Source organism: Zingiber officinale, chromosome 5B, assembly GCF_018446385.1.
Source record: "Zingiber officinale cultivar Zhangliang chromosome 5B, Zo_v1.1, whole genome shotgun sequence".
NCBI lineage: Eukaryota > Viridiplantae > Streptophyta > Magnoliopsida > Zingiberales > Zingiberaceae > Zingiber > Zingiber officinale.
In genome coordinates, this window is record NC_055995.1 from 14,738,841 (window position 1) to 14,810,929 (window position 72,089).

Here is a 72,089-nt window from a genome sequence, read left to right on the forward strand (position 1 = left end):
GGATTCGTGTTTTATGAAGCCTTTCTTTTTCGTGTATAATTTTCATACAAGATTGATGAGCTCGGTGACGATCTCGTCATCATCTTCTGACTCTGATTCATCTTCGGGCTCAGGTTCAATTAGACGCTTAACTTTTGATTCCTTTATTTTGTTTGTACATGCGATAAAGGCAATACTTTTCTCAACCAAAGGTGTATTAGCCTGTTCATGTAATTCAAATTCTGAAAATAATTCATCTATTCTAATTGTTGAAAGATCCTTGGATACTTTGTAAGTATCTACCATCAATGTCCACAAGGTATTCCTTGGAAAAGCATTTAGTGCGTACCTGATTACATCGCGATTCTCCACTTTTTGTCCGATCGCGTGGAGTCCGTTCAGAAGATCTTGGATGTGAGCATGTAGCTGACTCACTGACTCACCTTTCTATATTTTTATATTATATAATTTGTTTAATAGTAGATCTCGTGTGCTTACTGTTAGGACCAAAAGTAGCTAGAGGGGGGGGGGGTGAATAGCTCGTCGCGTGCTCGTTGCGCTTGGTTGCTTGGCGTTGCTTGTTTCTTCTTGGATGTGCAGCGGAAAATACAGAAACAAACACAAAACGCTAACACTAGGATTTTACTTGGTATCCACCTCACAAGAGGTGACTAATCCAAGGATCCACACCAACGCACACACCCTCCACTATGAATAACACTCCTTTATGGTAACTACCAAAGGCGGAGAAGCCCTACAACACTCTCAATACAAGAAGAAGAAAGGGAAATACAAGTTAAGCAAAAGCTTACAAGATGTGCAGTAAAAACCCTAACCCTAACTTCTTCCTCTTGCAATAGATCCGCCTCTTGACTTGGAAAGCCTCCAAGAACCTTCAAGAACTGGCGATCACATCCTTGTAGAGAGCTGTGGAGGAGCTGGAATGAATCTGAGAAGAGCTCGTGTAGAGATGCCGAAGACCACGCTCGCCTGCGGCTTTAAACCCGACGCAACGGTCGGATCCCGATCGATTCAAATGTGTCTGGAAAGGCTGGATCGATCCACGGATCGATCGGGCGCCTCGTACTCGGAAGCGCGCTGGATCGATCCGGATCGATCCGGCGCTGCTCATGGCGGCATCGTCCCGATCGATCGGTGATCGATCGGGACCTCTGATCGATCACGGATCGATCCGAAGCTTCTGTTCGGGAAGAATGCGGATCGATCCACGATCGATCCAGAGCTGAATCGATCCACGGATCGATCCGGCGCTATTTTGCCCAAACCAAGTCCCAAACCTCTAACCAACATCCGGTCAACCTTGACTGTTGGTACATCATGCCTCGCATCTGGTCACTCCCTTGACTGCCGGACTCCCCACCAGTGTCCGGTCAATCCCTTTGACCCACTTGGACTTTTACTCGTCGTGCCAAGTATCCGGTCACTCCATTGACCTGCTTGGACTTCCACCAGATGTCGGTCAACCTTGACCCATCTGGACTTCCTTCCTTGCCAAGTATCCGGTCAATCCTTTGACCTACTTGGACTTCCAACACCGGATGTCCGATCATCCTTGATCCATCTGGATTTCCTTCCTTGCCCGGCTTCACTCACGGGACTTTCACCTAGCTTCACTCACTAGGGTTTTCCATCGCCTAGCTTCACTCACTAGGGCTTTCACGGCTTCACTCACGATTTCCTTCCGCCTAGCTTCACTCACTAGGACTTTCACCGGCTTCACTCACCAGGATTTCCTTACGCCTAGCTTCACTCACTAGGACTTTCACCGCTTCACCATCCAGGATTTCCTACGCCTAGCTTCACTCACTAGGACTTCCTACGCCTAACTTCGAGTTAGGACTTCCGATCAAGTATCCGGTCAACCTTGACCTACTTGACTCTTCTTGATCAATATCTTATTGTCAAACATCTAAACCCTAACCAAGACTCAGCTTGGTTAACCGTCACCTTGACCGAGGGATATTGCACCAACAATCTCCCCCTTTTTGATGTTTGACAATACCACAATAACACTTACAATCCCACATGTAAGTTAGGCTAATCCTATAGCCTCCTTCTTCATGCCACTAGGTAATGAACCCATAAATTAAGCTTTTCATTCTCCCCCTAAGAGGGCAAACTCCCTCTAGGTAATGAAAACCTAACTTACTTCCTTTCATTCTCCCCCTATTGGCACACATCAACCCCTACAAAAAAACATCAACCCGTCTTTGGACACATCAACCTATGCTCCAATTTTGGGCACACTTCAACAACTCCATTTGTTGAAGACTCCCCCTGAAGAGTTGCTCATCGTGATCACAATTTCACTCATTGTGATCAACTCAATATTGAAGGTCCCATACCCTTCATTATCCTTAACTTCTCCCTCAATGTTGACAAATACCCAACCTTGAGCATTTTCAACCACTTGAGTTGCCACTTGAAATGATGAGGATATCCACTCCCCATTTATCCCCATTTCAAGTTTAAATGCTCAACCTTGAGCAAGTTCACAACAGAAGGTTAACCACCTTCCAAGGTTCATGAAAAATAATTTTCATGTCTTTAAAGAGTCCCTCCCCCTAAAGACATGGTGGTAACTTCTGTCATTGCACCAACAATGACTTGGAATCCCTAAACCTTTAGGAAACCCAGATTTAGAAGTTTTGAGGTTCAAATGTTCAAAATTTGAAACAAACCTCAACCTAAACTTCAATGAAGTCTTCCTTAACCATTCCATCCTTGTTTTCAACACGAAAACACCCTTTTTATGTATACAATTGTATTTTAAGGGTTTGGAATGGTTACCTAGACTAAAATAGGTTCAAAGTGCTGAAATCAGGCTTTCCCAGCCAAAATCAGCAACTTGGATCGATTGGAGTTGGGTTCCAATCGATTGAACCTTTCTGAATCGATCCACTGATCGATTCAGACTACCTGGATCGATCGGCTGATCGATCCAGCGAGCTTCTGCTCGCGGGAGACTTCCATGGATCGATTGAGGCACTCAATCGATCCATGGATCGATCGGAGCTCGATAGTTGCTGAAATTCCATTTCAGTCAACGAAACCCTAGAAAATTCTACAAAAATCCAAAAATTATGAAATTTCGTGTAGACATTGTTTAGGGCATATATTATCAAGGAAAAATAGTTTTCTATGAAAATACATCATATTTTCAAATATTGACACAAACTTGAAAACTTGCAAAAACTTTAGTGTTTTCTTCAAGTTTGTGTCTAACTATTCAATGGTGATTACTATCAAAAGATAGCCTTCACCAAGGTTTTCCAAAAACATTTTAAAAACTTTTTCAAAACCAATATCCCATCATGTTCCTTGGGCATAATGCACATGACTTGTACATTAGCTTTCCCAATGATGGGAAAACACATAACTATGAGTTTTGATGAACCTAAAACTCAAAAGAATGCACTAAATCAACATTTTGAGTTTTGTTCATCTTCCTAACATCTCACTTGTATCTAATGTGCACTAAAACACATACAAGTCATCTTATAGTCCTTGTGAGATGTAAGATTTTGGTTTTGCCCTATTCTAGGGATCATGCATATCTATCTAGGCATTTTAGATATATACTAGACATCCACCAAGGATGTCACTTGTTAATAATTGTTGTTAAATGCCTTTTGTCCTTAATTACAAGGAATTTAAACTAATGCATGATAATGTTATGGCATACATCAAAATAAAATAACTTTCAAAAGAAATATTCCTATAACTACATGATGTATGCATGACATGACATGGTATTTTTGTATTTTTCATAATAAAATATGAATGCAAAAATAGTCATGATGTCATGACATATGATGGGCAAACAATCATGGCAAGATTTAGCATAAATAAAATATACCTAGATTAACTATCTAAGTATCCTTAAAACCTTAGCTAAACTTACAACTTAAACCTAGATTGCCCTAAAGTGCTTCAAGAAAAATGTCAAAGCCTAAATTGGCATTTCTAATTCCCTTGATTAATTTATGTCAGTCGAAATTAAGCATATCCTCAAATGTTGGCATATTTCATTTTTCCACAAAAGTAGCACTTCAACATAAAGCTTCAATTTCCTTTAATTTTCTAAGAACATACCAAAATCCCAACTTGGTAGCTCTTATGAATTTCCCAATATGTGCCTTTTAAGATTAAAATCAAAATTTTCACCACTAGGCACATTTTACTCTTTCAAGGAGTAAATAATAGTTCCATTTCATTTTCAAAGGTTAACAAAAACCTTGAAAATGCTCCTTGAGTGTCAATTTCCTCAAAGTTGGGTTAACTACCCTTCTAATTGGAGTTGACACTCTCTAACCCATTTATGGGGTAGAGAAGATGCTCCTAGGAACCCAACACCTATTGGTGCTCCTTGGATGCTCTAGGTACTCACTAGGGATAACTTCCCTAGATACCTTCCTAGTGACCTTGTTGGGCTTCTTAGAAGCCTTGGTCACATTTTCTAGGTCAACCCTAGGGATAGCCTCCCTTGTGACCTTGTTAGTGACTTTCTTAGACTTCTTAGAAGTCTTAGTCACTTTGGTTGCAAAAATACTCTTAGGGATGACTTCCCTAGTATCCTTGACTTGACCACTAAACCTAGGGTTTGTTCCATAACTATATGGAACCCTATGATAACTAGGCACATCCTTCTTAGCCTTTGGTTTGTATCCCAAACCTCTATGGCTATTTGATGGCTTTGACTTTCCTAGCCCTAGGTTTTGCTCATTTTGCCCTTTTAGGATATTTTCCATCCTTTTTAGGGTCTTTTCAATTTTATCAAGTCTTGATCTCAAGACTTGATTTTCTATCATTAAATCCTTAGAATTTGGTTTTTCATTAAGTCCATGAGCATTTTGGTTTCTAGGCTTGTATCTAAAATCCTTAGAGTTATTGCCTAGACTTTTACCTACATTCCTAATCCTAGGAGTGATAGTCTTAGCATGTAAGGCCACATGCTTTTCCTTAAAGCCCTCATGCTTTCTATTCTTATGGTAAATTGCATTAAAATGATAAAAGTTAGACCTATCATGCTTTTTACCATAATGTAAAGGAGTAGGCTCAATAAATGTTACCTTCTTCTTTACCTTGGAGGCTCCCCCTTGACTAGTGCCTCCTTGAGCCTTGACCTTCTTCTCCCCCTTGGGGCATTGACTACGATAATGCCCCTTTTGATTGCAAGAGAAGCATATAATATGCTCCTTGCTCTTCTTTGTGTTGGGGATGGTCTCCTTGGGCTTCACCTTGCCCTTTTGTGCCACTTGGCCCTTCTTCTTGGCTAATTTAGGGCACTTGCTCTTGTAGTGCCCATGTTCCCTACATTCAAAGCATATAATATGATTTTTATTATTAATTGAAATATTTATACCTTTGCTTGTAGGGGTGACATCTTTTTCTTTGGATCCGGAGGTAGAAGCTTCCTCTTGATCGGACCTTGATTCTCCTCCATTTGATTTTTCTTGACTTGTGGAGGTAGAAGCTTCTTCCTTCTCTTCTTCTCTTGACCCGGATGTAGAAGCTTCTCCTTCTTCTTGATCCGGCGTCACCAAGGATTGCTCCCCCTCAATCCTAGAGGTGGAGGCTTCATCATCTTGAATATGAAACAAGGAGTATGCTCTCTCCTTGTTCCCTTCATTGCATTCCCTTGAGGATGAAGCTTCTTGGATTTCCTCTTCTTCGGAGGTTGAGCATCTCTTAACCTCGGAATCCTCCTCTTGGTCTTGCTCCAAAGAGTCACCCTCTCTGGATTCTTCTTGATCTCGTACAGTGGAGGGGATCTCTTCATGAAGCTTGGCCAATTTGCTCCAAAGCTCCTTGGCATCTTCGAATTCTCCAACTTGAGCCAAGATGTGGCTAGGCAATAAGTTGACCAAAAGCTTGGTCACTTTGTCATTTGCCTCGCCCCTTTGAATTTGCTCCGAGCTCCATCTGCTTTTCTTTAGAAGCTTGCCCTTGGAGTTCGTTGGAGCTTTGAAGCCTTCCATTAGAGCAAACCATTGCTCTATCTCTATCATAAGAAAGTTTTCGATTCTTGATCTCCAAGAATCAAAACTTGTGGAAGTGTATGGTGGAGCCACCCTTGTGTCAAATCCAAGTCCATCTTGGAATTGCATCTTGAAGTTGAGCTTGATGAAGTCTTGAACTTGAAGAATTTGCTCCAACTTCTTCACCCTCTAGCTTTTCTTGATATGCTTGACCCTTCCGGCGATGATTCCGGTGAAGAGCGGCCTTGCTCTGATACCACTTGTTAGGACCAAAAGTAGCTAGAGGGGGGGTGAATAGCTCGTCGCGTGCTCGTTGCGCTTGGTTGCTTGGCGTTGCTTGTTTCTTCTTGGATGTGCAGCGGAAAATACAGAAACAAACACAAAACGCTAACACTAGGATTTTACTTGGTATCCACCTCACAAGAGGTGACTAATCCAAGGATCCACACCAACGCACACACCCTCCACTATGAATAACACTCCTTTATGGTAACTACCAAAGGCGGAGAAGCCCTACAACACTCTCAATACAAGAAGAAGAAAGGGAAATACAAGTTAAGCAAAAGCTTACAAGATGTGCAGTAAAAACCCTAACCCTAACTTCTTCCTCTTGCAATAGATCCGCCTCTTGACTTGGAAAGCCTCCAAGAACCTTCAAGAGGCGATCACGTGCTTGTAGAGAGCGTGGAGGAGCTGGAATGAATCGAGAAGAGCTCGTAGAGATGCGAAGACCACGCTCGCTGCGCTTTAAACCCGACCAGCGGTCGGATCCGATCGATTCAAATGTTCCGAATCGATCGGGGAGGCTGATCGATCCACGGATCGATCCGACCATTTCGATAAGCGCTGGATCGATCCACGGATCGATCCGGTATCGCCGCGAACAGATCCCCGATCGATCGTGACCGAGCTCCTGATCGATCCACGGATCGATCCGAGCTTTCATTTGGAATGCGGATCGATCCACCGATCGATCGAGCTCGGATCGATCCACGGATCGATCCGACGGTTTTGCCCAAAACCAAGTCCCAAACCTTCTAACCAACATCCGGTCAACCTTGACCTGTTGGTACATCATGCCTCGCATCTGGTCACTCCCTTGACCTGCCAGGACTCCCCACCAAGTGTCCGGTCAATCCCTTTGACCCACTTGGACTTTTACTCGTCGTGCCAAGTATCCGGTCACTCCATTGACCTACTTGGACTTCCACCAGATGTCTGGTCAACCTTGACCCATCTGGACTTCCTTCCTTGCCAAGTATCCAGTCAATCCTTTGACCTACTTGGACTTCCCAACACCAGATGTCCGATCATCCTTGATCCATCTGGATTTCCTTCCTTGCCTGGCTTCACTCACCAGTGTTGGTGCAACCTTAGGTCAAGGTTGACCTGGTTGACCCGACTCGAGTTGACTTGACTCGAGTTGTATTTTGATGTTTGACTTGGGAAGATTGTTGATGCAACCTTAGGTCAAGATTGACCTAGTTGAGTTGCATGTTGATGTTTGACTCTTGTGAGAGAGTTCTATTCTTGATATGGGACAAGAATAGATGTTTGGGAGATTATTGGTGCAACCGTAGGTCAAGGTTGACCTGGTTGACCTGATTCGGGAAAAAGTCCAAGTATGGAGACTTGGCAACGGAAAAGTCCAAGCAGGGAGCTTGGCACTAGAAAAGTCCAAGTATGGAGACTTGGCACGGGAAAAGTCCAAGTATGGAGACTTGGCACTGGAAAAGTCCAAGCAGGGAGCTTGGCACGAGGGAAAGTCCTAGCATGGATGTTAGGCGGGAAAAGTCTGGGGAGTGAAGCCGGGGAGAGGGAAAGTCCTAACTGGGATGTTAGGCAGTATGGAAAGTCCTGGTGAGTGAAGCCAGGCAGTGGGAAAGTCCTAACTGGGATGTTAGGCAGTTGGAAAGTCCTGGTGAGTGAAACCAGGCAAGGGAAAATCCAGATGGATCAGGGATGATCGGACTTCTGGTGTTGGAAAGTCCAAGTAGGTCAAGAGAGTGATCGGATACTTGGCACGAAGAGGAAAATCCAGATGGATCAGGGATGATCGGACGTCTGGTGTGGAAAAGTCTAAGTGGGTCAAAGGGATTGACCGGACACTTAGCGGGGAGTGCTAGCAGGTCAAGGGAGTGACCGGATGCTAGGTATGATATACCAACAGGTCAAGGTTGACCGGATGTTGGTGTGGAAGCCTTAGGTTTAGGGCTGAGAAGTTTGGATCGGTCTGGTGACCGATCCGGTGATCTGCGTTTGCCGATCGGTCAGTGACCGATCGAATCGGTCGAGACGGCAACGATCGAAGCGGAGAAAAGCTCGATCGGTCCTCGGACCGATCGGTGTATGCTCGATCGGTCTCCACGACCGATCAAGAGACGAGTGCGATTCTGCATGCGTGAGAGAGCTGGGATCGATGCGGGGACCGATCGAGAGCTTGATCGGTCCACGCATCGATCAGTACGCAAGGTTACGTACCTTTGATCGGCACGGGGACCGATCAGCGAACTGATCGGTCCACCGATCAGAGCTCCGATCGCGACACCTGATCGGTCTGCAGACCGATCAGGGTTCTAGCCGTTGCATTGCAACGGCTAGTTTTCTCGCTGTCTTCTTCGCAGGTATAAAAGGATCGAGGGCATCTTCTGTGCGACAACTCTTCTTCCTCCTTCCTGTTGCTAAGTGCTGCTGTGCTTGAGTTTTGTTGAGCTCGTCCAAAGCTTCGCGTGAGCTTCCCCGACTGGAACAGCTGCTGCTGTTAGAGTTTTTGAAGCTGCTGCTTCATCCGGACTCCAGTCGACGAGAAAGCAAGATTGGTAGAGTGCTTGTGTATTCTTATTGTATTTCTTGCTTACTCTTTGTTCTTGTACTCTTTGTTTGCTGTTGCAAACGTTTGTGGCGAGGTTTCTCCACCCACAAGGAGTATATTGTATTAGCCGGTTCTCCGGGGACTCATCCACCGACGGATTGACTGGACTCGTCCACCTTACGGACACGCCGAGGAGTAGGAGCCCTAATCTCCGAACCTCGTTACATCCTCGTGTTAAGGTTTGGTTTTCTTCTCTTTCGTTTCTTTGTATTTTCCGCTGCGCTAACGAATTGTAGGAAGAAACGCGAGAGATTTGGGGTCGGCTATTCACACCCCCTCTCTAGCCGTACGAAGGATCCTAACAAGTGGTATCAGAGCGAGGACGCTCTTCGTCGGATCAACACCCGTGGGAGCAAAGCTAGAGATGGATCAATTCGGAGAAGACATCACGATTCCACCCTTCTACAACGACAACTTCACATATTGGAAGGTAAGGATGATGTATTTTCTTAGGACTAATATGTTGAACTGGTTTTGTGTACAAGAAGGGTTTTCTCCTCCAATGGATAAAGAAGGAGAGCCTCTAGAGAAGAACAAGTGGACGAAGGAACAAGTCCACCAATCCACGATCAACAATGAGGTAACTAAAACAATTGAATTTTCATTACCTACTAATATTTTGTGTAAGATAGGTAAATACAACAATGCCAAGGAATTGTGGGATAACTTGGCCAAGTACCATGAGGAGAGCTCCACTTCAAGCCATGAAGAGGAGCCTAGTGAGCCAAGTAGCTCACATCATGGAGGGAGCGAATTGGGAGTTGAGGGCTACTCAACATCCAAGGAAGAAGAGGAGGAGAGTTCCTCTTGCTCAAGTTCGGAGCAAGAAGAGGAAGTTTCCACCTCCGGAAGGGTTGAAGAAGAAAGCTCATCTCCATCCACAACCCTAGGTAACTCAAACACTGTGATTTCAAGCAAATTACACATAATGTGTTTTGAGTGTAGGAAACATGGGCACTACAAGAGTAAGTGTCCAAGGAGGGTTAGGAAGACTCCACCGGCACCAAAAGTCAAGGGAGCCGGAGTCCCAACACGCAAAGGCAAGAAGCACGTGGTGTGCTTTCAATGCAAGCGAAGGGGACATTATCGGAGTCAATGTCCAAGGAGGAGGCAACCTCACAAGGACAAGGGATGCACTTCGATAGGGGGAGCTAAGGCAAACCCTAAGGTACCTTTTAAGGCACACTATTGCAATTCAAATAAGAAACATGCTAGTAGTTTTATTGCTATTGCAAATAATGATGAGCATGTTAACACTAGAAATCAACACATGTGCTTAGGTGCTAAACATGTTAGCCTAGGTAAGGATAACACTAGAAATACCAACCCTAGGTTTAACGCTTCTAAAATTAAGGAAAACCTAGGTAGAAATCCCAAGAAGACTAGACACATGCCTAGGAATATCTCAAGAGAAATGACAAATTAAAACTTGAGGTATTAGAGAGGGAAAATCAAGTCTTGAGGTCAAGACTTGATAATTTAGAAAAGGCTCTTAAAAACATGGAGAAGTCATCTCTAGGGTTTAAGGGTCAAAAACCAATGTCCAAGGACAAAAAGGGTTTGGGTCACAAACCTAAGTCCCAAATGGTCAAGCCCACTTATCACAATGTTCCATTAGATTATGGAACAAAACCTAGGGCTAGGAAGACCATTACCAAGGTTACAAGGGGAGTCACCCCTATAGTTGACCTTGATGAGACCCAAATGACCAAGGCTTCAAAGCCTAAGAGGGTCATTAGGAGGGTTGCTAGGGAAGTTATCCCTAGTGAATATTTAGTGAACCCAATGAGCTCTAATAGGTATTGGGTTCCTAGGAGCATTTTCTCTACCCCATAGATGGGTTAGAGAGTGTCAACTCCAATAAGAAGGGTAGTTAACTCAACTTTGAGGAAATTGACACTCAAGGAACATTTTCAAGGTTTTTTTTTGGAACCTTTGAAAATGAAATGGAATAATCTTTATCATTCACTCCTTGGAAGAGTAAAGTGTGCCAAAGTGAGAATATTTTAATCTTATTTGGCACAATTTAAGAAAACCTAGAGAAATACCATAATTGGGATTTTGGTTTTTCTCTTAGGGATATATGGGCAATCTAGGGTTAGGTTTTAAGTTAGCTAAGGCTAAGGATACTTAGATAGGGAATTTAGGTATTTTATTTGTGCTAACTTGCCATGATTGGTTGTCATATGCCATGTCATGACATCATATTTATTTTATTATCATTTGAAATGTCATGATATGATAATGCTTAGGTTATCTATATGTCATGTGTTAGTTTAGTTTCAAACTTTATGCCATGACATCATGACATTGGCACATGTTTTCATTTATGATACCATTTTATGTCATGTCATCATCTCTTGCATTAATAATCAATTGAATTGATTTAAGGATGAAAAACACATTTTGATATTGAGATCAAATTTGTGTTTAGAAAATGCATGAGACCTTAGTCTAAGATACCTAAACCCATATCTCACATCAAATTGACTTGAATGTGGTTTGATACACCTTAGATGTGTGTGAGATATTAGGATCATGAGTTAGGATCAAGGTGCATAGTCCTTGTACCTAGATGAGCCTAATTCAAGAAATGGGGATCATAGGGAACGCTTGTGTACAAGTCATGTACATCTAGCCCTAAGATTATGGTCCTAAATTCAAATGGTTTTAAAAGCATTTTAAAATTGATTTGAAAAACCTTGATGAAGCTTTCCTAGTGATAGCATTCATCATTGGACATTGTGATACAAAATTGACTTAACTTTGAACTATTTCAAAGTTTTCGAATTTTGTATCAAGATTTGAAAATAGAAACTATTTTCATAGAAAACTATTTTTCCATGATAGTGTATGTTATGAGGAATGTATCCTCAAAATTTCACGATTTTTGGAATTTTCTGGAATTTATTAGGAGTTTCTGAATTTCCGGAAGGGGAAATCAGAAATTCTGATTTCAGTGGCTGGATCGGTCCGGGGACCGATCCAGGGAAGATCTGATCGGTCTGCGGACCGATCCAGAGGATTGTGGATCGGTCTGCAGACCGATCCAGTGAGATCCAGGAGCTTGGTGCGATCTGGCGAAGGCCTGATCGGTCTGGTGACCGATCAGTGACGATCCAGAAAGCGTGGATCGGTCTGGGGACCGATCCATGGGGTTCCTGATCGGTCTGGGGACCGATCAGTGCGTGCCGAATTTCTGATTTTTCAGCTGTTGGTCTGAAATTTCAGCTGGAAGTTGGGTTTTGTGGATTTCTAAAGGTTTGAAACTCTCCAAGACATTGTTGGTGCAATGGTCAAGGGGGAGTTGACCTTTAGGGGGAGTGTTTACCTAATTGTCAAGGGGAGTTGACTTTTAGGGGGAGTTTTTACTCCTAAAGACTTGAGTGATATGGAATTATCACTAAGTTGGTTGTTAAGTTTAGTATCAAGGGGGAAATTAAGAGTTTCAATGAAAGGTATGGGACTTTCATTAGGAAGAAACTCTTGACCTTGATATCCTCCTTTTCTTTTTGATGTGTGTCAAAAAGGGGAGAGTGTTCATTGGAGAATTATTGGAGGACCCAAGCTAGGTTATCGGGTTAACCTAAGCTAAGGGAAGATTGTCAAGGAATATTCGAGGAAGAACATTGGAATACTTTTTGATGTGTGTCAAAAAGGGGGAGAATTATTGGAGAACCCAAGTTAGGTTATCGGGTTAACCTAAGGGGAGAATGTCCAGAGAATGTTCAAGGAAAGAACATTGGACATTGGAAGATGGTTGGAAAACCTAAGTTAGGTTATCGGGTTAACCTAACTTGATTATGGTTTTGTCAAACATCAAAAAGGGGGAGATTGTTGGTGCAACCTTAGGTCAAGGTTGACCTGGTTGACCCGACTCGAGTTGACTTGACTCGAGTTGTATTTTGATGTTTGACTTGGGAAGATTGTTGATGCAACCTTAGGTCAAGATTGACCTAGTTGAGTTGCATGTTGATGTTTGACTCTTGTGAGAGAGTTCTATTCTTGATATGGGACAAGAATAGATGTTTGGGAGATTATTGGTGCAACCGTAGGTCAAGGTTGACTGGTTGACTGATTCGGAAAAAGTCCAAGTATGGAGACTTGGCATGGAAAAGTCCAAGCGGGGAGCTTGGCACTAAAAAGTCCAAGTATGGAGACTTGGCACGGAAAAGTCCAAGTATGGAGACTTGGAACGGAAAAGTCCAAGCACGAGGAAAGTCCTAACTGGGATGTTAGGCGGTTGGAAAGTCCTGGTGAGTGAAGCCGGTGGGAAAGTCCTAACGGGATGTTAGGCAATGGAAAGTCCAGTGAAGCCAGGCGGTGGGAAAGTCCTAACTGGGATGTTAGGCGGTTGGAAAGTCCGTGAGTGAAACCAGGCAAGGAAAATCCAGATGGATCGGGGATGATCGGACTCGGTGTTGGAAAGTCCAAGTAGGTCAAGAGAGTGATCGGATACTTGGCACGAAGAGGAAAATCCAGATGGATCGGGATGATCGGACGTCTGGTGTGGAAAAGTCTAAGTGGGTGAAAGGTCCCCAGACCGACCAGAGTGCCACTGGATCGGATCCTAGACGATACACCAGTCAATGATCGACTGGATGTATGATGGTTACCAGAGGTCAGAAGTTTGGATCGGTCCGGTGACCGATCCGTGATATCAGAGTTTTCTGATCGCCGTGCCCGAGAATTCAGAAACTCGTAAGCGGAGAAAGAAGCTCCGATCGGTCCTGGACCGATCAGTGTATGCCGATCGGTCTCCACGACCGATCAAGAGGCGAGTGCGATTCTCTGCGTGAGAGAGCTGGAGAGCTGGGATCGGTCGGGGACCGATCAGAGAGCTGATCGGTCCACATCGACGTAGAAGGTTACGTGCCTGATCGATGCGGGGACCGATCAGGCCTGATCGGTCCACCGATCGACCTCGATCGCGACACCGATCGGTGCGGACCGATCGGGGTTCTAGCCGCTGCATTGCAGCGGCTAGTTTTCTCATTGTCTTCTTCGCGGTATAAAAGGATCGAGGCATCTTACGTGCGACAACTCTTCTTCCTCCTTCCTGTTGCTAAGTGTTGTGCTTGAGTTTTGTTGAGCTCGTCCAAAGCTTCGCGTGAGCTTCCCGGACAGTTTTCTTGACTGGCTTGCTGTTGCATCTGTTCAAATCGACGAGAAAGCAAGATTGGTAGAGTGCTTGTGTATTCTTATTGTATTTCTTGCTTACTCTTTGTTCTTGTACTCTTTGTTTGCTGTTGCAAACGTTTGTGGCGAGGTTTCTCCACCCACAAGGAGTATATTGTATTAGCCGGTTCTCCGGGGACTCATCCACCGACGGATTGACTGGACTCGTCCACCTTACGGACACGCCGAGGAGTAGGAGCCCTAATCTCCGAACCTCGTTACATCCTCGTGTTAAGGTTTGGTTTTCTTCTCTTTCGTTTCTTTGTATTTTCCGCTGCGCTAACGAATTGTAGGAAGAAACGCGAGAGATTTGGGGTCGGCTATTCACACCCCCCTCTCTAGCCGTACGAAGGATCCTAACAACCAGGACTTTCACCTAGCTTCACTCACTAGGGTTTTCCATCTGCCTAGCTTCACTCACTAGGGCTTTCACCTGGCTTCACTCACCAGGATTTCCTTCTGCCTAGCTTCACTCACTAGGACTTTCACTTGGCTTCACTCACCAGGATTTCCTTCTGCCTAGCTTCACTCACTAGGGCTTTCACCTGGCTTCACTCACCAGGATTTCCTTCTGCCTAGCTTCACTCACTAGGACTTTCACTTGGCTTCACTCACCAGGATTTCCTTCTGCCTAGCTTCACTCACTAGGACTTTCACCTGGCTTGACTCACCAGGATTTCCTTCTGCCTAGCTTCACTCACTAGGACTTCCTTCTGCCTAACTTGCCAGTTAGGACTTCCCAGTCAAGTATCCGGTCAACCTTGACCTACTTGACTCTTCTTCGATCAATATCTTATTGTCAAACATCTAAACCCTAACCAAGACTCAGCTTGGTTAACCAGGTCACCCTTGACCTGAGGGATATTGCACCAACACTTACCTTCGTGTAAGAAGTACCCTCGTGCAGCTCGATCAATTTTTCCCACAGCTCCTTTACGCTTGAAAATGGACCGACTCTGTTCAGTTCTTCTTTTGTCAGGCCGCATTGTAGAGTACATGTTGCCTTGGCATTGGCTTCGATCTTCTTCATCAAATTTGTGTCCTAGTTCTCGTATGATATTGGTTTTTCGGCGTCGTCAAGTGGAAGTACCAGGCTGGTCTGGATGATCATCTACATCTCGACTTACATCTGAAGGTGGTACTCCATTCGATCCTTCCAATTGCAAAAATCCTCGCTGGAGAAAAGTGACGGGCGTGCTATACTATACCCTTCTTGGTGGGCCATTTAAGAAATAAATCTTGCACACACAAAAATAATGAAACTTATTCCAAGACTTAGTCTTGGATTAGTAATGCGGGAGATAAAGAAATTACTCGAGTAATATTGTATGAATTTTGAGAAAAATACTAAAATAATAAAAAATATTATGACAAAATTTTGTAAAATGTAGTATTTCACAACTTTTGACTAATGATAAAAAAAATAAAAGTGAATTATTTGAAAACAAAATTTGAAGTGAAAATGAAAGAAGTAAGAATATTCTTTAAACAAACACGATATATAATTTACTTTTTCAAAAAAGACCCCCTGCTCGATTGGTGATTTCACTAATTCAGAGTGGCCTAGTACTGATACTAATTGTAGGATTGATGCGTGCTAGAGGGGGGATGAATAACACTCGTGACTTTTTCACTCGTTTTGGAGAACAAAAAGTAAAATACAGTGGAATAAAGAAAGAAAACACGAGCAATGCTAACACAATTTCTTTTACTTGGTTCAGAACCTATGACGACTCCTACTCCAAGGACGCGATTGTTGATTGCTTTCGTTAGGCAATTACTATAGATTCAGAAATAAGTACAGATATTAAGTATAATTACAATATAAAGTTATCGACAATACTAGAAATAAAAGTCGTTCGTCAATTATCGGAGCAGCATAGAAGAGAGCAGTAGTTGTTCGTTCTTGATCTTGGAATTGTTGTTAAAGCAACTGGCCGAGCTCTCCTTAAATAGCCAAACTAGACCTGATCTAGATTCATTGATCACGGGATCAGGTTTGGCTCGTCGCTGATTGGTCGACTGATCCCACCGTTCAGTCGACCGATCCTACCTGAATCGGTTCGTCTTCCCATCCAGATTCAGCTTCGGATGAGTCTTCATTCTGTTGACAGATACCTCTGTTCAGTTGACTAATCCCGCTATCCTCGCTAGCTTGGCTAGTTTGATCTGATCAATCCAGTCTAATCTCAGTCACCGCATATCCACTGTTTGATCGATCGATCCCGAGGTTCGGTTGACCGATCCTTCGGTCGAACCCAATCAGCTAGTTGGAAATCTACTTTGCTTGCTTGGAGGTTCGGTCGGCCAATCCTCGGTTCGGTCGACCGATCAAGGTCGAAACTTCAACCTGCAAAATATTAGTTTCCCTACAAAATAGAATTAGAAAAATAGCAAATAATAGTAAAGGAATATATAACTTTTGAAAGCCTTTGAACTGTCTGATTCTAACTATCAGATTTTTTTCGAAACCCCTAGGTCGAACGAACGCATACTATTCTCTCTTTAGGGAACGCACCCTCACTTACTCCTCCTAAGAGAGTTACTTTTTGCCAGACTGATCCTCCAGACCGACTAAAATTTTGCTCAAGGCCTGAGACTTCAGGTCTTCATGTTGGACGTCCGCTCCACGACCCGTCTGCGACCACCAGACTTTCACCTGGTCTGCGACCACCAGGATTTTCATTTAGAGTCTCCGACTCTAGGATTTTGTCCAAAGTGCTCAGGGAGTTGCTCAACGATGCTTCTAAAAAATTCTACTACTAGATAGAAAAATATAAATCACCAAAAATATGAAAGAATGCATTCATATGGTATCAACAAATATTAACCACATCACAATTTTTTTTCTTAAAGGACAAACATGCAAGGGTGCTTCAATTCATATCCACAAAATCAACAAGACTAAACGTGAAAATGAAGTAAGGCTGACAATTATATGAAACTAAAGCAAGCATCATCAAAAACTTACCCTAAATAGCAAGTGCTCAACTAATAATGCCAATCAAGGTGGGGGATGAGGATCATGGGGAAAGGGAGGTCTTCTAGCACTACTAGAGTCTTGGAGGTGAAATTGGTACTGCCATAGATGCATATGCTTAGTATGAGAGGCTCTAAGATTCTTCGTCCCTTGATAGTATTCTTCCCTTTCCCATTGCTTCCTTTCTCAGTCAGGAATTGTCTCATCTCCCCTCAAAATTGCCTCTCATCTTGCCGCTTGGCTGCCTCTTCTTGCCTTCTTTTCTTATCCTAGAAATATAACTCAGCCTCATCATAATGCATCTCCACCCTCTAGAAATGCCTTGAGAGGCCATCGAACCCACCATTCCAGGTTCCCTCTTATTGTTTCAAATACTATCTCATAGCAACCTGCTCTACCTAGATAGTGTCAAGGCTAGATCGAAAATTAAAAAAAAATCATATGTATGAGGCCCTACAAGATGCTCAAAATGAGAAAAAGAGGATCCCACCGATTCAATGTGGCTCATCCCTAAATTCTGGTGGCTCCTCTCTACCTAGGTGAACCACGAGGGCATGAGGTATCTCAGAAGCGGATAAGTTTGGCTCTCTAGCTTAAGGGATAGGTGGGATTCACGTTAACCTCCTAATGTTAGGGTTGGTTATAGTAGTGTATTTGACATTGGATAGTCTAAAGGATACCCGATCTTTAAACACAAAACCAAATGAATCTCCATCATGGACAAACATCCTAGCAGCTAGACACACACCAATGTCAATATTTGAATATCCCTCTACCATCTCCAACTCATTTAAGTCATATTCAAGGTTTTTGGTAGTATGGGTAATAAACCCACCAACCATTATTATCTCTTAAAGGGCTTTCCCAACTTTTGACCATGTGTTTAATAAAGTATGAACCATTATCAATATTCCCTCCATGTAGCATACACCATAGGCATAAAAGTTCGCTATGTCTTACAACTCCTTCACTATCCCCTTCCAAAAATAGTATTGGTCATCACTCTATGGAGAAATCAGAAGATAGGATTTTGAAGATGAGATGCTTTATCTCTTAAGGTTGTTACGATACTGCAAGTGTACGGTTTTGTCGTCAGTAATAAAAAGGTATCGAACCACAGGGACTGTTAATTAAGCACTAATTAACTTCGCATGGAGAATTATCTAGACAAATGAAGGGTTGGTTGAGAAAAAGAGTAAGTATGAGAAAGGTTAAGGAGAAGGAGAGAGAAGAAATAAGGGAGTGAAGTTGGATTTGGGGATGTATAGATGCTAGGATTTTGGTTTCGTTATGATGCTAGTTAATGCCCCTATGTATTGTTCATCTACCTAACTCCATGCTTATATTCGTGTAGGGCTTCTAACTAGAGTCTGGCACAACCTTGCACAGATTGCACCGAAGAGTCTACCCAAGTCCTAACGCCATTAAGTAAAGAAGTAACCCTAGAAAGTTCGATTAAAGGGTTACCCTCTGCCATAGGGCCCACCGGTCATATGTTCCTAGAGTTATCCGACTTACTTCCTAACGGTAGATTAATGCAATTAAGTAGAAGAGGTATCCTAGGAAGTCTAGTTAAAGAGTCAGAGCCATAACTTCCATAAGGCCAGAGAGGCAACAACCTCAGGGCCCGACCCAACAAAGGGTCCATTTTTTTTAATTATACCCAAAAAAATGAGAGGCAAGGACCCTAAATGGCAGCTAAACCTATTCTCACGACTCCGAGGCACACCTATTCTCACGACTCTAAGGCACACACCGACACATAACTCTTCTTTGCACGTAATTTCTTCTCACGTGTTGCTCTTCTTTGCATGTGATTTCTTCTATAGTGTTCTTTCTACCAAGGCATGGATCCATTAAACAAGAGGTAATCCTAATCTTATTCTTCGACCATCTTATTCATATTGCAATACACGACACCAATTGTATCCTAATCGTGCAACAGTCGTTTGTGCAACATAATCATGTTGATTCTCACGGTGGTTGTGTCATGCGACGCGGGTCGACGGTTGGCCTCTTCTGGCATGACCTAATTGTGAGGCGGTGGTTGTCGCACACTACCCTAGTTGCTTGTACGAACTATGACCTAATTACATGGTAACTACTGCTTGTCACCTTGCTACTGCCTGCAGCCACCGCATTGGCCTTAATATCACAGGATACATTAAATGGACTAGCAATGCTATCGATTGAGAAATAAATAGTCCGATAATTGGATTATGTGAATTTGATAAATATTTTTACCTCTAAAACAGCTAAACGAGTAGTGTTTATGTAATTATTTTAAATATTTATTAATTTTTATGTAATATATTATTTTTAGTTTATTTATGTATTCAATATATATATATATATATATATATATATTATTTGTAAATTGAACTTTATCATTATTTATCACAGCAAAAGGGTCACTTTTTAGTATGCGCTTCAGGCCCCATCAGATATAGGTACGGCTCTGTAAAGAGTTACCCTCTATCACAAGGCCCTCCAGTCATACATTCCTAGATTACACAAGTCACTTTCTAATATTAATTTAGGATAACCTGTTGGAGCAATCCCAATGGTCCGCGGGACCATGTGTTTTGGTGTTTGGGCAAAGGGTTTAAGTTAGGTTCACCCTTGTATTTGATATGTGTATTTGAGTTGTGCAGGTTTGCAGGATACACATATGACTCAGGTTGATGGCTTCGGGTCCGGTGAAGGATGGAGCATCCGAGGGACCGTGGACAAGGCAGCGAGGACAAGGGCCGAGGGAAGCGACTTCGAGGCATACGCGAAGGATGGCATTGGGTACGAGCCGCGGGCTTGAATGCATCCGAGGGACGAGAGCCAAAGGAAGTAGGCTTGAAGGCAAAAGGTCAAAGCTGCAAAGGAAGAATCAAGTGAGTCATAAGGGTGAGGGTACGAGTGCACGAGAGATTGTACTCGGAGTAAAATCCTAGTTTTTAGGGTTTTACTGTAGCGTTACTGTAGCAGTACTGTAGCAGTCGACTGCTAATGTAGCGCTCTGTAGCAATACTGTAGCAGTCGATTGCATGTTTTAGCAGTCGATGGTGCAGTCGACTGGCAGCGAACAGAATGTGTGGAATCGAGCCGTTGGGATGTAACGATCGAATTTCCACAGAGGGCAGTCGACTGCATGTTTTAGCAGTCGACTGGTAGGCGGGGTTTTCCAACCCGTGGCCTATATAACCAAGCCTTGGGAGCTTAGTTGAGGTTGACGAAATAGAGGTGGTTAACCCCTATTAGTAGTCTACAAGTGCCCTAGCGTCAAAAGAGCTCTTGTGAGGGTTGTGGTGAGGTTTCTCCACCCACAAGGAGCTACGTGAGCTAGCCGGAGTTTGCCGGGGAGTAATCCACCGAAGGATCGGGATCGTCCACCTCAAGGACAAGCCGTGGAGTAGGAGCCCTAATCTCCGAACCACGTTAAACGAACGTGTCATTGGTTTGCTTGTTCTTTCCTTGTCTTTAGATTAGCTTTAGTATTCGTATTTGTATTCTTTGTATTCCGCTGTGCTAACGAATACGTAGGAAGCAACGATTTGGGGGCGCCGTCTATCCAACCCCCCTTCAAGCCGGCCACCGATCTCCAACATAACCTTCTAAACTCTAATTAATTTCCCTTGTAGGGAATCGATCTCTGTTTCAAGGAAATGTCGTATGATCCTGTCTGAAAGTCAATAAGATGGATGCTGGGGATGTGACACTCCCACTGACCTCCTGTGGACTTCGCTCCTGCCTGCAACACAAGCAGCGTCAGTGCCGAGACAAGGAAGGGGTCCCCGGCGATGACCCTCCGACGCTCAAGTCAGTCTCCGATGAAGCAAGAAGAAGAATAAGCCACGAGAACTGTAGCGCAACAGTAAATATCGCATGTAATGCATACCTCCACCGATGCTTGAACCCCCTTTATATAGAGCTCCGGGGAGTGCACGTGCATGCTTCCCAAGGTGAGCACGGATCTCAAAGGTTTCCCTGAAAAGACGTGCCAATAAAGTGTCCCTGACACAGTACCTTAACGAGCTGAGCATATCTCTGAAGTGATAGTGGAAGCTTCCGCAATACAATCCTCTGTCTGATGATGCCATCTGTCAGCAGCACTAGCTCCCAAAAGGATGTCAAAAGATATCCTACTATGTCTGTTGCTTGGCCGAGTGGAATAGCCGCTCGGTCGAAATTCTGCTGTCCATTTGTTGCCTGGCTTGGAGACTAGCACAACATTAGCTAGCTGCTCGGGAATTAGACTTCCTTGATATGGCCAGCCTCCAGTAGTTTCTCTATCTCCTCCTGGATGATCATGTTCTGCTCCACGCTGAAATTCCTTTTCCTTTGCTTGATTGGCCGAGCGTCCGGTCGGACGTAAAGCTCGTGCTGAGCCACACTTGAGGAGATACGAGGCAACTCATGTGTCGACAAGGCGAACACATCGTGATTCTGTTTGAGGTAGGTAATCAGTTCTATCTTCTTCTCCTCCTCCAGGTCGGCGACAACAAAGGTTGTGGCTTCCGACCGGCTTAGGTGAATCTAGACCTTTTCCTTTTCTTCATATACCAAAGTGGGAGGTTTTTGTGATGCGGTGATAGAATTTACCTCTAGCTGTGGATTCTTCCTAGCAGCCTTTGCCTCAACCTTGACCATCTCCACATAGCAACACCAAGCGGCCAGTTAGTCGCCCTTGACCTCACCCACCTGATCATCCATTGGGAACTTTATTTTCTGACATTAAATTGACACCACTGCCCGGAACTCATTGAGGGTTGTCGGCTCAGGATGACATTGTAGGCCGATGGTGCGTCCACCACTATGAAATTGGTGGTCCAAGTCTTCCTCAACGACTCTTCACCCAGCAAGATGGCCAACCTTGCTTATCCGATCGACAAAACTTTGTTACCTGTGAATCTGTAAAGCGGGGTCACCATGGGCAGTAGCTCGCTCCAATCAATCTGCAGCTGATTGAACGCCTTCTTAAAGATGATGTTCACCAAAGTTTTCGTGTCGACGGAAGTCTGGTGAATGGTGTAGTTAGCGATCACCGCTCGGATGATCAAAGTATCATCATGAGGGATCTCTACTCCCTCTAGGTCGCTAGGGTCGAAGCTGATCTGAGGCCCTTCGGCTTTCTCCTTGCTGCATCCCACGACGTGGATTTCCAACCGCCGAGCGTATGGCTTCCTGACTCGGTTGGAGTCACTGTCGGTCGGCCCTCCGGCAATCATGACTATCTCTCCTTGGGAACCGTTGTTCCTGTTTTCTTCTTCCCGAGCGAATGACCTATTTCGCTCAGCCGGGATCCTTGAGGGATCGGTGTCCTCCCTTCGTTGATGGTGATGGCGCTTAGTTAATTTCTTTTTCCCGAGCGAATGGCCTAGGGGTTGATTAAGCAAAACCTAAGTTAATTTCCTTTTATTTCCTTCTCCTCTTTTCTCCTCCCGACTCCTCGCGCGCGTCGACCCCCTTCTCATCTTCTCTCCCGATTTTCCTCAGTCGCCACCTCTCTTGCTTTCGCAAAGGTTCGCCGACGACGCCGCAGCCGCAGCCGTCGCCCTCTCCCTTGCCTCATCTTCTCTCTCGTGACACCAGATGCCACTGCCGACTCTCGATCCGCCGGCTTCCTTTTCTGCTTCGGCCATCTCCGCACAGAGCAGCGCCGACGCCATTACAACCTTCGCCCGACCGATCGCATGTTAAGAGCTTTATATAAGGCTTAAATACATAGAGCTTGAACGACTTTTCGTCCAGCCAAATTCTTCTAAACCCGACCGACCATTAACTGACCCAGCGCTCTATTTCTTATTTTCATCATAGGGCCTTAGAGTTCTTATATTCTACCAAGCTTACAACCGATCGACCCTATACGAGCGTTCTGCTTCAGAACTACACGGACTAGATTTAGGGACTCTGAGGCCAAGCGATCGACAGAATCAAATAACGAATACCACTTTATCTTCATTTTGACCACCACCTCATCTTAATTTGACTTCCACATCATCTTTTGAATTTACTCGCCATAACCCGTATCAAATTTTACATAGTAAAATTTGATATTTATTGATTGTTCTTTAGTATACTAGAAAGTAGAAACATTAATATTTCCTTGGCCTAAAAGAAAATTAAAGACAGAGATGTTCTTTCCGTAAGTTATAAATCATGGATAAACTCAAACATCGTTAGTAAAAACTTTAGTGTTTTTTTACATAGTGTCCGGACAAAATAATATTTTTGTCATGTAAAAATAGTACTTGTCTAAAGAAATATTAAATCATCAATTAAAAAAATATTATTAAGACTTAAATATAAAATTTTAATTAGATAGAAAATTAAATTTTGTATAAAAATCTATTTTTAATTGATATTTTATTTATTTTTCAAAAAAAAAATTAAACCCATCATTATAGGTCCCAAGTAAACTTGACCCCGGATCGGATCCATAACCAGGTCAACGAGTCGATTACCCATTGACCCGATTCCTGACTAGTTAAGGTTCTAACCTAGTTTAACCCATGGGTCAGCTTTTCGATTTGCAAAGATTAACTAGGATCTTCAAAATTAGAAACAAACATCCTAACCAACTACACTATAATATTTTAACATGCTAATTAATTGTTTAATAACTAGTTTGTTTTGTTATTTTTTTAATAATTTAAAAATAAATGTATATTTATTAATTAATTTATAATCATTTATTATAAATTAATTAATTAATTAATAATTAATTAATATTTTTTACTATATAATTATTCAAATAATTTTATAAATTTATAATTTTTTAAAAATAATATAATAATCTTAAACAGTAATAAATCATGACAAATCATAAATCGTAATCATCTTAAATAGCTAAGATTAAAAGTCGACCTCTCAAAAATCGTCAAATTATTGATTCTGAACCAGGATGTTGGGACTGAATCAGGGTGTCTAGTCCCAAGTCCAATTGAGAAAGGGTGAAAAAAAAAATTAATTTATTTTTTAAAATATTAAAGGTCTAAAAAAAAATTTCCCTAAGGGAACTGCAAAGTTCTCACATAGAGCTCTTGTCCAAGTTTATAGAGGGCTTATAAAGTTTTCTAATATTTTTTTATTCCCAAAAAAGTTAGGAATTAAGTTGAATTAAGGGTCACTCCCCTCTCTTCTAGTAAGGTGACAAAGGCTCTCAGCTTCAATCTCTAGCCGAGTTTTCTCCTCTTCGTGTTAACCTTTTTCTTGTTGTGGTTTTCACCTTTAATATCTCTAGCAGAGCTTTTCTCCCTCTTACTGTCTCCCTACTTTATGTCCATGGTGACAGTGTTCTTTCTAATTGAATACCACTACAGACATCTGAAACATTTAGAACATCCAGCGCAGGCCATATGATGGGAGCAATCAACCCAATAAAAATTTGAAGACAATCCACGTACAGCTATTTGTAGAGACAAGCTACTGTTCACAAGTTTGTTCAGAAGCTTAAAAAGAGTGACTCTAAATAATCCAGCTGAACAATGTGTCTTGTTGCGAATGCCATAGATAGCTGCTGATAAGAAGAATGTTCAGAACTTCTAAACAACAAATTACTAAATAAACCAGAATAAAGGAAAGTGAAATTGGTATAAGGAAAACAGCATGAGTTAACAGCCAAAAATTTGATTAGAAAATCCGTGTTAGGCTAAGCATTAGTCTTGTAAGCTACATTCCCTGTCGCAGTGTACTGATGCATATCGAGCATTGGTAGGGTATAGTTCCAGTCAGAACCAAAACACAGGTACAGTTAGATTTTCAAATATTGCAGAGGTGCTAATAACAAACATAAAAACATAAAAGTGATGAGAAAAAAGCTCCTCAAAATATGCAAACCAAAAAGGGCCTCAAATTAACACTGTACATTTCTAACGGTACAAACCCTATCGATGCCAAAGATTGCCCACGAGGTCATTCATATAGAAGGATTCACGGACCAGATCAGATTGAGTGGCCTAGCTCAATGTGAAATTTCTGGTGCCGAGATCAAGCATGCGTAGACTTGCAAGCTAGAAATTTCAATGGCCACGCCTGAGAGCTGAAAGAAACCCACTGGTAGTCTTTTGTTTGCAGCGATTATTGGATTCTTCCCCAACCTGTTCAACAATTCAGATTAACTAACCCTGATGTTTTAAAGGTTCAGAAAGATCATTTTTCTTCAGCGATGAACCTCTTTAGCAAAAAGCTCTAGCATCTCCAAGATTTCTGAAAAATCAGGCCTATCAATGGGATTTTGTTTCCAACACTTCTCCAGCAGCTCAGCAAGCTTTGGATGAGCATCTTTTGGGATGGTAGGCCTCAGACCCTACAAATAAATAATAATATGTATGTTACATTAAATAAGAACACCGTATATCAACCAGTTTGTAATGAATTTGTCCACGATGATGGGAACACTATAAAAATATAAGTGAAAAGGAAACCATGTTCATATTACTTGTACAAATCAGCATCTGCTTTTAACATGTCTATGCCATTGGTTCTAACCTAATATAATGCAAAAGTACAGAGATCTTTAGTAGGATAGTGAAATTGTAGCCAAGGTGCTCTATATTATATGATTCTTCTAGTTTAGAAGTGTAATAATGGACTATTGAAAGTTATTATCCTTGCACAATAAAACTGGAGGTATACCTTTTGAACCACACCGACTGCTGCTTGTAGTGGTGTTAAATATTCATAGGGAAGCTGGATAGAAAAAAAAAGCACAATAAACTTGTTATAAAGTTTAAATTGTGTAGAAAATCATATAAGTTCATGCTGCAAATGCCAGTTACCTTAGCTGTAAGCAGTTCCCACAAGACTATTCCAAAGCTAAAAACATCAGCTTTGTGATCATAGGGCTTGTGTTCTATCACCAAAATTTAGAGTAAGGTGAATTTCTTCGATATACTACATGTAAGAAACACAGATCAAATATAATGAAGCTACATAATGCCCTAGAATAGCTCTCTAAGATTACCAATAAGTTAATACACCGCCAAGATATTTTATACAGATGAATTAATTTAAACATGCACACACTCGCAAGCATGAATGCACATAGAGTCATAGACACCAGAAAAGCAAACACTCATCCACCTACTTAAACAACAAATGGTAAATGATATAAATGTGTGCCAAGGGATTGAAAACAATTTATGTTTTATATGTTCTGTTTAATTTACTGGTGAATAGAAGGATGAGATCCATAAAGAAAATCCCAAATAATGAGGACTGATGCAATTTGTTAATGCTGTTAGTTGATGCCTGTTCAGTTTAATTATATGCTGCCCAGCAAATTGTAAGTGTAATGTTGGAATTAAATTAAATTGCATTCAAAAATTTTATTTCTTCATGCAATTTTGGAATTAAATTGCATTGCAGACAAAAATTTTATTTCTTCATGCTGCTTCAGTTTCTTTATGAAATGTTCATAATTATATTTAATTCGGCCATTTAAATACAAGAATTAGTTAATGAACAAGAATGTGGTGCTGACAAGTAGTGATCTGGTTTAACAAGTTCAATTTTAAAATAGAGAAATAGAAATCTGCAGTTAAACTTGCTCCAAATCCTTGCCCAACAGTACCCAAGGCCTTTACAGCTAAGTTAAATAGCACCTTCTGGTAGGTCAATAGTTTAACATATCAGTATCACTCGATCATTTACAACCCTAAGTACCAAACAACAATAATATCCATGCTTTTTTGGAATAACATAAATGTGCTATTTACAGACATACAGAGACGTTGAGCCATTTTTTCTCCCTTCAAAACCATGTAAGCATTTTTACCCATCTGTTACAAAAGTTATCTAACTTTTATCTGATTTGTTTTAAATTTAATTTAGATTAGAGGGCTTAAATTAAAATTGGAGGACAAGTTACAAGTTATTAGATCATAGTTATAAACCTAAAAACATGGAAGAGTGATTGGATTTAAATTGGGATGAACTAATCTGAAACATATTCTACTCTAATTTATAAGAGAAGTTGACGAGTGTTGTTTTTGTACGTCATTGAAGAGCAAAGAGTCGAGTAACAAGAATAAAGATACAAATGACAGATGGCGTGAAGCATGAGAGAAGGGCCACATCTCCTGGTTGAGAGGAGGTTTTGAGATTTTTCTTGAATCCTAAAGATTTTAGTGCCAGGCCAGAACAAAAGTCTTCTTTTGAGTCATCATGTTTCCTTGAGTTATGATCAATTCCTTTTGATTTCAAGTACTTCTAACACATGATAATTTTCTTATGCTTGCTATTATGTTGAGACCATATGAATTTTGAAGGATTTCAAAACATTTAGTCGATTGTTGAGGGTGAGAAGAGAAGAATAGAAATGAAAGGAATAGAGGAAGAACTTTGTTCTTCTGAGCAACTGACAACAAGGTTAATCGAACACCAACCAAATGATGACTGGTTCATCGATTTGGTGATAAATAGAGAGGTCAACCACCCATCTGATTGACTAAGTGTTCCAAGCAATCTGAGGATTAAGATCAAGAAGCTTGGGCCTTTTGTGTTTATGCAACCATAGGATTGTGAAAGATATGAAGCTTGAGCTCATCCTTTTGGACGAAGTATAAACTACAAAGAAGAAGGCTTGGTTCTTATGGGGCATCATGGGGAAGAGAGTAGTTTTTAGGATAACTTGTGTTCTGAACAAATGGAGACAGAGTTGCAGTCTATAGAAATAGAGAGTGGAGTTTTCATTTTTGTATAGTGATCCAAATAAAACCGAAGAAGAGAAGAGAATTGAAAATGGTATGAAGCCTCTAAGATGAGTATTAGAATGATACAAATAAAAAGAGACTACTTAAAAAATAAAATGGTAGACTGGTTCAGGATATAAACCTCAATTTCCTTTTATTTCTAATTGGTTGGAAATATAATTTTATTTACTATTTCCAGCATGCATAGTTTAGTTTACACAAGTCCTATAAGACCATACTATTGTGAAGTCTATAAAGGTTCTAATCACATTTTTCTATTTGTTCACTAAAAAAGACGGCTATCTCTTAATTTCCTATTATCCCACATGCTATTGTCAACTAAGGCTTGTAATTTGCTTCTAAATTCTAAGTTGCTTTTTGGTTTACTTAATTATGTCTAATGTTTATGTTTATCATATTCTTTGTGATGAGTTGTTTATGCATCAACAAGAATGAATTGTGCATTATGAATTAGATCTTACATTTATGGAATTTTATACTTAAAGAGTGATCAATATAGAGAGAATGCATGTTAGGGGAGGTGCATGTTAGCAAGAGTATCTCTTCATTAATTAGAGACTATTGAGGACAGAGGTAAGGGTGACATTAACTTGCGACCATTATGCTTCTCACAAACTTGAGTTTCCCAAGATTGAAGAAATACACAGCTTGAGAGAGGGAATGTGTAATGAGAAATAGAGATGATCAAGAATTGAGATACATGATTTCTGTTATACTAGAAATACAGTAGGAGAGTTCTTAGATGATTAGAAAGTTACATCACAGAGCAGAAAGATTTAGGCTGTATTTTGGTGATAGTCAAATATACTTTAGTGGAAGAGCCGAATGTGAGGTTGAAACTTAGTTTTAGTTTGACATAATTTTAGAGGATTTAGTACGGCTTTAAGTGGCAAGATATGTACATGGGTTAGAAAAAAAAACAGAGATGCATCAAGTAGAAGTTGAGTTGGTCATAACGCATAAAATTTAGCAAGCATATCTTTTATATGTAACCTACCAACATTCCCATAATTATTCCTATGGCGTTTCCCATGTTTTGAAGTGTTGGAGGTTTACAACACACCTAGCAGCGAGACCCACAAAAAAAATAATAATAATTAACCAGGCTGGGTAACGTCGAGCCTGGGGTGACCGGCCCGGCCCCACGGAAGTTTCCCACCGGCCACCAGGGTAAATCGGGAAGCGCTCACAGCGGACAATCCAGGAGCCCAGCATCCTTTAGTTGCATGCCCCCATTTAGAGGAAAAACTCCTACAAATTCGTCATAACTGGGGCTCGAACCGTGGGTGCCTGGATGACAACCTGGATGTCATAGCGAGACCCACAAGCACCATGTTCATATGAAATTTCTTGTGCAAGAGTAAATGAGATAATTATTTATGTTTTCCGACGTTATGTTTGAGTACATTCGAGTTATAAGATATGGGTGTTGATTCCAGATCTTTGTTTACAATTCAAGACATCAATTATTTGAAACAATGAGTCCAGATTTTTTGCTATTTTAGTTATTTCGGTTTGAGAAATGTGAAATGTTAATGAAGATTTTGTTGGAAATTTAGCTAACGTCTTGCTGGAATGTCTAGGAATTTTCTACCGGGTATAATTTCCTGAAACCTTGACAAAGTGTTCTAAACTCATATAAGCATCTTTTGCAAAAGTTTGGGATTTTTTATAAGCACTTCAGCTGTGACAATTCAGTAAAGTTGTCAAGACATTGATATTTTGACATTTTCTTGATGCTTATGGTTTTACTCAAGGTTTAAAATGTTGTTCGGTTGCCTGAGCACTAGTGCTTGGTGAGAAAAGTTCATTTGTATCCCTACGATATTTTCTGAGATTTTAACATGTGAATTGGCTCATCTGTGCATGACAATTCCCAATCACAAAACTTTGTACAGCTAAATCATAATTTTTCTTTGATAACATGCTCTTGGGCGACAATAAAAAAAATAACTGCATAAATAGTGACCCTCTCAAAAAAGAAACAAAAGAATGTAGCATTGAATTTTATGAAAAATGGCTCATGGAATCCAATTCACAGGTGATTAACTGATATGGGTAAAATTGCCAACCAAATGCTTTGGATGGTTGACACTTGAATGGAGTAAGACTCAACCAATGATAGTATAAAGATTTAAGGACATACAACCAGGGCAATCTAGGCTTAACACTCACCTAGGGAGAATGGAGGTGTTGCAACATAGCATAGCTTGATTCCTTTAATGGATGGTTGATAAGTGGTTGGACGTTATTAGAGGAGTTTACACCCAAAGGCCTATAAAAGGAGAAGGTTTCGAACCATTTTTGGAGGGGTTGTGATTGTGTGCTAGGCAATGAAACCTTCTCCAACTCGAGCATCCTTCAACCTCACTCTGGCAATTTTCCCAGCTTTTTCGCCATGTTCAGCACATAAACCCTAAAAGCTTCTTCAGCCCAAAACCACGCTACAATTCATCCCCGACCCAAAAAATCCTCCAGTCGTACCTAAGCACTTAATCCTAACTGAGCAAAACTAGCTTCAGCCAAACCATTTGCGATTCAGGCGAGTTGAAGATACATTAGCATCTCAGCAATCACAACTGAACTGAATCCAATTTGAGTAAACTCAACTCTACTTAGCCTAGTTTAGACCAAACTCCACTCAATTTGAACTCCTCTATCCTTGTTCCCATGGAAGTCAAAGCTAGATTACCATAGCTAGCAGACTTCTACAATCTATTGCAACTTCACTGTATCAATAGGGAATAATATATTTATTCCATGTTAGGTCATTCCTGGGCCTTTAAAAGAGACCATAATCCATTGTCTTTAATTATCTTCGGTTTAATAAAAATTGATTGTCTTTATGAATTTTTTGTGTTTTCTTGTCTGGGGTTGTATAATTGACTGCATCATGTGTACACAGAGAAGAGAAGATGGAAAAATGAAAGAAAATATAATATTTCAGTAAAATTGATTCTAGATAATACCTCAGGTGCCATCCAACGATAAGTTCCTGTTTCAGCAGTCATAACTCCAGACTCAGCTTTAACACGTGCAACACCAAAATCTGCAACCTTAACGATCTGCCAAATAAATTAGTAAATGAGTTCTGAAAAAAGCAAGTAACTTAGCAGTTTCCCACAAGCAAATAGGATTTATCTTTGATGTTTCACTCATTTAAAGTAAAGAAACTATATATACTGAGATAATGTACACAACTGTACATACAAAGTTGTCTTCAAAAGAAACTACCCATGGAACAAAGAACACAAATGATTAAAGCAATTCCCAGCAACATTTGCAAATATCACCTGGCTTCTAATGAAGAGGTTCACTAGAATTAAGAACATAAATGAATTAGACGATAGTGAACAAGCATGGTGTTTAGTTTGATAAAACTCATTTATGTTCGTAATAGCAAAACAATATGCTAAACAAACAAGTTTGAATACTAATGAGATCAGGTAGTTAATGTTCATAAGCAATTTATGAATAAACTTATTTATTAACTTGCGTAAATTTTAATTATAAATTTATTTCTTAATTTTTTATTTAAATAGTAATTTATAAAGTTTTACAATCTTAAATTATTCATAATATGTTAAAAATAAGGAAATAATATAAGTTTCATGTATTAGATAAATATTTATCCAAGTTATAAGGACTACAACACTATTAGTTGAGCTCAATAAAAAGCTCAAGCCCAGTTTGAGCACAATAAGATTTTAATAAATAACTTTGAATGGATTCGATAAGAAAATAATCAAGCTTGAACATAGTTAAGCTCGGCTTAGCTCGGTTCTTTTACACCCCTAACAAGAATGGAGCGGAGTAGTCAAATAATAAATTTACCCTTTAGACAAATTAGTAAATAGGTAATCCCATAGGTGAGTTAAGTTAAGATCAAGCATGTCGAATGGAGTGCTAAATCAACAATCCCTACCTCAGGAAATAAAGCTCGTAATAATTTATTTTAAAAGAGATGTATCTTTCCACTTTGTTACTTGAACTTATAGGCCTCTCCTACACCAACCCCACTAGAAGGATCCCAGTTAGCATAGCAAAAATATTTCAGCTTACAAAGTTAACAAAGGAGCAATTTGTGTACTACTGATTTGTGGGATGCTTGTGCATGCCTTTAAGATTTAAAATACTCCTATAGGGATGTGGAGAAGACCCAGTTGGCTACTTGTCTGTTCTAAGGACAGACTTTTGAGCCTGAACTCATTTTGTGGTGGTAGTTTAAGGAGGCATTTGAAAGCCACACATTACTTGAAGAGCTTCGGTAACAAAGTCCAACTATCATCTCAGTGCCATCTAGAGGGAGGAAAGTTTTCCTCTTATCTACGATTAGCATGGAGGCTTCTGACGCAAAGTAACTATCCACGAATTGTTAGTCCCGGTGTGGCAGCAGGAGGAGAGTGAATTATCCTGAAATTACGAATATACCCTTCCCATTCTTTTGACTTTGAGTTAGACAAACACTTAATTAAAGTAGACTAAAATAAAAAGAAAATACGAGACTACTAAGATTTACTTGGTTTGCAATCATGAAAGTTACTAATCCAAGACAATGTGAGCACTAGCAAAATCTCCTTCTTCGAGCAAAGTCAGAGGCAGAGAAGCCACGTACAGCGTTTGAAAGCACAACTAGTAAATATGAACAAACAGAATGAAATTGAAGTACAGAAAGTGTTGTGTCGAACAGGAAAAAAAACTCTCCTTTTATAGCCCTCTGATCAGATTTGACCATTGGCTGACATAGCAGCTCTGAGTGCATGGAGTGGGTCCGGGCACCAACGGTGCACTCTATCTTTTTTGCAACGGCGCTGTAACGACTTCAGGATAAAATTTCATCCTCACCGGGGAGCTTGGACAGGTCCAGGTGCCTGGAGTGTTGCTAACGTGGACATCCGACGTCATCCACAGCAATGTCTGGAAGAGGCGCCCAATCTGGCCCAAGGTGGTTCGAGCGCCTGGACCCTATCCGGGCGCTTGGAGTCCGGCCGCCTAAACTTGGTCGACAAATCAACTCCGCTTATACTCCGGTCACTTGGGTGATTCTCCGGTCATCCAGAGTTGGGCTTACCCAAACCCAACTCCAATCTTCTCCTTGAGCAATCTTCCGCCTCGACTTCTCGTTCCTCGAAAGTGTCACGCGCGTCCTTCTTGTCCGTCAGTGTACTCTCCGCAGCTTCTCATCCCTCGGATGAATCGAGCCCGTCAACTCGCTTCCCGTGCTCTCCTTCTCATCTGCTACGTCTTCATCTCGACTTCTTGTATTCCCAAGTCATTGCACACTTAGACACAAGGCATCAAACACAACAGGACCTAACTGTACTTGGTTGACCACGTCAAAACCAACCCTGGGTACTTACATATTTCAGTTAGAGTTCCCTCATGTTTTCCTAGATAACTTGTCGAGTCTTCATTCAACGCGTCAAACTGACTTCTCTAGTGAACTATAGCATTGCGTACTTTCTATATCTAAGGTTCCATAACCTATGATGCCAAAGCAATTAGAGGAGATGATAATTTAGTTGCATGAATTGTTTGATAAGGATTTCATCTAACCAAGCATATCACCTTGAGGTGCTATGGTTCTCTTTGTTAAAAAGAATGATGGAACTTTGAGACTTTATATTGATTATAAGCAACCGAAACACAGTGACTGTAAAAACTTATCCCTGCCCATGCATATAATTTTTTTAATCTTGAACCGCACTAGCATTTGCTCCAAAATTGATTTGAGGTAAGAGTATCACCAACTCAAGACCAGAGATTCAAATATTCAGAAGACAACATTCAAGACTCGTTATGGCCATGAATTTCTAGCGATGTTCTTCAAACTCATTAATGCCCCAACAACTCCTATGGATATGGATCTGAAGAATAGAATATTCCCAGACTACTAACATCAGTTAATGATTGTCTTCATTGATGACATCTAGTTTACTCAAAATAGGCAGAACATGAGAAGCCATTGCAAGTATTGTGTATGTATTGATAGAGACTTTATTGAGAGAATGTATGCGAAGTTAAACAAGTGTATTATGGTTATCTTCAGTGAGTTTTCTTAGGCATATTGTTTATAAAGAAGGCATTTTTGTCAACCTGTAGAAGATAAAGCAATCAAGAAGTGCAAGTGACCCAAGTCCATGCTAGAGGTTGGTAGTTTTCTTGGCTTAGCTAGTTACTATCATTGCTTCATAGAGGATTTCTCCAAGATTGCAGGACAGTGATTTAATTGACTGGAAAAGGAATTAAATTTGTTTACGGCAAGGCTTGTGATGCCAGTTTTCAGGAGGTTAAGGAGAGGTTAGTTAGTGTTACTTTCCTTCTATCCCCTCAGGGTGAAGACAGATTTGTCCTCTACACAGGTGAATCGAACCAAGGGTTTGGAGTAGGTTTGATGCAGTGCGAGTGAGTGGTGGCCTATGCATCTAGACAATTATGGGTCTGTTAAGTAAATAGGTTACTTTTCTCATCTAAAGCAGTAGGGACAAATGATGTGCAAGACACCTAGATCTACCCATATTGGATAATCACATCCAAATCAAAGATCTGAATCCAAGTTACCACATCAAATTGTCCAATCATCCAAATGTATGCCATATTTCAATTTAAGAACTGTTGTAGAAAGGCTGATTACAAGGATTTTAATGAAGAATGATGTTTCTGGAATCACTTACACATGCATATGATAACTACACAGACACAAAGTAGGGAGCCATAACCAGATTGGCTCCAGAAACTTCAAAGAACCAATCCAAAGCAACCAACAGATAAATTATTAAGAATATCACTTGCCTCATTCTCATCCATCAAAAGATTGGCAGCCTTTAGGTCCCGGTGTATAATGTTATTTTGGTGCAAGTAGTTCATTCCCTTGGACACATCAATTGCTACTCGGAGTAAAGTTGGGAGTTTGAACAATCCTTTGTGTTTATGAAGATAATCGTATACACTTCCCCTTGACATAAATTCTGGAACAAAGTACAGAAATGACGAGGAAAAATCTTGAGAGAAATGATACTATATCTATATCTTGAAAATGAAAAGAAAAACCCATACATACTCAATCTTTGAGGATCTTAGTACCTGTAACAATACATAAGGTAGGAGGTCTAGTACAAGCCCCAAAAAACCGCAGCACATTCTTGTGCCTAACCTTTCTGTAAAATCAAGAGAAATAGGAAAATGTATGCAGAGGTTAGAAAGCAAGCGGTAGTGTGGAGGGAGATTATTTTATTAGATATTTATGATACATTAGAACAATTACAATATCTAAAAAAAATTACAGAAGGGTAAACAAAACTCCATGAGAAAAATGACAAAAGGAGCATGTTAGAGAACTGTCTCATGGCAGAAACAAAGATAACCATAAAAAAAAGATAGCATGGTGCACAAAGCTCCCGCCAATGGGGGATTGGATTACATTGGATCTATTATATGTAGTCTTACCCTGCATTGAAAAAAGTTATTTCTGTGACTTAAACCCATGACCACCATGTCACATGGCAGCAACTTTGCCATTACACCAAAGTTCCCCTTGAGAAACAAAGACGACCATGATGAATAAAAATCAAATTGCAAATTGCAACTGCAAATGATTGCGAACCGCACTGCAACCAAACTGACCATGACCCATTGACTTCTATGACGTGACTTTACAAGGAATGACTAGATGAAGACAACAGGACTAATCAAGACTTTATCCGTTTCTGCAAATGGACTGTTTTATTGGAAACAATCATTAATTTTTTATTTTTAAAAGTATCACAGAGTTACTCATTCTTTAGTTGCTTTTAACGAGCGCCAGATGTTACCTTGCTAAATGGTGAATAACCAAAGATACATGATTGCCTACGCTGCCAGATGATGGAGAAAGAGTGAGAGCGAGATCTTGATCTTTAGCACAAATCTAGGTATCTATTAGGCCATATTTTATGTATGCTCAGAACTTTAAGTAAACTTCTCAGCAAAGAGAGGGGTGAAAATTAAAAAGAAGCATAAGTAATTGCTTAAAGATAAAGCAAGGAAGTCATTGAAGTGTTATGGTTGTAAAATTTTGTCTACCAATGATCAATATTGTATATAGATAAGAATACTTATAGAATATGTACTAATAGAATCAAGGAAAACTTGGAAAATCATATTTAAGGTATTGCTTTGTACACTAGGATATGAGAGACAATCATATTATGTCTGAGGCTCCTGCCAATGACTTCTTAATAGAGCAATATCCATTCAAGCCAGAGGATGCAGAAAAACTTATAGCTCTTATTACCAAAAGATATAAGTGAATTTTACAAACCGCATTATAAATACTTCCTGAGCAAATTCTCGTTGCATTTCAACATTTACAAGCTCAGGCTTTAGTACTTTAATTGCCACATCCTGGCTATGGTACATTCCATGATAACTGAAAATGAATCACAACAATAATTAAGTGGACAAAAATAAACACGAGATTGCTCTCTACTATACGTTTAGTTCATTAGTGAAACTTACAGGTCACCATGCGACCCAGATGCTACTTTATTCCCAAACTTCAGATGCTGAAAATCAATTTCCCAAACATCAGTTCCATCTGTTGGTATAAGAACATGGTCTAGCAGAGAGTTCTCTCCAGGTTGTGGATTTTCAATTTGAGGGGACGGCAAATGAGACTTTGACCAAATATGTCTCTGCATACCAGAAGCTTTTACTGTCACAATCTTACAAAACAACTGTATCTAAGACATCATGATTCATAAATAGTAGACAATTTATGAGATACATCAAGAAATATGGTGACATCTACTGATCTACATCAAATTGAATAGAATCTATTAAATCACATATTCAAAATTTCAAATACCACCAATGTTGGTTCCAGATAGAGGCGAAACCTAAGTGCAAGTCATAAATCATAAATATGGATCTTAAACATATTTGTTGTGAGAAACATTGTCACCCATAATGACCTACTTATTAATTTAGATAGAGCAGCATTATTCTCCTGGAACGCTGCACTTCTCCTAGCCTAGGTGTGTGCCACTCCCAAACTAAAACAGCATTATTCTCCTGGAACACTGCACTTTACCCTGTGATGAGATTAGTGAGGTTTTTAATCACATTAGTTACTTCCCCTCAAATCAAGTTTGAGGTGACATCATCTTTTCAATCTCCTTGAATAAATGTTGTTTGGTTCTTCATCATTAAAGGTGACATTGAATAAGCATCAAATTAAAGGTTTAGTCCAACACCAAGCAATACCTTATCTATTTAAAGCCCCCTAGTCATTAGTTATTTTACTCTACTCATTTACTATTACAGCAAACTTTGAATAGCTCTCTGCTCAGCAGCTCTCTGTTTTCCAACGAGGTAATCTCTCTTTAAATTCAAGGCCCTTTTTAACTGCACTCAATCCAGCTGACCTGGTCCTTTTGCTCTTAGGACCTGCACCTCAATCTCAGTTCAAAACCACCCAAACTGTCCACCATTTCAACACAATCCCTAACCTAACCTCTTCAGTTTCCATTTCCCCTAACCAACTGAACCTTTTCCAATTAATTTCCATTGGAACATCCCAGAGAGGTTGCCCCTCTACACTTCCACATGCTCAGTTCCGATCAATCAAAAGGTTGCGAACAAGAAATTCATGTTAAAAGACTCGTTGAAAATCCAAATTAATAAACAAAGAAGAATTATACAAAAGATTCTCTAGCGGAGGAAAAGGAATTACAGAAAGGAAGTTACCCCCAACTTGAGAATCTCTTTCTGCAACGAATCCCTCAGTTGCTCTGTTTCCTGCAAATTGAAGAGTAAGCAAGCATGGTACTCTAACAATTAAAACAGAAACATAGATTACACATAACAATACCTAGTGCATACCAATATCAAGGTTTCGAAAAGTGTGTGCTAACAGTACATATGCAGTATGCAAAAGCATATGCAGAGGCATATATGGATTAAGATATCAAAAAAAATTATAAAGACAAATTAATTCTATAATACAATATATGATTAACATGTCTATTTCATATGTCTACGTAGAAACATATATATATGTCAACCAAGGTTTAAAATCTAGTACCATGCTGAAAGAGATTGGGTCTCTATCTAGTTGATACAGTCTCAAAACCATACGGTGCTATGCCAGTATGGTTTGATATTTATTAAATTGTATTAACAATTATATTGATTTTACATAAAATAAGTTGTAACTTTTAGTTAACTATTTTATATAATTAATTAGATTGCAAATACATGTTTTATTTGTATTTGTTGATTCATTTGATCACCTTAATTTTTTTTTATTTTTATAATAAAGGTATCCAAATCCATTTGATCACCTTAATGCTCAAAGTTAAAAATGCTTGTAATGAATTATATTTTAATTTTTAACTTTAGTCACTTGTAAATTATGTCTTTCGTTATACTCTCCTTACTCTTACTTTGTCCATTCTCTCTCCTCGCTCCTCTCATAAAGTCCCTTCTTCCTCCACCGCTCAATGTCATCGGACCTATGCATGCACGCCCTTCACCCTAGACTGAAATCCCCAGCAAACTTCAATCTCCTCCCTATCCTCCGGGAGCTATTCTCTCTCCCTCAGTCTCTCTTTTGGTCACTCTCCTCCTATTGTCTCTCTATTTCTAGGCACATAGCCACCTCTCAAGGCCAAGCATGAGTCATTGTAGCTAGCGGGACCTTGTAGACGATAGACATCTCACACAACCTCACCAACATTGTAAAAACCCTCAACAACTTTTGCTTGTAAGTGGCAGTATCAATGTCGGTCAGTGGATGGAACAATATTTCATACAATACAAGAACATATGAAATATAATGATCAATATTAGTCCAAAACTAGATAATATATATAACATACATACAATTACAGTTAACAATTTGTGACTTGCAAAATAAGCATTTAAATTAAGAATAACAAGTTACAAGCTATCAAATAGGTTTTTAAATCAACTTAGTTCAGCCTAAATCAATTCAAATGAAACAATTATCAGCTTTTTTCAATCGCATATGCATGTTGCAGATGACATATGAGTAACTATATGGACCCATTTAAATCCACCTAGAGAGATATGTATGTAGCTCAAGCAAACACTTTTTTAAACCATGGTTCCAATTGTATGAAAGAAGATATAATAAAGGCAAAGTACATTTATTACAGCAACCAGAATTGCTTCCACAGTTAGAATAACACAGCATAATGAATGAAACTCCTCTTCATTACTCTTAGTTATGGAGGTGTTAAGGTCCAGCACAAAAGATGGGCAATACTAGCCTTAAGCCCAGCTGCAGTTTCCAGCATCTAAGGAGCCAACGTGGATCACACACCAGGTGTGCACGCAGCATGCAATGCACTTTGTGCAGGTACCATCAATTGAGACATCACCAAGTAGGATCAGTCCCAACAAGTGGTACTAGAGTGAAGGTTGATTCTATAAGATAAAATGGCAAAGCACTAGTCATATATTGGAAATTTTTTAGTGCCAAGGTTCAACTAACAGAAGTGATTTTTCTATATATCAGAAATGCATAATTATTTCTAGAGAAGAGATTTGTCATAAAGTATGTAATTAAATTCCAAAACTGTGACTGGCAATAAAAACTTGTTCCTTTAATTATAAAATTAATTTTGACCAAAGTTTCCTAGCACACACCCCATGTATCAGGCAACTAGTAAGGTCCATCAGATTTTCTAATTTTGAAAGGGTCTGGTTAATCAAACTTACCATGAGTATTTCATAATTCATTCAGTCCATAAAGCTATGTAGTCTAAGGGTGAAATTATATCTAAAAATGACATCTACAATATATCTACGACTTTGTAAATCTCTTGTACTTTAAAGTTGCTGAACATGTTCAATTTTAGGGTAGCTAAGAAAAGAATTGCTTAGTACCATAAATCAAAGTATCAAACAGAAACCAAAATCATCATATTAGGAGTTATTTACACAAATCTCATGACTTCTCCTATCTACTGAATACTGGTTACAATTATGCAGAAAGGACATTTGTCTACTTCAAGAAGAATGAATGGCATAAGCACAATGCATTTTATAGGTCAAGGTAGTTAAACAACATTCCAACAAGCTACATGAGGTACCTCATAAGGCCAACCTTCAACAACGAATACATCTAATGAGTAACCATCATTTGTTGAGAACGCATGTGCTTCTTGAATATTAAGGCCAAGCTCAGCAAGCAAAGAAGTTAGCTGAGACAAAAAAAAAAATTATAATATAGTACTTCACAACACATGCAAAGTGAAGGGGAAGATTATAGTTCACATAAAAATTGGCAAGCATTTAGTAGCTATTAAGCAATGAAAAAAGGAGTGATGGATATTAAATGAAGATGCTACGCAGAACTGTAATGCATGCAACTTAAAATCACAAATCTGAAACATGGATTCTAATAATGCCTTTTTTTTTATCTGTTCTCACAAATTGTAGGTTCTAGCAACCCATCAGAACCTCTGAGAAGATTCAACATACAAACAACAATGAACTTCTCCTAACTCAAGGAACTACTTAAGTGACATTAACAATACTCAGTAGAGGAAAAAAAAATCATGATATTAGATGTATACAAGACTTCAATACTAGACCAATAGCTTACAAGTGAATGCTAAAAGCAGATCCCAATTACAAACAAACAAATACAAAAAAAAAAAAAAACTCAAACCTAGCATTTGCAGAGATTGAAAAAAAAAAGAATAAAGGACTGAAATATCATTTCAGAAATAAAATAATCAAGCTACAAGTAGAGAAGAATTCATTTCTTGTGTACATTATACTACAAATTTCAGTTTTACAAATAAATACTTAAGTGTTCTGCTCAAGCATCAGAAACATGAGTAGCATTTAGTAACTAATTATGGAGAAGAATGCCAACTGCTGCCAGCACATCCTTGTTTAGTTGCTAATAGTGGTAGTACAGATCAATTCCATAAATTACAACTTCAGGATAATATTTTACAAAACAAAATTTTTGCAACTTATTCAACAAACAACAGTAATAAGAGAGGAAGATGCAAGGTTTGAAATTTCGTTGAGTTGGATTTCAGTCCTGGCTAGAACCAAGCAGTATGTGTCGGTTGTGACAACATGTGGTGCCAGTCACAACCATTGAGGAAGAGCAGGGAGCCAAGAGGAATTGAGGAGGTAACTAGCAATAGCAGTAGAAGAAAAAGATGAAGGCGCATAATCATGGATCATGGAAGAAGCCAAAGAAGAAAGGATCATGGGCCTTATAGTTCATGGAAGAAGAAGAAAAAGGAATGGTAGCAAGCTTGTGGAATAACCAACAACAATGAATGAAGAATCAAAAGTAGGGTTTAGCTTGGAGCCTTAACTCATCCTAGGATTTGTCCCAAGTGCAATGAGACATAGGATGACAAGGAAGATGCAACAGGAATGATTCACCTTGCAGAAGACACTCCAGATTTGCCCTTGCCAGTCGCATAAAAGATGATGGTGAGGAAGATTCAGTAGGAACCTAGTCACAGTGGGATTCACCTCTTCTCCCCTCTATTTTACCTAAAGTTGTGCCATCAGGTGGCATTATTATGACTTCTGAGTGGCACTGCCACAAGTGAATCCCTAGCAAACTAGTCGCAGTTTTGTGAGATGTGTTTCATCATTTCAGTCACCGTCCTTGTCATGCGCAGAGGAAAGAAAAAGAAATGTTATGCGAGGAAGTCTCATTGTCTCGGGTGTTATCGCGTGTCAATCAATGGTTCGCTTGTGCCAATCAGCATAGAATGGTATTTTAAACAAGATGTTGGTATTTGCATCTCAGAAACTAAGCAACATTCAATATGCATGCATGTACAAAGAAAAAGAAAATGATGTGATACAGAACCAATTGTTGGTAAGAACCTAATATCAGGAGTTTGAAGGTGCAATATGAAGACATGACACATAGCAAGAAGCAATGTTTAAAATTTTGCTGTTCCAAGCTAGAGTTTTGGTCTTTGGTCAGAACAAGACAATTGTTAGCAAGTGGAATCAATGAAAAAAATCATCATGGCATAGGTAGCCCTCCCTTCTACATACATACGTGCACACTGTTTGGTCTTGCATATAAATCCTTTTTATATTTAGTTCTCTACAATGACAAATAATACCTTGACACATCAAGAGAAAGTTATCCTCCTACATTGCTTTCTATTCACTTCTTCCCAGTAGCAAAGATTTTCCATCTGCAACTTGTAGATTCTCATCATCCTCCTCTGACCAAAATCCATCTTTCTGTGTCACCATATCTTCACTTCTGCTTTTGCAAATCTTCCATCCATCCTAATCACATTTGCTTACTCCTTCAAACCAAAGTAAGGCACTTCCTCCTTGTCAATGATTCTTCATCAAACTGAGAGTTTGTTATTCCTCAGTGGGCTCCTTGAGTAGAGTTTTTTTTGCATCTCACATCAGTTCCTTTGATCAATTCTTCATATTAACAATTATTCTTCCTTGATTGATGTTGTTGCAGTGACCTTCAGTCCACAGAGATGTTAGCTTTTCAATGGCAGCATCATTCTCATATTATACAGCCCCTCCAAGGCTTTCTATCTTGATGACCACCATGGGAAAGTTAAATGGTAAATAAAATGTCTCACTTCTCTCAAATGTTGGTTTATGATTTAAGCACAATTAGAGCACCTGAGAACCAAAGATGTCAATAATAATATATTAAAAAGAATAGGTGGGAAAAGATTGAAGATCAATTACTTGTTTTATTTCGGCAAGCAATTGATTTAATTGTCATGTGTTTTTTTCCCAGCCTATGAGAAGTGAAATATATACATTAGTGCATATCTCATGTATATATGCTAGATTCTCTCAACAATGATGACTATATAAATCAATCATTTCCATGCTTTCAATGTTGATTGAAAACTTGCTCCAAATCATATCAGATGTTCAAGTTATTCAAGAACGCATTGATAATTGCTTGCTATATTCTTTACAAGGTGTGATTTGAATTTGGGCCAATCAAAACTCCTTTTATGAGACACATCCGTCCTTTGATCCTTGTATAAGGATAATAAGTGCCTACTTCCAATCCAACTTTTGAACTTCTGTTAGATTGTTTTGATTTTTGGTTTATTCACAGCTTAATGTTGCAACAATAGGATGTTTTAGGGATAGTAATGGCCATCATAGTGATCATAGAGAATGTAGAGCACAAGATTGTCACAAATGCAATCACTATGAAAAAATAGAACATGTGAAGGAGATATTTCACAAAATATGAATTTTCTTGAGGTCATCTGTTACATACTGCTAATATGACAGTATGAGGAAGCATCATAAAATGGTCTTCTTGACAGAAAACCCCCAGCACCAGGCCGACTATCACCCTAGCCTAGCCTACGACCACCTTGGCAAGAGGAGGTTGTTTCACTATTCATCATCTATTTCTTAATAACAACCTAGATTCTAAATTTAGGAGGCCCTGAGCATATATTTGGTAATATTATTGTTCCTCTTGTCAATGGTCCCTCTCATCATTGAAGGTGGTCTGGGTCATGTTTCTTCTAAAAATTGAGTTTCGTGAAATTTGCAACTTTCATTGATGGCTTTATACCTTTTAGATTCACACTTGCATGAAGTGGAATAACAGGAAATTGCAGATTAGGAATAACCAAAGGATGAGCATATGCATCAACGCTAGAGAATAACATGATTTGTTCACAATGATCAAACACCTCTTTGTTTTTCCTACTTTCGTGCTAAGCTAATAACATAATCTCATGTTTCATCAAGATATTAAGCCATGTTCAATTTGTAGCTAAGGTAATTCTTGTTCATATTTGAATGTGTTCCCATGTAACCAAAAGGTCACGGGTTCGAATCCTAGAACAGCCTCTTGCAAAAAGCAAGGTAAGGCTGTGTACAATGGATCTTCCCCGGGACCCCGCATGGCGGGAGCTTCGTGCACCGGGCTGCCCTTTTTATTTGAATGTGTTCCCACCATATTTTATCGCAAAATGACTAACACAATAAACTTAACCACTATGAAACTGCAACAAATGGCCATGAACTGAGCCTATTACACTAGTATCATTGCTTTGTTATCCAACCAAACCATTCCACGATCAATGTTCTCCACTCCAATTTTGACCTTATTGCATCCAAAAAGATAGGTACACTACCACATCATCACCAAAACACTAACTAGTAAGCTTTTCTTTTATCTTTTGCTTTAATTAAATTTCTCAGATTGTCTTAGAGGTTATATTAGTTCAAATTAGGGACACACTAATAGGTTGTACATAAGAACTAATTCTTCCACCTGTAGGCAAGTCTATTATCACTCGCAAACAGGGATTCACTGTTAAAACATCCCTTGATGGTTTAGTTGATAGGCTTAAAGCTCAATGAATTGCAAAAGAATAAACAGAGTCATATGGTTTTAACCATATGACAAATACAATGGGTGCCATGACACTTGAGTTTATTTGACTCAAACAACCAATGACTAAGCTGCATACAAATCTTATTAAATTTGTGGTTTGATTGTGATGACCAAGCTGTCGTGCAAATTGTTTCAAACTCATAATCATAGATAACTAATTTGTCAAGGAGAATATGCTATATAAGGAGATTATTATATCTTTTGCTGATTCCAAGGATCATCGGGGAGAGTTGCTAAATGAAGTGTATAGTCGTCCTAAAGGTCATATTTGTAATAAGATGTATTTTTGTAACATCATGGAGTATGCTGAGGAGTGAGGACCTAGCTGTAATAATGTAAACATATGAAAGTAATGTCTAAATACTCATAATTTACACACATGGGTAGAAGGAGCTAATATAGGTATAATGAATATCAATCCCACTATTCCTCAGTCATGATTGGAAAAACTTATTTCATGCATTTTGCGTAGATTAGCATGTACAACAAATAATTACAAAATAGGTATTTAACAAATATAACAACAAAAATATCAAAAGGAAAGGAGCATTCCTCATATGTGGAAATATGCATTAAGAACATGAGTTGTAGAACTGATTGGAGAAAGTACTTAGTACCAAACTTAAAAGCTTGGGTTTGTCATGAGTGGAAAAAGTGATTTCATGCATTGGCCTGCAACCAAACAAATTTGTATTTCAATTCTAAAAATATGAGATACATGTTGAAAAACATAGCCAAATCACATACCAAGATTATAATTATGATACCAAATTATTAACTTCAATGAAAGTTTTCATACTATAGGACAAATTACAATGAGAGGATAACTAGCAGGCATACAGAATAGCTAAGCAAACATCCACTTCAATCAAACTCACAACATGTTTTTTAGCTTCTTAGAATATAACATTGAAGAGAATTATATGGACAACAAATAAAATTCATATGTAGAGAGAACATGTAATTTCTAGACCACCACCCAATTGTGTAGATATCCACAAAATGAGATATCATACTGTCCTCCAAGATACAATTAAGTTCCTGTATTTAGAAGTTACTAACAAGGACAAAACATAGTATATAGATCTTATTCATCTTATTCCAGGTACTTCGATAAATTTTCAATTTGCTAACCCTGGCTTATTTTTCCTAATTTAACCGCTGACATTATAAAGACAGTCAGGCCAGATCAATTCTTCCAGCATGCCAAGATCCCTATTCAAGGAATCTTAGATTCTTAGGCCATCATTCCAAATTCAGAGAAATGATCAACCATGCGAGTTTTTTGTCATGTTGCATAATGTAACTGTGAATGAATGAACAATTGAAGTCTATCATTTACAGCTCAACCACCCTCTATCTTTGACTATTCACAACTAAAGATTGCCTTCCATCATTTCTATATACACATCAACTATTTTTCTACCAAGTAATAAATTCTATCATTGTTTTTTATTTATAAATGAAAAATTAAACAATAACTTATATATATGGTATTTACAAGCAAGTCCATAGTTTTTGCAACTAGAGGTTGTCTTCCATCATTTTTATATATGTTCATATTTCCAGTCTCCGCCTTCACAAGGTTTTAAATATGTTTTATGTCGATTAGCATGAGTGAGATTTACCATTACACTCACTGATTAGTAGACGGAACAAGCTCAAGATCATGGCATAGCTACAATGATGGATGAAGGTTGTGCAAGGGCTTCTCCAGATCAGTGAGGTTGAGCGAGCATTCTGAAATGTCAGCGAGGATCTATGCGAGAATTCTACAACATCACAAAGTGTTCGGCAAGGCCACATGAGGTTTTAAGCTTTCACCTATGTTTGCGAGGGTTCCACGATATCATGAAGTGCTCAGGAGGTCATGCGAGAATTTTGAGTTTCCCTTATGTTCGTGAGGTTCTAAACTTCTACCTATGTCCATAAAGAATGAGCAAAAGTCTATGGCATGATGTGTCAATGTGTCCTCGAAACCTAAAACTTCTCTTTCTGATGCAAAAGCAACCTTGTGTTTGTCCTATCACAAAAGGAGCCTCATGGAAACGAAGCATGTTGGCATCCGTTAATTAGACTTAGTGTAAAAAATAAAGAGTTTCTCTTCCCTGATTCCTCTTCTCCTCCTCTATTCTTCTAACATACCTGTCAGGATATCTGACACAACACTAACACTGCCTCATTTTGTCTGGGACTAAAAGCCCAACTCAAAATGAGATTTCAAAGCTTGCACCTTTGATATGAAAATGGATTTAAAATGCTCTCATTAGGTTTCCTTTACGGGAAATACCAGAATAAAAACCTGAATCAAGAGATTGAATAAATAAATTTTATAAAAAAGAAGACAACTAGCGCAAAACCTGGGCAAATGTGAAGAGTTGTCAACACTATTGCCATCTTGAGCATCTTGTCTGGTGGCTTCAAGAGCAAGAGCTTCCAGATTAGGGGAAGAACCAAAGGCAGGAGGAGGATGAACACTGAGAGAAAAACAAGTGTAGAATAACATTATTTTGAATACAGAAAGAGGTACAAGAAAAATAAGTGGGAATTGAAGCTTAGTTAATAAAGTTAGAAAACAAGTTCATAGGGTTAGAGACAATTTCAGCTGATGGAAAACATTGAAACCAAAATTATACCTCTGCCTGAAATAAGAGGAAGTTGATTGGCCATCTTCTATTTTTGGTACATTAGAATCGGAATTAACATCTTTATTTTGATCAGGATCAGGAGAAACCTAGAGAAGCAATTGATCAAGTTGAATAATTATTAATAAACCACCAATAGGTTGGAGGAACTTAGAGTACAATATTTGAAGAGGTCTATTATCATGTGGAAGCTTGAGAAGGTAATGTTGTTAATCTATATTAAGATGTATGATAAAATTATGCATAACTAAGGTCCAATTAACTTGACACCAAAGTGAATCATATTTTCCTATGTCCTTGTTGAGATATAAAGGAAATATCTGCACATTTTTTCTTAATTGTAAAACAACATTTAATTGAACGCAATAAAAAAAATTCACTCCATATTAATTTAACTTTCCAATCAAACAGTAGAAACTATAATCACTGCTTCACCAGCAAACTGTCACAGATTCTTAAAGAAACGGGAATTCCAATTTCAATATGTATTAATTACATGTATTTTAGAATTTTAAGACAATTTCTTAAATTAAAAATAAAATTGATGGAGATCCATGGGGAGTGGGAACCATAAAAATCAAGCTTGAAAAAACAGATAATGATTCCCCTCCTGAAAACAATATTGACAATCATGTATAATATTCTTGTACATAATAAAACCATGTTAGGTGAAGTCAAATATCAGAAGAAAAGCTCTCCACTGAAAATTTACAAGGGTGACAACTTTACCAAAAAAATAAACTAGCAAGCATACGAGTATGTGAAACTTGAAAGCATGTGGCTACTTTGTCAAAGGAAAACCCACAAAAATACTCATAGTAATTCTTCTTTATGTAGTAATATCTGAATAAAGCTCAGCTACTATTTAAGAAATGATAATGTTTCCAAACTCCAAAAAGTGTTTTCAGAAATCTTAGATATAACAATGTTAGTTCATGTCAACACTTTCATAAGTAGGATGTTGGCAACGACAAATTAGTCAAATAAAACCTGTGTCCGTCATCACTTTGCAGCATGCAAGCTGCACATGAAGGTTACACCTTTTTTTCCCAATATGAGAGTAGTTAATTGCAGAAAATAAATCTGAAGGTTTAAGAAAGCACTTATTTTGATGGTTAGACTGAATGACACTGGATTCATTCTCTGTCTAGTACTGAAGCAAAATTTGACACCCATATAAAGTAGGTGTCGAAGATATCACCTGCACCAAACGCACAGCAAAAACAGGCCTGTTTGCGGGCTCTTCAGCAAGTTCCAGCAACCTTTTATGAGTCAACACATCTTCTGCTCTGTCGACGTTTACATCCAAGGCATAACTGGAACAAAGAAAAAAGACAAATATTAAGCATGAAACCATTGGCATCATGTTTTGCTAAAACCAACTCATGTTCATTAATAACATCAGTGGACCATCAGTGGACAGTGATACTATTTCTAGATACGTATCCGCGTTAACAGCAGCAACAGCTACTAAAACTCAATAAGGAATCAAGCAGAGAATAACAGAGTCGAGAACTTTAAAACACTCGCAGGAAAACCAATCAAGAGAAATCTTCAAGAACCCAGATCGGCCATAAAAACAGAGAGAATGTCAAGTAGTTAACGACTTATCCAAACCAAAGAAGGGACGGGAGACGGATCGACCGTGCTGGAAGACGATTGAAGTGGTTCCACAACTCATCCTCAAAGGACGGAAACTGCAAATCCGGTCGGCTGGCTTCCCTCAAGCGGCGGAGGACCTCGTTATACACGTCCAACTTATGTCGTTGCTGCTGATGCTGCTGCCTCCGTGGACGGGCGTGAGAAGAGTCCACCTCGGCCCAGCTTCCGCAGCTCTCGGCATCTTCTTCCATCGCCATTCAACAATCCAAACCCCAAACACGCCTAGAAAACCGGTAAAGAAGAACAAGGAGCTCGATTTTAGGGCGGTGAAAGCGCTACGATGAACGGATCGAAGCGCGGATTTCGGTCACAATCGCCCATGGGATTACGTGGGGCGAGGGCGAAGCGAGCACAGAGGAGCAGCAAGCAAACAAGCAAGGGGAGAAATGACTGGCTTGAAAAGGAATAACGGAAGCGGAGAACAGAGGCGAGAATTGTGGCAGAGAAGGGATAAATATATAAGCTTATCCTTTTAGCCATCTGCCAGGTCGAATTCATGAATCATGAGCTTCTTCCTTTTCCTAAATTTAAAAACATTTTTTCAGTAATTTCCAAAATGCCCCCAAAGATTTAAATTTTTTAACAATATAATGTTACACTAATATCTTATCGTAAACAAAAAATTATAAATATAAGTTTCTAATATATTTTGTCAAAATATCTAAAATATAATTTTTCACTATTAAAAATTATATACAAATCTAAAGAATGTAATTAGTTAAGTGTAGAAGATAGATAAATATGATAATGGAAAATAATGATACTCTTTTAGGGTGCATAAGTATATTTTTTTTAACCAAAACATTGATCTGCAATTTCGTCGGGTTAAAAAAAATTTAAATAATCATGAATGAATTTTATATATCAAATTTACCCATTGAAATGGGATTTTTTTACTATTTATATGGATTTTAAAATTATTTACTAAGTCCCTTTGAATTAAGAAATTAAAGCACATTATATTTTGAATGACAAGCAGTTGATCTAAAAGGTCCTTTTAAGTTTTAAGAACACCACCGTGATACAGGTTAAAAGAATAATTATCAATAATGTTAAAAATGTTGGGCGAACTTAGCCTACATGTGATACAGGTTTGATCTCGTGTGGAGTTATGCATGGTCTATTTTAGTTCTCTTAAGATGATACGATGATTAACGTATGAAATATTAATATATAAGATCTTGAGATCGAAATTCAATTTATCCGAATATATCTTTCTTCACTTTGACCATTTATATTAATGATTAATAATTATTTATAATTTATCTTTTCGAAAGTGATTAAATTAAATATTGATCTAAATTAAGATGCTAACATAAATAAACCATCTTATGTCATATAGGCATGGCCCATTTTAGCCCCAGATTAGCCTGGGCATATGGGCCACAGCTAGCACGAGACAAACGTGATATACTGAAGTGGCCTGGCTCATTTGCTTATGGGTCCAGTCGGGCAAAACCTACTACAGCAAAGCGTGTCTGACTATTTTTGAGACATTCTCTTCTCTCAGCAAGGGCACCGTCCTTATGATCATGTCGGCCCCAGCCACCATGCTTGATAAAAAGTTGATTTATCCTCTTTTGTGAGGTTATTTTGCGGGCGGTGACGATTTTTATTTTTGCTCCCATGCTTAATAAAAAGTTTTTTTATTTCTTTGAAGTTTATATTTGAGTTGCATTTCCTGTAAACGATTTTCTTAAGCAATCTAGGGCAACAGTTAAAAGGCATTTTTTTAATCATCGAAGCGTATCACTTTCAATATTTTATCACACTATTTAATCATGCATGTATAATAATTTAACGGCTAAAAGAGACTATTCCGATTATTATTTTTCGTGTAAATCCTAAGTTAATCAGACATGCATATTTAGTCTTTTTCAGAAATATTTATATTGTACAATGATAATTTTATAATTACCACATTATGGATTCAATTATATTCATGGATCATTTATATTGTAATAACTATTATAACAGCTAGTTATAATAATTATAAAATCATAATTTTTATTATACGAATTTAATTTATTCATCTAACATTCACATTATATCAGCTATAAAACTATAATTGTTATAATATGTGTGATATAGGATATTACGAGTGGATCTGGATATGATATGACGGTCAAAATCAAGATGGCGTGATAATCAAAGTCAAGGAGAGATGGCAGCCAACGTATCACTTTCCACAGGATTTTGCTCTTCGCTCGGCGCTAAGGCATTCAGTATGAAGACAATCGACATGAGTCAGTCGAACCTAGGGAATTTAGTGCTTCATTCATGTATTAAGACATCTATTATATATCTGAGCATTCTATAGCTAATCGAGTTTAAGGAATGTCTGACCTACCACAAAACCAGTCGGTCATACGTCCGACCGGAGTAAGGAGATCTAGCTTCCCCTCAGTATGTCTTTCAACATATGACCAGTCAAACCCATTATCGGTTGACCCTATGAGTTTGCTCACATGTCAATCCTCCTTCATATAGCCTATCGATAATAACTCCTGTCATATTTATACAGCTCAGCATGTTTGTCGCTTATACGTACAGAAGATAAAAGTGTAAAACAATTGTCTTTATAAACTCAGTCAGACTTCTAGATCTCAGGTTCTCACTTCAAAGGTAGGTCTTCGATCATATGAACAATTAGCTTAAAGTACTGATTGAATCTCTCAAGATTTAGTTCCCAATTTCTTAGAGGCGAGTATCTTAGTATATGGTCGGTCGGTCATAGAACCGACCGGACCTAGGAGACTTAGCTTCATATTATTTCAAGAACATATCCTCAACATTATTTAGTGCATAGCTGAGCAACTTAAAGGAAGGACGACCCTACATTCTATCGGCTAAAGATTTGGTCGAGATACACTCAACAGACAATATGGTCAAAGAATCACAACAACTTGTCGGAGTAACTATTAGAACCGATTGAGATAGAGGGGGGGGGAGGTGAATGGCTCACTATAATTTCTTAGTTGATTTGACTTTTGCACAGCGAAAACTTGAAAGTAATGCTAACTCCTTGTATTTACTTGGTATCCATCTCCTTGAAGTGACTAATTCAAGGATCCACACCACGATCACACTTTTCACTATGAAACTTCTCCTTCTCAGATCAACACCAAAGGTGGAAAAACCTTATAAGATTTACAACTCTCTCTCTCAAAAGAAATAGCTCACAATAAGGAAGAAGAAGAAGAAAAGATTACAAACTTTGAAATAGCTTCTTCTTCTTTGAGTAGCTTGAAAATCTAGCAAGGAGGAGAGCTTGAGTCTATCTTGAGCACTTGAGAGCAATAGAATAGTAATTCTTCTCAGTGTCTGAATCACCCTTTTTGAATGCTTCAAAATCTAGCTATTTCTTATCTTTTTGTCACCTCTAATCGATTAGAAGGAAATCTTAATCGATTACGGATTTTCTGACTTTTTTGTTAAACGATCACTGACTTTAGATCAATGGTTGAGACTACTCTATTTTTAATCTTAATCGATTGGTGGGAGTCTTCAGTCGATTAGTATCCTTAATTGATTAAGTAATTGATTTGGCACAGTTCTTTTCTTGCAAAGAAAGTCCTCTAATCGATTGAACTAATCGATTGGTCATGCCTAATTGATTAGCTAATTGATTTGGCAGCTTTCCGTGAGTTCGTAGATAGCCTCTAATTACCAATAGATTAGGCTAGTGCCTAATCGATTATTTAATTGATTAGACAAGTCTTTTGTGCATCATGGAAAACCTATAATCGATTGCACATAACCCTAATCGATTAGCCAATCAATTTGGCCCCTATTCTGTGAGTCACAGAAAGTCCCTGATCGATTGCACCAATTGATCAAAAACTCTTTGTGCATCACAGCGTTCTAATCGATTTCACCAATCAATTAGGCTTAATTGATTAGTTAATCGATTTGGGATCATTGAGTGCTTGCAGGATTATTTACCAATCGATTGATCCCTAGACTTTGTGCTAGGAGTTTCCTCACCTCTGAGTCATCGTCTACCCTAGCATCCAATCTGCTCAAGTTCCTACTGTGTTGCCAAGAATTTGGTTCTCAGTACAAGAAATTTGGTCTTTCTCAACGGTAGAAAGACAACGGTTTTAAGAAAAAATGTTATAAATTTGGCAAAAGACAACGATTTTTGACAAAACCGTTGTCTTTGATGCAACAGTTAACCCAAAAGATAATTTTAACAGGACAACGGTGAAATGAACCGTTGACGATGAGAATATTTTACAACGCTTGGAACAACGGTGCATAAACCGTTGTCGTTGTGATAATAAGACAACAATTATAAATCGTTATCAATGAAATTACAAGTGTTGTATTTTCCCGTCACAAAACTCGCGCTAGAAATTGGGACACGTATCCGACTTTCATTAGTAATCACAAAAAAAAAAAAAATTACCCTACATCTAAAAGCAAAGATCCAAAATCACAAGTCACACACTTCTTCGTTCCTCTTTGAGGCCCCTCTAGGTTTCCTTTCCTGCTGCCGTCGAAGGTGAAGGTGAAGACGAGAAACGCCAACACGTAACTACTTCCTCCTTCTGGATCTTCATTTGTTACTCCTCCTTTTGGATCTTCATCTGTTACTCGTCCTCTTCCTCCTTCTCAGTAATCGCACTGCAAGGCCATGGATGTGGAAGACAAGCTCGCGTTGCCTGGCAGCGACCACACAAAGAAGAAAAAGGTTGTGCTCCGAGAGCTGGTTTGGGTGCTCGACACCAGCTCGCCCAAGGCGAAGGAGGTGGCATTGCAGGAGATCGTGAACCTCTATGCCACATCGCCGAGCGCAGCAATGGTCAACCACTTGGCGGTCTCCGGCTTCCTTGACCATGCTCTACTCTTGCTGTGGGGCGACAAAGTGTGTGTCCAGGAGGATGTGTTGATGGCGGTGTCGCGCCTCAGGGGCATGTCAAAAGCCGTGAAGAAGGCAATGGGGGACTCGAGGTTCATCCCTGAGCTAGTGTGACTCCTCAAAGCAAGGTCACTCCAAGTGCGTGAGATGGCGACGAAGGCGCTCGCCGGCATGATATCGGTCCACAAGAATCGGAAATGGTTCGTGAAAGAGGAAGAGAACTTGAACCGGCTTCTCCGACTGTTGAACCCGGAGGAGAAGTCAGAGACGAAGAAATTTCTAGTGGCGGCGCTCGTGACCCTGACGGATAGCATGAACGTGCGGCCGAGGATTGCGACGTTGGGCTGCGTCAACCACTTGGAGAAGCTGGCGGAGACAGACGTGATGAACGTAAAGAAGGTCATCAAGAAGTTATCGTCGACCAACAGATCAAGGAGCATGCTCACCGGAATTTGGAGCTCATGATGCCTTCGATTCACCATTACATCAATTGATTCCTGAGTTCTAACTCCTCTCGATCTTGCTAACTCACTTCAACAGGAACCTAGTACAATCAATAATGGTTTTCTTTGTGTAGATATTTTTTTTTCATCTTCTAGTTAATAAAGATGCTTTCAGAGATCTTTCATAAATCTTTTTTCTGATCTATCAAGTGAGTTTTGCTTAAAATTCTACACAATGTGTTTAGGGACTGATGGATAGAGTGGCATGTGGGATAAGGTTACGTTACTTCTATTTTATTTTATTTCTCAGCTTAAAAAGTCCTAATTATTTGCCTGTCGTCCTACAGTGGAGAGATGAGAAGAATTTTCTTGTTCTGTTTACTTTTTTTGGATGAGCTCAAGAGGGAGTAATATAAGAAGATGAAAGGGTAAAAAGACAATCATCTTCTTTGAGCATGGTGGCCTCTTGCCTTCTTCGTGAGCTTGGTCATCAAGCTTTGTGGCGAGCCTAATTGACAGGCTTTGTCATGTAAAAAAACTTACCCTTTTAGCTTAAATTATAGGATGTGGACAATTTGACTCTCAGAAGGTTTCTTCGTACACGATCAGTGAGTATAAAGTTCCTCTCTTTTCCATCTTCGCCTTTTCTCTCTCTCTTTCTCTCTCTCTCATTTTGTTGTATTAGATTTGGTTTTGATACATATGTGTTGGTTTTCCTTATTCTATGCTCTTTTTTCTCAATTTCATGCTTGTGACACTTTGTGTTAAAGAACCATGCGATTCAAGGGAGAGACTTCTCAGTTGGGTGAAACGCAAGGCATAAGGGCTGATATGGACGTCGAGGGGAACAAGAGGAAGTGATCTGAAGAAGAATCTCCTATGAAGCAACAATGAGTTATACTTCCCCTCTTTTTGTCATATTCATCTCTTCCTTTTTCTCCTGCTTAGGTATTGGGTGGGGCATTTGTGAAACAAAACCGAGCTTAATTGTATCTGGGATGCAGAATTAAAGTCAGAATTCATAAATTTCATTTGGTACACGATGATTCTGCAATACAATTTGAATGTTGACAAGTACAAGGAATTCCTCCATATTATGAACGATGTACGCCAAAGAAGGTTAGTTCTCGTGAATTGACATCATCATTGTGCCTAGTTCGATCTTAATTTTCCATTGTGCATAGTTTGATGTTAATTTTCCATCTACGCTCTTACCTTTGCTGTTGATCGTAGGATCTCTCGAGTTGTGGCTATTCCTTGGCATTTTCTTTGATTCGTCGTCTTTGTTCCTTGGCATTTCCCCTCTCCTTAAGGAGGTTCAAGCATCAATTTTTGTCATTGTGGATGGGAGACAAGAGTTTCGTTGATTGCTTTAGTAGTAGTAGAGGTTTTTTATGTTTCTGGATACATATGTGTAATTTTTGTTGTTATAGATGGAAAAAATGGTTTTTTTATTTATATGGGTTTTAGTTATTTTTCTTAGTACTATTAAGGACTAATTTTTCTTTTCTTACCAGTTATCAAATCAAAAAACATTCAAAATGTTTATTTGATTGTCAAGTATGACGGTGCAACTCATAATTAATAAATTTGTTATACAAGCTATAGATGTTCATGATTCTAGATTATTATACGGAGACAAGGTTCATAAGATATGATGAAGACCAATTAAACAAGGAGATTTTAGAATAAAAAATGAATGGTAAAAAGGTGAGTTTGATGAATTATAGTTAAATATGTTTACAAACATGCTTGAATTAATCATCCTAATAAAGCATACCTGAATCCATGGTTCACCTTTGTTGCTAATAACAATTTGTCCAATATTTCTTGTTGTACAGAGGCTCTACAATATTATATATATGTTTCTAAGGAGTGATCATGTGATCATGAGTTTGTACTTTTTATTACTACAACTGCACTTGTATATATGTTTTCTATGACTCTTTAGATTTATCATGAAAAAGATTTTCCATTAGAAGGTTATTGTAACACCCATAGGATCCCTAGCAATTTTATATAAATTATTGCATGATTAAAATAGGCTTTATGTAGACTTTTCAAAAATAAAGAGAAAAAAGAATCAAAAAGAGGCATGACCAAGGTTTGAACCTTAAACCTCTTGGTAAGTGGTTATAGGTGATAACCAGTAGCCCCGGCAGGGGTGTGCTGTTAGGAAGAGAAGGGAGATTTTAGTTAAGGGTGGTGAAAGTGAAGGCCCCTTTCATTTAGAAGGAAAAGTTTGAGTTTCCGTCTTCCTTCCCAATGAAAGGATGGTTTTACCTTCTTCCTTCATTTAGCATAAATAAGAGAAAGGAAAGGAAAATTTCATTTTTTTCTTCTTCCTTCCTCCTTCTCCTTCCTCCACCGAAAATTCAAGCCTTTCTTCCCTCATTGCCGAAATCAAGCTAAGAGCCTTCTTCCTAGGAAAACTTCTCAAGCAAGGGTACTCTTCCTTAGTAAACCAAGCGAAAGGATGTAAGTATTCCCCTCACCTGCAGTACAAGTAGCTTACGTATGCTTCTATGTTCAAATGTTGCTTGAAAAACCTAGGGTCTTGCCTTGCAAGTTTCGGCCAAGATAAGGATAAGAGATTACCTATGATTGTCAAAAGTTTCATGCTACTTGTTGCTTAAAAAGTTAAAACCATCTCCTTTAGGTTTCGGCCAAGGATAGATAAAAGGTTTAGAGAAAAGTTTTGAAACTTAACTATACTTGTTCATGATTTCTTATGATGTATGATCTCCCATATGATGTTAGTTTAAGTCTTTCATGTCATATGTTACTTGAAAAGTTAGAACCATGACATATAGGTTTCGGCCAAGAATAGATAAAAGGTTTAGAGAAAAGTTTTGAAACCTAACTATACTTGTTCATGATTTCTTATGATGTATGATCTCCTATATGATGTTAGTTTAAATTTTTCATGCCATATGTTACTTGAAAAGTTAGAACTATGACATGTAGGTTTCGGCCAAGAATATATAAAAAGGTTTAGAGAAAAGTTTTGAAACCTAACTATACTTGTTCATGATTTCTTATGATGTATAATCTCCCATATGATGTAGTTTAAGTTCTTCATACTTATGTTGCTTAAAGACCTAGAACCATGACATGTAGATTTCGGCCAAACCAAGGAACTAGGGTTTGTGTTTGCTAAAGGTCACACATGTGGTGCTATGTATCATGAAACATTAGATAATTGAGCCATGTTTAAATGTTGCTTGAAAAACCTAGAACCATGACATGTAGGTTTCGGCCAAACCAAGAAAACTAGGGTTTATGTTGCTAAAGGTTTCCTATGTTATGATAAGTATCATGTGATACTAATGTGATGCTTTCCTTGTTTAAAATGTTGCTTAAGATCCAAGACCATAACCCTTGCAAGTTTTGGCCAAGTCATGATTAGGGTTTGTAAAAAGTTCTAAGAAAAAAAAAATGATTCCAACTTTGCATGATAATGACTCTCTATGATATGCTATGTGAAATGTGAACTTCATGATTACCATGTTATATTTATGCAAGACATATGTATGATGATATGCTATAAGAGTTGCTTCCCTATAAGTTGGGATCAAGAGCACTCTTCATGATATGACAAGAACATGCTATGCTCCATGATATGACAAGAACATGCTATGCCTTATGACATGACAAGAACATGCTATGCTTTATGATATGACAAGAACATGCTATGCTTTGTGATATGACAAGAACATGATATGCTATTTTACTTTTGTATTGGCTTGTACCGGACCCTAAGAATGGTCCATGGGATGGGCTCCTAAATTGCCCTTAGGTCGATGGTCAATGAAACGGGTCTAGTAAAGGATGGGCTCCTAAGTTGCCCCTTGGTCAAAGAAACGGGCTTAGTTCCTAATAGGTTCGAGATTAGCTACCTCGAATTTATTTAGGATGCGCGCAAATTCATGTATGTGGTACAAAGGCAGGCCCTCATGTTGAGATTATGTTTAAGTACCTATGTAATATATGTTTTCAAAGGAACATCTTGCATATATACATTATCATGAGTTTTCAAAAGAACATCTTGCATATGAACATGCTATATGACTTTCTTTACGCTTTCATATACTATGTTTTCATACTCTCTTGAGTTATGTATAAAATGCCTAGATGAACATGCTATTACTTTATGCTTATGCTCTCACATGCAATGTTTATTATTCATGTTTTTATGTTTCTTTTCCTTTCACGTTATGATTCATGGTTTTGTGAGTAGGAAAGGGATCTTACTAAGCCTATGTGTTTATAGTTTAATTTCCTTGTACTGCAGAAAATGGTAAAGAATGGCTAAACTAAAGGGAGCAGCAGGAAGGGCAAGTGTGTGTGTGTGGCAGTGGCATGGTGGAAGTGATCTGCTTATGTTTTCAAGACTTATATATGTTTTAAACTTTTGCATGTGAACTTATACTATCTCCTATTGCATGAAACCTTGTTAGTTATCATGAACTCTAGAGAATAATATCCATGTTAGTTCCTTCATATTTGGTACACTTTATGCTCTAGTTAAACAAGCATGTATTATGTTTCCAATGGTAGATATCAAGTCAAGTTATGGACTCTAGCATGTTCACATGTTTAATATGTTACAAGATGATATTGTTCTCTATATTATGTTGTTAACATGCATATAATAAAATGAAATGAAAATTTTTCTTCCGCTGCCATGACCCCATATGCATATGCATGTATGTATGTAGCATTGGTAACGTCGTGCCTTCTAGGCACAAGAAGGGTGGGCGTTACAGTTATACTACAGCAGTCCGGTAGCATACTTCTATCTCCTCTCTTTAGTTATTTTTTTAAATATCATACTTGTTTATTATAACTCGTTTACTGATCCTCTAGTTTTTTTCCCCAGACTATCTCATGCAATTTCTGTAAATTGCAGTACTTAAACATGGGCTAGTGTGAGCATATTAGCGATGCAGGAGTTACTAGTTTTCCAGCAACAAGACGAAGCCACCATTCATCTTCTAGGTTTGCGTATGCCCTAATCCTCTAATGTTTCTCCCTCTTTGTCTAACAATTAGGATAAGAGTTCTATGATAGAATTCTAGGTTAGTGATGCAGGAGTTACCAGTTTTCCAGCAATAAGACGAAGTCGTCATTCATCTTCTAGGTTTGTGTATGCCCTAATCCTCTAATGTTTCTCTCTCTTTGTCTAACAATTAGGATAAAAGTTCTATGATAGAATTCTAGGTTTTCTATATCTTATTTCTTTGCTAGAATTAAATACTCTATGAATCCTTATTTCTAAATCCATTAAAGGTCTTGTTACTTCATGCATTCTTGCATGCTGCAATTATATTGTGCATTGTTATGTTTGTTATCTTCAGATTGCCCTGCGTAGGGCCTGATATTTCATACCCTGCTTCAGGCCCTGTGCAAGGCCTGTAATATCAGGCTCTGCGAGGGCTTGAAATATCAAGCCCTGCTCCTGGCCTTGCGTGCGCAGGGCCTGATACGCTACGGTGAGGGAAGAGAACGGTGAGGGGAGAGGACGGTGAGCGCACAAGAATTGTTTCCTCTGCCCTAGCTTCGCTGCAGAGCTTTGACGAGCGACACATTTAAAATGATATGAACATGTACTTAAATGACCAATAAATTTTTCGATTAGACGATATGAAACTATGATAAATACACGCATCAAACGAGGAAGAGGAAAACCAAAGAAGATTTAGTTAGCAACAATAAAATAAGATAAAATTTATTTAAGTATGGATGATGATATAGTAGGGGATAGAATCCAATGATGTAGAAGGATCCATAAAGTCGACCCCACCTATTGGGATAAGACTTGGTTGTTGTTGTAGTAGTAGTAGTTAAAAATTATAGCCACTTCTCTTGTCAATTCCTAGCTCTGCCCCTGGTTGAAAGTATAGTTAGACAACTTGAGTAAAATTTGTTTTATCATGAACTAGTACAATAATTTCTTCATTAAGAATTGTCATTTCGTTTCTCAATTTTGACCTCAATTGAAAAATGCAGATTAAGTAATCTAAACAAACTCAATCTGTGACTTGCAGATTAGAAATCTTCTCTCATCAATATGTTGGACCTGCCTTTAATCAATAGTTAAATTATATCCATTAGTTATTTATTAAACCCCATGGACTTGACTACTGCTTAAATTCAAGATCAAACTACAATAGAACTCTTGTGAAAATTGTTCTCCAAAGTATTTTAGTTAATAATGCAACTTAGCAATATAGATAATTTATTAAGATGTGTTCTGCCCTCTTTTGTGTTAAACTTTATTTTTTTTGTGCTTTTTTCACTATTCTCGTAACCATTCCTCTAATCCAGAGAGTTGTATATGTTGGTGTAATATCCCTAGGTCAAGGTTGACCTGGTTGACTAAGCTTAAATTGACTCAAGCTTGAGTCTTGATGCATGGATTTCGATGTTTGACAATACATGGAGATTGTAGATGCAATCATCCGTTTGGGGAGATTGTTGATACAATTCCCCTCTGGTCAAGGTTGACCAGTTAGATATGAAAAAGAGTCAAGTAGGTCAAAGGATTAACTGGGAAAGTCCTAACTAGAGGTTAGGCAGTTGAAAGTCCTAGTGAGTGAAGCCAGGCAGTTAGGAAATCTTGGTGAGTGAAGCCAGGTGAAAGACCTAGTGAGTGAAGCTAGGCAGTTGGAAAATCCTAGTGAGTGAAGCTAGGTGAAAGTCCTGGTGAGTGAAGCCAGGCAGCTGAAAGTCTCGGTGAATGAAGCCGAACAGTAGAAAAATCCTGGTGACTGAAGCCAGGTGAGAACCCTAGTGAGTGAAGCTAGGTGAAAATCCTGGTGAGTGAAGTCAGGCAGATAGGAAATTCTAGTGAGTAAAGCTAGACAGATGAAAAGACCTGGTGAGTGAAGCCAGACATGTGAAAATCCAAGTGGGTCAAGGTTGACCGAACACCTGGTATTGAGAAGTCCAAGTAGGTCAAAGGATTGACCGGATACTTGGCACAAGGAAATCTAGATGGGTCAAGGGTGACCGAACATCTGGTGGAAGGAAATCCAAGTGGGTCATGGAGGACCGGACACTTAGCACGAGACAGTAAATCTAAGTGGGGCAAGGAGGATCACACTTGGTGATCAGAAGTCGAACGAGAAGTTGGTAAAGAGAATGCCCAGATGGGTCAAAAGTTGATCGAACACTTAGTGGTCTTAAGTCCAATAGGGAGTTGGCATGGAACTGGAAGTTCGGACGTAGTAAATTTTCGAAGGTCATAACTTTTGACTCGGATATCAGAATGAGGTGATCTCAGATGTGAAACGAATATCATTTCAAGCTCTACATATTTTTCAACTTGTCAATCAATTAGCCAATCAATTGATCAGCCAATCGATTGGTTGATGTGATTTAGTGCAGAAACTATCTTGATCGATTGGGTAATCGATCAAAACTTCCCCAATCGATTGAGAGAGTTTCTGAGCGAACAGTGAGCTTCTGAATCAATTAGTTGATCGATTGGGCTCAGTTTTTCTCGTAAGAACGCGAGGCAGACGGAATTGATTGGTCAATCGATTCTGGATTTTCTGCAAACACTACAACAAAAATGTTAAAAGACAACACCACAAAGATAACGGTTTTGGAAGAAATTGTTGTGAATTTGATAAAAGATAATGGTTTTTGATAAAACTGTTGCCTTTAAGCTCTCATAAAATACAAAAGACAATAGTTTTGTGAAAACCGTTGTCGTTGAGAGATTTTATTTTAAATCAACAACGCATTTTAAAATAGTTATCTAAAATCGTTGTCTTTAAATATTTTTTAGGGGTTATGACAACAGTTTTGTAAACCGTTGTGTTTTTTTATATTATTTTATATAGTCAAAGACAACGGTTTTAATAAACCATTGTCTTTGACTTTATTCTTTCGCCATTTTCCCCCTTCGCCATTTTTATTGCAGCCGTGTGTTTTGCCTTCCCTCTCTGCCAAAATTTTTTTCGCCGTGTTTTCCCCCCTTAGCCTTCCCGAATCCTAACCCATTTTTCTTTCCCTCTCCTTATATAATCTCTTCACGCTGCGAACCCTTGCTGTTTTGTCTTCCTCCTCCTTCCCTGGTCTTTGATCGAGTTGCCCCTCCTCCGTGGTCAGGCTAACTTCCACCGCAATTTTCTCATCTCCGGCACCAACTCCTTTTACACTTTCACCTTCAACCTCACCATCTTCTTGTTAGTCGTGAAGACCACTGCGCTCACCATGAACGTTACCGGCGTCATCAAGGACCATCTCCTCATGGCCTTCTCCTAGCCCATCATCCGTGACACAATCACCCTGATCAACCTCTTCGGCTACAACGTCACCTTCCTCAACGTTGCCTACTACAACAAGGGGCCTCGTGGCCTCTTCTTCCACCACATCCATCCACTCATCTCTAGTTTCCACCCTCAACGCCTCTGTTCATGTCAAACTCGCGAGCTACACGGAGCTATTCCATTGCCCACAAGGCACATCGCCAAAGTCACCCACTTCGGAGATGAGAAATTCGCCATCTCACGCGATGGATTTATTTTTTGCCCCTCCTACAAGTTCATTATTCAGTAATCCTAATCTAGATCTAAGTAGGATTCCCTTGGTGATTGATTCGGCTAGTAGGCTAGGCTTATGGGGACGGTGATGAATAAGGTGGAGAGGGTCACTGATATTTCCTTCACGCTTGATGGTGGAATATGCCACATAGACATCAATAGAAGGTGATCTATTTTGTTATTTATGTGATTTGTTCATAATCTGGTCATTGATGCCTATTGTGGGTGACTTGTTCGTTAAACTTCCACATAGACACTATTTTATTTGAAGCAAACTTCTAGATTTTATAGGTCGACTTGTCTGTTGTGGGATACTAATACGTTTTATCAATTTTTCCCCAATATTTTTGTGTGAAGTGAGGATTTAATTTGGTGTTACATCAATTTGGCACTAGAGCGTTATTGTGTTATATCAATTTATTATGAAAGCTCATCATATTTTACTGTACCTTAAGAAGCTACTCCTTAAGGGGTACTGAAACTCATGAAAGTCGAAGGTTTGACAATACACCATGTGAAGAGTAATTTACAGGTTCCTTTTTGAATAATTATTTACTATATGGCATTTACCATACCATAGTTAATAGGTCCTTTTTCGTATTCTCATTTTTTTTTAGAAATATAGTACAACTCACATAGCTTAGATTCATTAGAAGGTTAGTTGAAGTTGTTTGTTTCTGTTTCCATTTTTTGACCATTTCTTTTGATGTCATTTATTCATTTTCCTATGGTGTTAATATTTGTTGGCTTGTGGTTCTACTAGATAATGTTAAGAGATCAAATAAAGTTTGGATTGTGCTATTTTTGAATTTAAATATGTTTTATTTGATGCATTAGGGATATGAGAAAAGAAGGAAACTCAGAGTGAGGAATTCCCTGCTCTAGATCTCTAGATTGGTTGGTTTTGTCCTTACCGTTACGTTGAAGAAGCTTCAAATTTACTGCAGAACCTCTTTGGATCCTCCACTGAAGTCCAAAGATGGCGTTGAAGCCAACAAGCAGGTGGCGGTTCTATTCATTTTAAGTTTTTCTTGCAGAAGCTATGTTTGGATGTTGTAGCTAGTGTTAATAAATAATTGCTTTGAAATTTAGGTTTCTCCCGTCCATATTAAATCGAGTAATGCCGATGCGCCAAAGGTATTGGTTTCCTTTTGAGTGTTCACCTATTCCGTGAATGGTGGCAACTATTATATGCCCACTTGTTATACACCCCCAGCCTATTTCTATGGAGGTGGTGAATTATGCTTAATATTACTTGGTTATTGTGCTTATCTGCTATCTTTTTGTTCTTATCTATATGATTGTTATTAGTGTTGCATTCTTCAGGATATGATCATGCTTTTAAAGAGTGAAATGGTTACTCCACATACATGAGTGAAGATGGCATGTAGGTGTGACATATAACTTACACTAAAATATGCACAATGTCTATTTACTTCATAACTGATATGTGAAAATGTTGTAAATCAAATTAGCTTGTTCAGAAACATTAGTTTGTTCTCCCAACTTTATAAATTTTTTTTATCTAGATTTCTAGAATTAGTTTTGGAGTCATCCTTTGTGAGACACTATTTTTTTTAAGTTCTTCCATAGAGATATTTTGGATGCGATGCTTGGTTTATCTTCTGTTGTATTTTGATCATAAATGTTAGTTTACATAATTAAAGTTATATATGGATAAATTATCTACAAATATTATTTTCGAATTGAAGCACATGGCTTACCTTTGACTCGAGATGTATTGACTTCACTTCCTCCGGTATTGGAAATACGTAATGGATATGTGAATACATATTTTAATTTTATTAAATATTTATTTTAGTCAATAAAACTCTCATATGTCTACTCTTATTGATGTACAAAGGAGCATAAGATTGTTTAATCCAAACAAGGAAAAGAAAAGGAAAAAACATGCTACAGGGGAAGTAATAAAGGTATGCATGTCTATTGTTGTAGTTTGGATGACTCATTTTTAATAGATTTTTTTCAACAATTTTGAAAAATTTATGCATTGACTATTTGTTTTGTGCATAGTTGTCATTGGATTTTGACTATCATCGACCCTTATGTGGAGGTGATTTATTTGTTTGATTCACTTAATCATCGCAATCGTCATAAGGACTGAAAATATATAGTGAATATGTGAGTACATATTTTTTTAATTAATCATTTAATTTATTACTCATATGTTAAATCTTGTTGTATGAAGGAGCTTGAAATTGTTCAATTCGAACAAGGAAAGGAAAGGGAAAAAGAAGCCTACGTGGGAAGTCGTAAAGGTTTCTATATTATATATACACATATATGTCTACTTGTGATTAATTAAAAAATATTTAAATGTGCATTATTCGTTGATAATTTTTTATGCCAAAATTATTGTTTTTTGCTCTTATCTATTTGTGAAATCTTGTAGAAGTGAATATTAATAATGCAATGGCGAAATAGATAATCTTATTATGGAAGTGCTAATATCATCTGATTTTGCAAAATGAGAAGTACAAAAAAATAGATTTTGGGTATTGTCCTTGATTTTTTTGTGAGGGGTAGCCATGTTTACTAGTGGGTACATCTAATATTCCTCACAATGGATCTGTAAAGATCTACTTCCCTAAATGTGAAGATATTTACCTTCCAAGATGCAAATACCAGAGTAGTATCCTTCATCTTGTATTCTATTTCATTTGTCTTTTTTCTAGTAGAATTTACAGAAAACTATTCTCTGTTCATTGACTCACCTATTATGAGAAAATTAATATTTAGGCTTTCAAAAACTATCCACAAGCAAATTGCTATCTGGTTGTAGTGAAATATATTAGGTATTCATTGTTTATCATTGTCCATTTTACTATACTGTATTGTAAGTTCTGTGATTGAGTCGGTATTGGACCATGTTACCTAACTAATACCTTTTAGTTTCAACTTTTTCTTTTATTTATTTATATGAATTATGCCGCTAACCTCAGTGTTACTATTGCTTTTCTAATTGATTCTCAAGGTTGAAATAGGCAAATAACTCATTTGCTTTTGTGGATTGCTTACTATTAAAGAACTATTCACTTTCAAACATTTGGAAATGTTTTTTTGTTCTTCATCTTTACTTCCTTTGTACAAGATATATGGTCTTAAGGGAGTCTTGAATTTTTTCTATGAAATAGATATCTATATTTCCCTATTTTTATTGCCTTTTGGATATGCTTTTGCAGCAATATAATACCTACAGCATTTTCATTATGCGTCAAATGCTACCTTTGTCTAGAACAAGGGTGAGCATTTGCCTCTATGATATAGGTGGTGCCATAATATTGGTCGAGAACAAGTGACAAACAAGCCTCTTTTAAAGACAGTCTTCCAGGTTATCTTTCATTATCTTAATTTTATTCTCATCTTACAACAACTTTTTTACATATACTTTTAATTTGAGTTTTGCTTAGTTGCTTTTGTTTACCTCATGACAGGTGACGCTGAGACTGTTTAGTCCTCGTAAGACTACTCTACTGTTTGTTATACGAGATAAAATAAGGGTGAGCATTTTCATATGTGCATTTTTCAGCTTCCGTATTGGAGACTCCTAATCCAATGAAAATGAGTATTCATGTGCATTTTTTATATGTCGAGATCTCCTGGTGCCTTATCAAAGGGGTGGAAAGATTGGACTTTTTAATGGAGCTGGTGTGGGAAGATTGGATTTATTATGGAATTGATGATCAACAATGTTGAAAAGGTTGACATGGAAGAATCAGCAAGTGAGAAAGAGGAGTCCAATGAAATTCTATAAGTTGAAGATTGTGATGGGACTTGGGTTGATAATGATTACTTGCAATCCTACATGGCATGAACCACCATCACAAGTTTCTAGTCTTTTGACTATTGTTCATTATTTGTAAATGGAGTTTATTTGTTTATTTGTATTGGGATAAATTTTATTTGAATATTAGACATGTTTCTTCTTTTGTGATCGTAATTCTTGTATAAGTAACATTTTGAATGACATTGATGTGGAGAATATTCTTTCTTTTGTGATTATGATTCTTTATTATATATTTATATTGAAATATAATATATTGGTATTAAAAGATAATAATTTAAAAAACAACGGTTTAAAACCGTTGTTGTTGTCTATCACCCTCAAAGACAATGGTTAAAAACCGTTATCGTAGCTCTAAAAATGGTTGTAACTGGCAGTGTTATTAAAAAATGCTCTAAACAACAATGGTTTAAACCGTTATCTTTTCATTCAAAGATAACGGTTTAAAACCATTGCAAAACTGTTGTCTTTTCATTCAAAGATAATGGTTTAAAATCATTGTCGTAGCCCCCACTTTTAACAACACTGCCAATTACAACGATTTTAAAGGGCCTATGACAACGTTTTTTAATCATTGTCTTTTAATGTTTTTGTTGTAGTGAAAGAGCACAGAGGCGCTCTGAATCGATCGGTCAATCGATTCAAGCCTCCCCAATTGATTAGCCAATCAATTGGGATTCGACTGTTGCTCAGGATGCAGGCGATGGACGACTATGATGGCTGGGATGTGATGTGGCAATCGATTGGGACGAAGCCCAATCGATTGGGAGCACAGTATATAGCCGTTGTGAGCAATTTCCTCAGCAGCTTTTCGCTCGATTCTTCTTCGACGACTTCACACGATTTCTCCACTGCTTCTCCACCAGTTCTTGAAGGCTCTTGGGGAAAAGTGTTGGTGCACTTCCAAGGTTCAAGAGGCAACAACAAGCAACAAGTAAGCAAGAAGAAAGGGTGTTCATTTGTATTCTTGTGTTTTTCTTCTTGCGTGTGTTGTATTTTGTTGTGTAAGTTTGTACGAGGCTTCTCCGTCTCCGACTGTGACCGAGAAGGAGTATTTTTTTTATTAGTGGAGAGTGTGTCATATATGGATCCTTGGATTAGTCACCTCTTCTTGAGGTGGATACCAAATAAATCCTAAGTGTTAGTATTTCTTGAGTAGTTTCCGCTGCATATCATCATCAAAGAAGCAAGCAATGAGCGCACGACGAGCTATTCACCCTCCCCACTCTGGCACCAAACGACCCTAACAAGTGGTATCATACTGAGGTCACTTTTTACCAGAATCATCACCGGAAGGGGTAAAAAGGCTAGAGGATGAAGAAGTTGGAGTAAAATTCATCAAGTCAAAGAATTCATCAAGAGCTCAACTTCAAGATGGAATTCCGAGATGGACTCGGATTCGACACAAGGGTGCCTCCACCATTTATATCAACAAGTTTTGATTCTTGGAAATCAAAAATCGAAAATTTCCTTATGATGGAGATAGAGCAATGGTTTGCTCTAATGGAAGACTTCGAAGCTCTAAAGAATTCAAAAGGCAAGATCCTCAAGAAGAGCAAATGGAGTTAAGAGCAAATCCAAAGGTGCGAGGCGAATGATAAGGTAACCAAATTATTGGTTAGTTTATTGCCAAGCACAATTCTATACAAATTGAAGAATTTGAAGATGCAAAATAATTATGGAGCAAATTGGTCAAGCTTCATGGAGAACCCTCCACTACACCAAACCAAGAGAAATCCAAAGAGGGCAACTCATTGGAGCAAGACCAAAAGGAGGAGAACACCGAGGTTGAGAGATGCTCAACATCAAAAGAAGAAGAAGCTTCATCCTCAACGGAGTGCAATGAGAAGGGCAAAGAGGGAGTATACTCTTTGTTCCATGTAGAGGATGAAGATAAAGAGGCCTCCACCTTGAGGATTGAGGGGGAGCGACCTTCATTGACACCGAATTAAGAAGAAGGAGAAGCTTCTACTTCCGGTCAAGAGAAGAAGAAGATAGGGAACCTCCACAACACAAGCAAAAGCAAATGGAGAATTAAGTGACATCCCTACCTGTGAAGGTATAATTAGATCAAGTAAAAATAAAAATCATATTATATGTTTTGAGTATAAGGAACATGGATACTATAAGAGCAAGTGCCCTAAATTGACAAAGAAGAAGGGACAAGTGGTACCAAAGGGCAAAGGAGAAGTCTAAGGAGACCACCCCCACAACAAAGAAGAGCAAGGAGCACATAGTGTGCTTCTTGTGTAATCAAAAAGGACATTACCGAAGTCAATGTCCAAAGGAGAAGAAGTCGGTCAAACCCAAAAGAGGAAGCACAAGTCAAGGGGGAGCTCTTAAGAGCAAACCCAAGGTAACATTTATTGATACAATTCCTCTTAGAAATGGTAAAGAGCATGCTAATTCTAGTTTATATCATTTTAATGTCATTTACCATAAAAATAGAAAGCATGATAGCATTAAGGAAAAATATGTAGCTCTTCATGCTAAAACTACCTCACCTATGGTTATGAAGATAGATAACTACTTGGGCAAAAACACTAAGGATAGTAGATACAAACCCAAAAATAGAAATGCTCAAGGATTTAAAGAAAAATTCAAAACTAAGGATTTAATGATGGAAAATCAAGTCTTGAGGTCAAGGCTTGATAACATAGAAAAGACCTTAAAGAAAATCAAAAATTTTCTTAAGGGCCAAAATGGGCATAACCTAGATTTACGATATCAAAGGTCATCAAATGGCCATAGAGGTTTGGGATACAAACCTAAGGCTAAGAAGGATGTAATATCTTATCATAGGGTTCCATATAGCTATAAAACCAACCCTAGGTCTAGGAGTCAAGTCAAGGATACAAGGGAAGTTATCCCTAAGAGTATCTTTGCAACAACAAATGTGACTAAGACTTCTAAGAAGTATAAGAAAGTCACTAAGAAGGTCACAAGGAAATCTATCTCTAGAGTTGACCTAGAGGAAGTGACCAAGGCTTATAAGAAGCCTAGAAAGGTCATTAGGAAGGTATCAAGGGAAGTTATCCCTAGTGAATACCTAGAACATCCAAGGAACACCAATAGGTGTTGGATTCCTAGGAGCATCTTCTCTACTCCTTAGATGGGTTAGAGAGTGTCAACTCAAATTGGAAGGGTAGTTAACCCAACCTTGATGAAGTTGACACTCGGAGAGCATTTTCAAAGTTATTGTTAACCTTTTCAAATGAAATGGATTATTGTGTGCTCTTTGGAAGAGTAAAATGTGTCAGAATTTGAGGAAATGGATTTAATTTTCATTCGCACAAAAAGGAAAAGAACAATATAAATGTTAAGTTGGGTTTTGGCATTTTCTTGAAGAAAATGGGGGCAATCTAAATAAATTTTAGGTTTAGCTAAGGATTAAGAATACTTAGATAGATAATCTAGGTATATTTTATTTATGCTAAAACTTGCCATGATTGTTTGCCCATTGTATGTCATGACATCATATTTTGCATTCATGCTTATTATGAAAAACATAAAAATATCATGTCATATCATACATACATCATATAGTTATAGCATATTTTCTTTTAAAAATTATTCATTTTGATGTGCATCATATATCATCATGCATTATTTTAATTTCCTTGCAATTAAGGACAAATGACATTTACTAACAAGTGACATCCTAGGTGGATATTTAATATTTCTAAAATACCTAGATAAATATGCATGATCCCTAATTTAGGGTAAAATCAAACTTTACATCTCACAAAGAACCATAAGGTGACTTGTATGTGTTTTAATACACATTAGATATAAGTGAGGTGTTAGGATGATGAACAAAACTTAAGATGTTAATTTAGTACATTCTTTTTGAGTTTTAGGTTCATCAAAATACATAGTTATGTATACTCCAATCATTGGAAAAGCTAATGTACAAGTCATATGCATTAAGCCCAAAGAAAATGGTTGGAAATTGGTTTTGAAAATGATTTTGCATATGCTTTAAGCATGAAAAGTTAGACACAAACTTGGAAGAAACATTGAAGTTTTTGTAAGTTTTCAAGTTTGTGTCAATCTTTAAAAATTGGAACTATTTTTATAGAAAACTATTTTTTCATGATAGTATATACCCTAAGTAATGTCTACATGAATTTTCATGATTTTTAAAATTTTGTAGAATTTTTAGTGCATTTCTGAATTTTGCTGAAATTGGATTTCAGGAAATCAAAAATCCAATTGATTAGCCGATCTATTGGAGGGTCTCAATTGATCAGCCGATTGATTGGAGGGTCTCAATCGATCAGTCGGTCGATTGAGAGTGCATTTGTCACAAGCAAAAGCTTGTTGAATCGATCAACCGATCGATTAACCTTGGCTGGATTGATCAACCGATCAATTCAAGGTCAAATTCTGTGAACAGAAGCTCGTAGAATCGATCAGTGGATCGATTGAAATGGTGTCAATCGATTGAGACTCAACCCCAAGCGTTTGAGAAGGACAATTTTGACTGTAAATGTCTGATTTCAACACTTTAAATCATTTTTTAGTTTAGGAAACCATTCCTAACCCTTCGATTAAGACCCAACCCCGATCGATTGAGAAGGCTGATTTCGACTGTAAATGTCTGATTTCAGCACTTTAAATCATTTTTAGTCTAGAAAACCATTCATAACCCTTTAAAACACATTTGTACACATTTTGGGGGGGGTTTTCATGATGAAAACAGGGATGGATTGGTTAAGGAAGACTAAGTTGAAGTTTAGGCTGAGGTTCGCATTCAAATATTGATACTTAAACCTCAAAACTTCTAATTTTAAGTTTCCTAAAGGTTTAGGGATCCCAAGTCATTGTTGGTGCAATGACAGAAGTTTGGAGCATGTCTTTAGGGGGAGTCACTCGCTAAGGACATGGAAATTATTTTTTGAAACCATGGAAGGTGGTTTATCCTTCGCTTAAAAAATGCTCAAGGATGAGCATTGGATACAATGAAGGGTATGGGACCTTCATTGTGTTTGTGAAGAGATTTAATGCTCAAGGGTGGGCATTAAAGAAAATGAAGGGTATAAGACCTTCATTGTTAGATTGCTTAATGCTCGAGGGTGAGCATTAGAGATAATGAAGGATATGAGACCTTCATTGTGGTGTTGTGAACAACGAGTGAAGTTGTGAACAACCGTGAGTAACTCTTCAGGGGGAGAGTTTTTTAATGTGTGTTAATAGGGGGAGAATGTAGGATTTAAGTTAGGCCTTCATTACCTAAAGAGGGAGTTTGCCCTCTAGGAAAGAGAGAGAATAAAGGAAACCCTCATTCATGCCTTAGCATGAAAGGAAGTTGAGGCTATGAGATTAGCCTAACTTAAAGGTACTATCAAAAATAAAAAAGAGAGAGATTGTTGATTCAATATCCCTAGGTCAAGGTTAACCTGGTTGACTAAGGTTGAGTTGGCTCAAGCTTGAGTCTTGATGTTTGGATTTCAATGTTTGACAATACATGGAGATTGCAGATGTAATCATCCGTTTGGGGAGATTGTTGATACAATTCCCCTCTGGTCAAAGTTGATCAGTTAGATATGAAAAAGAGTCAAGTAGGTCAAAGGATTGACCAGATACTTGACTGGGAAAGTCCTAACTAGAGGTTAGGTAGTTGAAAGTCCTGGTGAGTGAAGTCAGGCAGTTAGGAAATATTGGTGAGTGAAGCCAAGTGAAAGACCTAGTGAGTGAAGCTAGGTAGTTGGAAAATCCTAGTGAGTGAACCTAGGTGAAAGTCCTGGTAAGTGAAGCCAGGCAGCTGAAAGTCCCGGTAAGTGAAGCCAGGCAGTGAAAAAATCCTGGTGAATGAAGTCAGGTGAAAACCCTAGTGAGTGAAGCTAGGTGAAAGTCCTGGTGAGTGAAGTCAGGCAGATGAGAAATCTTAGTGAGTAAAGCTAGGCAGATGGAAAGACTTGGTGAGTAAAGTCAGACATGTGAAAATCTAGGTGGGTCAAGGTTGATCGGACACCTAGTAT

General features: G+C 38.5%; 1 protein-coding gene across 4 annotated transcripts; it reads right to left on the bottom strand.

Annotated features, from left to right (window-relative positions):
• Positions 1-24,611: 24,611 nt before the first annotated feature.
• Positions 24,612-48,906, bottom strand: LOC121984160 (serine/threonine-protein kinase STY46-like). Of its 4 annotated transcripts, none has more exons than XM_042536972.1 (16): positions 48,421-48,905; positions 47,978-48,092; positions 46,768-46,865; positions 46,492-46,608; positions 44,749-44,803; positions 39,830-39,926; positions 37,430-37,494; positions 36,214-36,389; positions 36,017-36,124; positions 34,801-34,874; positions 34,510-34,685; positions 30,687-30,782; positions 25,783-25,863; positions 25,640-25,693; positions 25,176-25,310; positions 24,612-25,101 (listed from the first exon to the last, which is right to left on the bottom strand). In XM_042536972.1, the coding sequence occupies exons 1-16, from the start codon at positions 48,633-48,635 to the stop codon at positions 25,024-25,026; spliced, it is 1,740 nt and encodes a 579-aa protein (XP_042392906.1). In that variant the 5' UTR covers positions 48,636-48,905; the 3' UTR covers positions 24,612-25,023. The 4 variants fall into 4 exon arrangements, 2 of the variants coding, with proteins under 2 accessions (XP_042392906.1, XP_042392905.1); XM_042536971.1 differs by having other exon boundaries at positions 37,444-37,494; positions 39,816-39,926; positions 48,421-48,903; XR_006112798.1 differs by lacking the exon at positions 24,612-25,101 and having other exon boundaries at positions 25,270-25,310; positions 25,783-25,897; positions 37,444-37,494; positions 39,816-39,926; positions 48,421-48,906.
• Positions 48,907-72,089: the final 23,183 nt, after the last annotated feature.

Bases quoted from the DNA above. Each gene is read 5' to 3' on its own strand.
- LOC121984160 (XM_042536972.1), bottom strand. From the start codon at position 48,635: ATGGCGATGGAAGAAGATGCCGAGAGCTGCGGAAGCTGGGCCGAGGTG. The intron at 34,686-34,800 runs GTACTAAGATCC...ACTTTGTTCCAG, and splicing joins TACCTTATGTATTGTTACAG to AATTTATGTCAAGGGGAAGT. The intron at 25,864-30,686 runs GTATTATCTAGA...CTCTAAATTTTG, and splicing joins ATCGTTGGATGGCACCTGAG to GTGATAGAACACAAGCCCTA.